The 70,853-nt window shown below is 44.6% G+C and overlaps 5 protein-coding genes and 1 non-coding gene across 8 annotated transcripts; 3 read left to right on the forward strand and 3 right to left on the reverse strand.

Moving 5' to 3' along the window:
- Window positions 1–15,736: 15,736 nt before the first annotated feature.
- Window positions 15,737–16,620, reverse strand: LOC136515876 (uncharacterized). The gene is made up of 2 exons (XM_066509341.1): window positions 16,366–16,620; window positions 15,737–16,273 (listed from the first exon to the last, which is right to left on the reverse strand). Exons 1-2 carry the CDS (start codon window positions 16,618–16,620, stop codon window positions 15,737–15,739), a joined length of 792 nt encoding a protein of 263 aa, XP_066365438.1.
- Window positions 16,621–18,066: 1,446 nt separating this feature from the next.
- On the forward strand, window positions 18,067–22,404 carry LOC136518273 (kinesin-like protein KIN-10C). Of its 2 annotated transcripts, none has more exons than XM_066511911.1 (13): window positions 18,067–18,378; window positions 18,779–18,944; window positions 19,041–19,241; window positions 19,325–19,496; window positions 19,588–19,793; window positions 19,869–20,170; window positions 20,252–20,337; window positions 20,534–20,763; window positions 20,845–20,891; window positions 21,679–21,700; window positions 21,784–21,852; window positions 21,962–22,000; window positions 22,102–22,404. In XM_066511911.1, the coding sequence occupies exons 1-13, from the start codon at window positions 18,197–18,199 to the stop codon at window positions 22,147–22,149; spliced, it is 1,770 nt and encodes a 589-aa protein (XP_066368008.1). In that variant the 5' UTR covers window positions 18,067–18,196; the 3' UTR covers window positions 22,150–22,404. The 2 variants fall into 2 exon arrangements, with proteins under 2 accessions (XP_066368008.1, XP_066368009.1); XM_066511912.1 differs by having other exon boundaries at window positions 20,549–20,763.
- A 249-nt stretch (window positions 22,405–22,653) lies between these two features.
- On the reverse strand, window positions 22,654–22,726 carry TRNAK-CUU (transfer RNA lysine (anticodon CUU)). Its single transcript has one exon. It is a non-coding gene; the product is annotated as a tRNA-Lys (tRNA).
- Window positions 22,727–29,597: 6,871 nt separating this feature from the next.
- On the forward strand, window positions 29,598–37,091 carry LOC136517976 (protein ESMERALDA 1-like). 2 transcript variants are annotated; one of them, XM_066511631.1, is made up of 10 exons: window positions 29,598–30,105; window positions 31,346–31,415; window positions 32,636–32,703; window positions 32,831–32,919; window positions 34,089–34,286; window positions 35,180–35,384; window positions 35,521–35,688; window positions 35,867–36,034; window positions 36,117–36,307; window positions 36,410–37,091. In XM_066511631.1, the coding sequence occupies exons 1-10, from the start codon at window positions 29,653–29,655 to the stop codon at window positions 36,570–36,572; spliced, it is 1,773 nt and encodes a 590-aa protein (XP_066367728.1). In that variant the 5' UTR covers window positions 29,598–29,652; the 3' UTR covers window positions 36,573–37,091. The 2 variants fall into 2 exon arrangements, with proteins under 2 accessions (XP_066367728.1, XP_066367729.1); XM_066511632.1 differs by lacking the exon at window positions 36,410–37,091 and having other exon boundaries at window positions 36,131–36,292.
- Window positions 37,092–42,232: 5,141 nt separating this feature from the next.
- LOC136517863 (fasciclin-like arabinogalactan protein 4) lies at window positions 42,233–43,994 on the forward strand. The gene is made up of 2 exons (XM_066511520.1): window positions 42,233–43,604; window positions 43,704–43,994. Exons 1-2 carry the CDS (start codon window positions 42,303–42,305, stop codon window positions 43,728–43,730), a joined length of 1,329 nt encoding a protein of 442 aa, XP_066367617.1. The 5' UTR covers window positions 42,233–42,302; the 3' UTR covers window positions 43,731–43,994.
- A 12,253-nt stretch (window positions 43,995–56,247) lies between these two features.
- LOC136515877 (secreted RxLR effector protein 161-like) lies at window positions 56,248–56,649 on the reverse strand. Its single transcript, XM_066509342.1, has one exon. The coding sequence runs from the start codon at window positions 56,647–56,649 to the stop codon at window positions 56,248–56,250; it is 402 nt and encodes a 133-aa protein (XP_066365439.1).
- Window positions 56,650–70,853: the final 14,204 nt, after the last annotated feature.

A 70,853-nucleotide genomic window follows, 5' to 3' on the forward strand; every position in this document is an offset into this window, starting at 1 on the left:
AGTAATAGAAGGAAGCCTATCTCCGAAATGGATTGCTATAATTATGGATAACTTGGTCATCTAGCTCATCAATGCCCCAAACCTAAGAAAGACAACTACAAGAAGAAGTACAAGGGCAAGAAAGATGACTCAAGTGATGAAAATAATGATGAGAAGAAGAAGAACAAGCCATACAAGAAGGATGGCAAGAAGAAGGAATTTCATAAGAAGAAGAAGAATGGCAAGGCATACATTATTAGTGATTGGCTCATGGATATTGAATCATCAAATGGCTCATCTGATGATAAAAGTGAGAATGAGAACGAGAAGGTGGCCGCTCTTACGATTGATTCTTCACTATCTTCACCGACACCGCCGCCGTCATCCTCTACACACCTATGCCTTATGGCCAAGGGTGAACGAAAGGTACAAAATGATGATAGTAGTGGTGATGATAACGCTAGCAATGATGAAAGTGGTAGTGGTAGTGATGAAATATTTGAATCACCTTCTTATGATGATCTTGTCAAGTTGCTAAACCAATACACTAAAATCATTAGAAAGACAAGAGCTAAAAATGAAAAGCTAGAAATTGAGGACTCACTCTTAGCAAAGTATGACATAGCCAAAAAAAAGCTAGTGTTGAGCTTAGAGAAGAAAATAAAATTATGTCATCCAAACTCAAGGAGCTCAAATCCTCTAAAAAGGAGCTTAGAGAAAAATATGATAAACTTGAGGGGATACATAATGAGCTCACCACTAGTTACAATTTGCTAAAAGAAGAGTACACCAATCTCAAGATTAATCATAACAATCTTGTTCTTTCTCATGAGTTATTATTCAATGAGCCACATGATGCTACTAACAATGTTGATATAGCTACATCATGTGATGAATTGATTGTTGAGAGCATTGAGCAAGGTTCTAGTAGCAAAGGTAAGAAAGTGGTTGAGTTTGACAACTATGATGAGTATGTCAAGCTTAAGAATGAGAATGAAAAGCTCAAGAAAGATCTTAAAAAGCTATCAACCACCAACACAATTGTGATAGAGAATCTTAACAAAGATTATGATATGGCACTTGAGAATGAGATGCTTAAAGAACAGAACAAGAGACTCAAGGTGGAAAAAAATCATAATGAACTTAGAGAAGAAAACAAGAAGCTCAAGTTGGAGAAAGAGCATATTAAGACCGGTTTGAGCAAGTTTACAAGAGGCCAATATCTCCAAAGTGAGCTACTCATGAACACCATGATGAAGATGGATAGAAGTGGTATTGGGTACTTGGCAAATCAAGAGAAGAAAGCTCAAGCTCAACATCAACAACAATACAAGTCAAAGCCTAAGCCAAAGAGATGTTTTGAGTGTGGACAAGAAGGTCACTTTGCTCATGAGTGTCAAACTACACCACCACAACCCTTGCCCAAGAATGCTAGACCCTTTGCCTTCAATGCTCACTACATGCTTAGAAAGGATTCTAGTGGAAAGATAAAAGTCATGTTCTTAGGTCCTCCCAACAAGAATAGGCCTAAGTAAATTTAGGTTGTAAAGTCACTAGTTGAGAAAGTCAAGGGCCCTAATCAAGTTTGGGTCCCTAAACAACAAGCTTGATCTCTTGTGTGTAGGTGAACTACAAGACCCATGGAAGTCATTGGGTTATTGATAGTGGTTGCACTCAACATATGACCGGTGATCCTCGTATGTTCATCTCACTAGATGAAGAAGTAGATGGTCAAGAAAGGATTACATTTGGTGATAATTCAAAGGGCAAAGTTTAAGGATTGGGCAAAGTTGCAATATCAAATGATCATTCAATATCAAATATGCTATATGTTGCTTCATTGAGTTTCAACTTGCTATCCATTGGTCAATTATGTGATCTTGGCTTTCAATGTTTGTTTACCGAGAAGAAAGTGGTTGTGTCAAAGAAAGAAGATGATCAAGTTATAGTCAAGGGTTTTAGATACAACAACCTATATCTAGTGGATTTCACCTCCGAAGATGCAAACTTGAAGACATGCTTATTCACCAAAACATCACTTGGTGGCTGAAAGCTCTAGTTTGGTTTTGGTAAATTGATGAAACCCTAAGTGCTAACCTAGTTTATCAAAGTGATTATAAGATAGATAGCACTACTTCAAGTGGTGAAGCAAATGAAGATCATGACTTGATAATGGTGATACCATGGTAATGATCAAGTGCTTAGACTTAGAAAAGAAGTAAGAGAAAAACAAAAGGCTCAAGGCAAAGGTATAAGTGTCCGCCTATAGAGTGCATATAGTTCGACGGTGCCAATGGCGCCCTGTACAGAAAAGATAGGGTTTCATAGAGTGGACCAGACACTGGCCTTAACTAGATCAGCGCATCTGGTCAGCGGAAGCAGTGAAGATGCTGGTGTCGGTCTTCGACTGGACGCTGGGTCACTTTGTGACCAGACACGGAGTGGGTGCATCTGGTCCCACTAACGTGGTGGCATAGAGAAGAGGAGAAGGACCAAACGCTATTGCTGCGTCCGATCATGATCGACTAGACACGTTCGATCGTAGTTGACTAGCTCTGGGAGCTCTCTGGACTTGACCGGATGCTGCCTCTCCTGCATTCGGTCATGATCAAACTGACACGTTCGGTGCTAATGTCATGGCGCTTAGGGTTTTGGTCTATGTGTTGACCAGACGCTGGGTGAGTCCGATCGGGTGTGACCAGACATGTCCGGTCACGACTGGAACCGTATTGGAAGTGATCGGACGTAGGGGTCCTATGTCCGGTCCTACATTGTAGAGCATCTAGTCACAACTTAAGTGTACTGATGACCATTGAGATCAGACGATTAGCATTTGAAGCAGGGGCATGTGGTAAAGATCTAAGGATCAAACGCTAGGGTCCTGCATCCAATTAATTTGGCCGGCGTGTTCGGTCGCCCCAATTTCTCAGTGAACAGAGAGCCAACGGCTCTATTCGTGGGGGCTCTCTATTTAAGCCCCATTGCCGGCTCTAGCTCACTCTCTTGGTCATTTGCATTGACATAGCAACCTTGTGTGTTTAGCCAAAGCCCTCCCACTCATCTCCATCATTGATTCATCATCTTTGTGAGATTAGGAGTGAATCCAAGTGCATTGCTTGAGTGTTTGCATCTAGAGGCACTTGGTGTTCATGTTTCGCTATGGAATTCGTTTGTTACTCTTGGTGGTTGCAGCCACCTAGACGGCTTGGAGCAGTGAGAATCGTTGAGCGGAGGTTGGTGATTGTCTCTGGCTCTGATCATGGTGATTGTGAGGGATTCTTGACCTTTCCCCGATAGAGAGTCAAAAGGTACTCTAGTAAATTGCTCGTGGCTTATGTAATCCTCATCTTGTGTTGGTTGTGCGGCATCCTATTGAGGGTTTGGCGTGTGATGCCAATTAGCGCTTGAATCTCCAAGTGAGTGAATCACCACAATGAGGACTAACTTGCCGACAAGCAAGTGGACCTCGGTAAAAAAAATCATTGTGTCAACATTTGATTCCGAGGTGATTGGTATTCACTCTTGTGATTGATTGGTTCATTCCTCGACTCAATAGTATAACCATCTTGCTCTATCTCTCTTTACAATACCGCAAACTTGTTGTCAAGCTCTTTAGTATAGCTAGTCGTGAGAGCTTGTTAGTTTGATTAGTGTGGCTCTTTAGTTAGTATTTGAGAGCATACTAACATAGTGTAGTCACATAGCCATTTTGTGAATAGAGACTATAAAAAACTAGAATTATGGTAGGTGGCTTGTATTTTTAGTAGGCTAGCGCAACATTCGCTTCGTCTCATATTTGTCTATCCGGTTTGCTAAGTGTTGTTGTAGAAATTTTTATAGGCTATTCACTCCCCCTCTAGCCATTAGGACCTTTTAGTGGCTATGGCATAGAAGACTTGCACATATTGGGATAAGCTCACTCAAGAAGCTAATGATGAATGAATTAGTGAGAGGTTTGAAGGATGTGAAATTTGAGAAAGACAAGCTTTATAGTGCATGTCAAGCCGGCAAGCAAGTTACAAACACTCATCCAATAAAATCTTACATGTCAACAACAAGAGTGCTAGAGCTTCTACATATGGATCTATTTGGACCAACAATTTACAAGAGTTTGGGAGGAAATCTCTATTGTCTTGTGATAGTTAATGACTACTCTAGATATACTTGGGTGTTCTTCCTTCATAACAAGACTGAAGTGGTCGCATGTTTCAAGAAGTTTGCCAAGAGAGCACAAAATGAATTTGAAGTGAAGCTCAAGAAGATAAGAAGTGACAATAGAAAAGAATTTGACAACACAAACATTGAAGCATATTATGATGAAGTAGGGATCAAGCATGATGTCTCTACAACATACACTCAACAAAAATGGTGTAGTAGAGAGAAAAAACCGGACACTTATCATACTTGCAAGAACAATGCTTGATGAGTACAATACACCTGAAGCTCTATGGGCAAAAGCTATCAACACCACATGTTATGCATCCAATCACCAATTTCTTCAAAAGTTTCTTGGCAAGATCCCTTATGAGTTGCTCAATGGAAAGAAGCCAGACGTATCATTCTTTCGGGTGTTTGGTTACAAATGCTACATCTACAAGAAGCGGCAATACCTAGGGAAATTCCAAAGACGTTGTGATATTGGTTTTCTTGTTGGTTACTCATCAAAGTCCAAAGCATATCGAATATTTAATCATACCACCGGCTTGGTTGAAGAAACATATGATGTGGAATTTGATAAATCTAACAGCTCCCAAGAAACACATGAGAATCTTAATGATGTAGGTGATGAACCATTAAGGGAGGCTATGAAGAACATTCTGGTTGGAGACATTAAGTACAAAGATGATGAAGATGGTGAACAAGTAGTTGATCCACCTTCTTCATCAAATATGCCACAAGATGATGATAAAAATAGGAGAGTAGAAAATGAAGATACTCATGTCTCCCATGATCAAATAGTGGCACAAGCTCAAGATGTTGATGCTCCAGAACCTCCCCATCAAGTGGTTGATAGAAGAAATTCACCCTACTACAAGCACATCCATAAGATCTCATCATAAGGAGTCCTTCAAAGGGTGTAATGACTCGCTCTAAAAAACTTGCTTCATTTATTGAACATCACTCATTTGTTTCTTGCATTGAGCCTACAAATATAGAAGAAGCTCTTTAAGATCCAGATTGGATAAATACCATGCATGAAGAGTTGAACAACTTCACCCGCAATAAAGTTTGGACACTTGAAGAGCGACCACAAGGTGCAAGAGTCATTGGAACAAAGTGGGTGTTCCGTAATAAGCAAGATGATCAAGGTATTGTTGTGAGGAACAAGGCAAGACTAGTTGCAAAGGGATTCTCTCAAGTTGAAGGGTTGGATTTTGGAGAGACCTTTGCACCGGTTGTAAGACTTGAAGCCATTCATATCCTCCTTGCATATGCATCGCATCATGAAATGAAATTATATCAAATGGATGTTAAAAGTGCATTTTTAAATAGCTTCATAAATAAACTAGTCTATGTTGATCAACCTTCTAGGTTTGAAGACCCTAGATGTCATAATCATATTTATAGGTTGTCCAAGGCGCTATATGGGCTCAAGCAAGCCTCAAGAGCTTGGTATGAACGCCTTTGGGATTTCCTCATTGAGAAGAGCTTCACCATTGGAAAAGTCCACACCACACTATTCACCAAGAAGCTTGATGGAGAGATCTTCATTTGTTTATATGTTGATGATATCATATTTGGCTCATCAAATGAAGATTATTGCAAAGAGTTTGGTGAATTGATGTCGAAGGAGTTTGAGATGTCGATGATTGGAGAGCTTACATTCTTTTTTGGTTTTTAAGTCAAGCAAATGAGAGAAGGGATTTTTATCTCTCAAGAAAAGTATACCAAGGACCTTCTCAAGAGGTTCAAAATGGATGAATGTAAGTCAATCAAGACACCTATGCCATCAAATGGACATCTCGACCTAGATGAGGGAGGTAAAATAGTTGATTAAACTATCTACCGCATTATGATTGGTAGCTTGTTATATTTGACCGCATCTAGGTTCGGCATCATGTTTAGTGTATGTATGTGTGCTAGATTTTAAGCTAATCCTAAGGAGGATCACTTGGTTGTCGTTAAAAGAATCCTTAGGTACCTTAAGCACACACCAAGTATTGGTCTTTGGTATCCTAAAGGAGCTAGATTCCAACTAGTTGGCTATTCCGATTCGGATTATGCCGGTTGCAAAATTGATAGAAAAAGCATATCCAGAGGGTGCCATTTGCTTGGTAGATTATTAGTGTCTTGGTCCTCCAAGAAGCAAAATAGTATGGCATTGTCCACCACCGAGGCGGAATACATTGACACGGGTGTTTGTTGTGCACAAATTTTTTACATGAAGCAAACTTTGCTAGACTATGGTGTAGTTCTAGAAAAGGTATCTCTTTTATGTGACAATGAGAGCGTGGTAAAGCTTGCTAATAATCTGATTCAACACTCTCGCACCAAGCACATAGATATCCGCCATTATTTTCTTAGAGATCATGTTGCTAAAAATAATATATCACTAGAAGGTATAAGGACCGAGGATCAATTAGCGGATATCTTCACTAAAACCGCTAGATGAGGCTACATTTTGTCAGTTGAGGAATGAGTTAAATGTGCTTGATTTTAGTAACTTCACTAAAAAATGAGCTTGTGTTGTCTCTTGCATTGCATTGTAATATAAAACATGTTTAATTTTTAGTAATGCATTTAGGGCTTGTCTAACATGGTTAAGATAACCACCGAAAAGTGTATGAAGAAGCTTAACCTTGGATCAAACTTGACAAGTAACTAGACTTACTTTCAAGTATTGTATTGCATGTGCATATGTGTTGCTTTGTCATTTTTTCGGCTATCTTTTGAGCACCCGCTGTGTTTGTCCACAAATAGGGAGAACATTTGAAGCTCCTATTGGTCATAAAACCCTCTTGTGTGGTCACATGGTGCTCCTCGCCCCTTTTATTGCATATTTTCTTAAAAAGAATTATAGCCTAAGACAAAATACTTTAAAAATTTTGAGGGCTTGAGAGCGGTCACTCACATCAGTCCTAATTGGTGTTTATTTGTGTCTTATTAAAGTTGGGACTTGATTGGGAAAAGGCAGTATGAAGGAACTTTGAAGATTTGCTGAAAAATGGTGATCGGACGCTGAACAGTGTTCCTTCAGCGTCTGGTGTGAAGATGGCCCTGCGTTCGGTCAAACAAAGAAGAAGATGTCAGGATCGATCGGACTCTATTGTGTATCCGATCATGTGGCACCAGACGCGTCCGGTCATGACTTGAGGGGTTTTGGACTTCTCTGTTGTCGACCAAATTCCAGGTGGCAGCGTCCGATCGTTGCCACCGGTACGTCCGGTTAGTTGAATTCGAGTGGATTTTAATTTTTCTTTTCTTCTTTGTCACGCGGGGGCCACCATATATATTGTTCTTCCTCCGTACATCGTGCCACTACTGCTGCCCTAATCACCCACGCCGTCGCATCACGCTGCCGTAGCCCGTGCACATCGCACCCGCGCCGCCGCATCCCCATCGTCACATTGCGCCCGCACCTGTGACCTCACCAGCGCCGTGCTTACGCCTACAACCTCACCCGCACCGCACCTGCGCCTGCGCCTTCACCTGCCACCATGCTACTCTGCTCCACCACGTCGTGCCCGCTCCTACACCTGCCTCGTCACGATCGCACCCGCCCCCATGCACGTGCCCATGTCTGCCTCGCTACACCCATGCCACTACATGCGACTCACCCGTCACCACCTGCTCACGGTCCACTCCGCCACCACGTGCTCACAAACCACTGTGTCGCTGCATTGCCTCCTCTCCATTGCATGTCTATTCAGCATCATCGAGCTTTCAGTCCAGGCACCAGGAACCCTTGCCCTAGGCACAACCTTGCTAATCCCAAGTGGTACCCCGTGATCCTCTCCTTTGCTTCTCGATCGCCGGATCATCGGATTTCATCAGGTAGCAAGCTATCGATCTCAATTTCTTATCTACTGCTTACTTCTTAGGGTTTCTCACCTCTAGATGAATATAGTGTTTATTTATATTTCCTATCTATTCCATCGTGCAGTGAGTTGGTACTCTTGTGGTTGATTTGACAGTGGCAGTTTTACTCGAGGCCAAGCCCATGAGTATGAATTGAGGCCAAGCCTCTTGAGTGTTAGTGGTTCTTGTTAGCTTTAGAGATGGCATGTTGCAAGAATGCCGAGGGTCATCTCGGTAATGAGGATCCAAGGCCTCGCCTCACCTGACTGCTCAGCAAAAAGGAAAGGCAAAAACGACTACAAAGAAGAAGCACAAGAGAGATGATGTTGAGGCAGAGAGAGTAGCAATAGTGGCAGCCACCGCAGAGCATGCAGAGAGAGGTGGACCTAGGGGTGGCATTCACCTAGGTGATCAGTTGTCACCAGGTAAGAGGGCCACCGTGGAGAGGATTGAGACTAGTTTTGGTAGTCCACCCAGGACTATCATGCTTGGAGGACGACACGTCTCTTTAGAAGATGCTCTAGAGGTCCCTCGTCTAGATGAGAGTCAGACTCAGGGGGTGACTGAGCAGTAGACATAGTCGGCAGAGAAGATAGAGGACACTCAACAGGAAGAGCAGGTTGAAGAGGTAGAGCAGGCAGCGCAGCCACAACTTCGATGCTCCAGCTGTACACGCACTCAGGTGTCACTGAGGCCTCAGACACAGAGGCGGGGTGAAAGGTCCTAATATGGCTAGAGGAGGGGTGAATAGCCTATTTAAAATCTACAAATCAACTAGAGCAATTTGATTAGTATAACAAATAGCGAAATGCAAACTTGCTCTAGCTCTACAAGGGTTACAAGCCATCTATCCAATAATTCTAGTTGTTATAATCACTTAGCACACAATCCACTAGGTCACTACTCATTAAGAGCTCTCACAATTATTATACTAAAAAGCTCTACTAGATGAACTTAATCCACAAAACAAGCTCTCAATTCTAGCTACACTAAAGAGCTTGATATAGCTAGTTTGTGGGAATGTAAATGAGTAAGTGAGATGATTATACCGCCGCGTAGAGGAGTGAACCAATCATAAGATGAATACTTTATCAATCACCTAGAGAATACCAAAGGGCAAGAGACAACCAATTTTCTCCCGAGGTTCATGTGCTTGCCAACACGCTATGTCCCCGTTGTGTCGACCAACACTTGGTGGTTCGACGGCTAAGAGGTGTTGCATGAACCTCATCCACACAATTAGACACCACAAGAACCTACCCACAAGTGAGGTAACTCAATGACACGAGCAATCCACTAGAGTTACCTTTCGGCGTTCCGCCGAGGAAGGTACAAATCCTCTCATAATCACCGGAGATGGCCATGAACAATCACCAACTCATACCACTCCTCCTCCGCTGCTCCAAGCCATCTAGGTGGTGGCAACCACCAAAAACAACAAGTGAATCTTGGAACAAAAACACGAACACCAAGTGCCTCTAGATGCAATCACTCAAGCAATATACTTGGATTCTCTTCCAATCTCACAAAGATGATGAATCAATGATGGAGATGAGTGAGAGGGCTTTGGCTAAGCTCACAAGGTTGCTATATCAATGCAAATGGCCAAGAGAGTGAGCTTGAGCCTGCCATGGGGCTTAAATAGAAGCCCCCATGAAATAGAGCCATTAGGTTACTCACTGCACTGAACATGGGGTGACCGGACGCTCTGGTCATATCGACTAGACACAGGACCCCAGCATCCGATCGTGCGATGCATGCCACGTGTCTCTTCTCTTAAATACTAAGCGCCCGATCCCAATGGTTAAATAATGACCGGACATGCTGCTGTGAAGTGACCGGATGCTGGACCTCAGCGTCCGGTCGTTTCTAGTAAGCATCCAAAAGTAAGAAATCATGACTGGATGTGTCTGGTCATGCTCGACCGGACACACCCAGCGTCTGGTCACTCAATGTCATCATACGTCAGACTGACCGGACTCAGGCCCTAAGCATCCAGTTAGTTTTTGCGCCAGCATCTGGTCATAAGACTAAAACAGCGTGCCCTCTGCTGCCACTGACCGGACACGCCGGTCCAACCGAGACCAGCGTCTAGTCACTTATAGTGACCTCCATCTTTTCTATATAGGGTGTCGGTGGCACCGTCAGACTGTCCGCACTCTACGGGTGGACACTCCACCGGTGAAGTTTGTAACCCTTGCTCAAATGTGCCAACCACCAAGTGTATCATCCTTGTGCACATGTGTGTTATCATATTTTCACAAATATTTTCAAGGGTGTTAGCACTCCACTAGATCCTAAATGCATATGCAATGAATTAGAGCATCTAGTGGCACTTTGATAACCGCATTTCGATACGAGTTTCACCCCTCTTAATAGTGCGGCTATCGAACCTAAATATGATCACACTCACTAAGTGTCTTGATCACCGAAACAAAATGGCTCCTACCATTTTATACCTTTGCCTTGAGCCTTTTGTTTTTCTCTTTCTTCTTTTCAAGTCCAAGCACTTGATCATTACCATGGCATCACCATCATCATATCATGATCTTCATCTGCTCCACCACTTGGACTAGTGCTACCTATCTCATAATCACTTTTGATAAACTAGGTTAGCATTTAGGGTTTCATCAATTCACCAAAACCAAACTAGAGCTTTCACGGGGCTCTTGTCCACCTCCGAGACCATAGGGTTTGCCTCTGGTGGTTCACCTTGACCTGAGGGCAGCCACAACCAGATAGGTGCAGCAGCTATAGTTCATACATTTTGAGGATTGGTTTCCACTGAGGCGGGATAAGCATGCCTCAAAGCACTTCTACACTGTGTTGTAGGAGGACTTCTATAGTGCATATCTCAACAGTGGTGTTGCTTTCAAATCTCAGCGGGTCTGCTCCATAGAGTCTTTAGTTGCAGCTATAGGCGAGCAGATCTATCATCACCTTTCTTATCTGCCAGGCTTAATAGATCTTCTTGGATGGACTGGTCGCTATGTTTCATCATGGGTTTGTAAGTTCTACTCCTCTCTATGGATTGACCCGAGGCATAGGTTTATTCACTTTGCTTTCATAGACCATGACTATAGGCTCTAGAGCTCGAGGGTCAGAGAGATACCGTGGATTCTAGAGTCACCTATTCACCTTCAAGAGGTATGCTATGGACAGACAGAGCCTCCGAGACACCCTCACGGTGGACTTGTGCCACCTACAGATCTAGTCAGACTGTGCTTCATAGAGCCATTTGGCAAGGGGTCGAGCAGGACAGCACCTGACCTTATACCTATAGCTCGGCTCCTTAATGCTATTATGAGGACTCTACTCCCAAGGATGGGCTACCATGAGGGCATGACTCGTATTCAGTTGTGGCTAGTGCATTACCTGGTGTTTCAGACTGTCTTCAATATTTGGGATGTGATGCTTTTAGAGATGGAGGACACATTAGCAGAGGGCTTCAGAGGTCATCGTTAGCTACTTTATGCTCATTGGATCACTTTCCTACTCCAAAAGGCAGTTACACACAAGTCTCCAGAGACAATGGTAGAGTGGACATGTGCTACCACTGAGTTTCCATAGTATGACATGGGCCAGATGCTACGTCACAGTCATGCGAGGACACCTCACCAGTCGAGCCATCGCCCAGAGGTACCAGAGACAGCAGCTCAACAAGATGAGATCATTAGGGGCATTGTAGCGATAGAGGAGGAGGAGCTTGATGCATAGTAGGAGGATGAGGTCAAGAGCGACCCGAGTGACAGCTCAAATGATGACTATCAACCGATTCCATAGATGGCTCCTCGACCACATGATAGAGAGGCTAATGGCTCTAGCTTAGCTCCACCTCCACCATAGCCACCATAGACAGACCCAACACTTCTAGCTATACTTGAGCAGATGAGGCAGGATCAGGCACGCTAGGCATAGGAGACCCGTAGCTGCACTTGCTCAGGTTCAGGCATGATAGGACAAGTTTCAGCAGTAGCAGCAGGCCATGCAGCAGTAGCAGCTTATGATTCAACAGCAGTTACTTAGCTTCATGTAGCATGTATTCACTGCTATTGGGGTTGCTCCTCAGCAGTCTACATCTTAGATAGGCTAGCCTGCCACCACCACTCCAGTAACTCCAGCTGTATAGCCCAGTGGGCTTCTGAGTCAGAGACAACTAGCTCCTCAGTTTGCCTCATCTACAGAGCAGGTGTCTTAGTGGTTTGCTTCACTAGGGATAGCTCAGGGTCCTCACTTTACTCCTATTGTTATGGGCTTCACTCTGACCTAGAGTTCTTTGGCATTAGTGACGGACACCCTAGTCTCTAGGAGTCTTAGCGCTACTTTTAGTGAGCTTATAGGGCAGCCTACACCTCTAGTGTTTCGAGTTTCTGTCCCTACCATAGCTGCTCCTATTACCGAGACTACCGAGATGATGCAGCTTAGTTTTAGATCTCTCACCACACCTTAGCGCTCGACTCGACTGCTCCTGTCCCACCGTCTGACCCTTAGGTTTTGGTGCTTGACGCCAAAGGGGGAGAGGGAGCAAGTATGTTAGATCTAGGGGGAGCGTGTGAGATGGTCTCGATTCGTTTCTTTTGGTCTTTTGTGTGTGATACTTCGTTCATTCACGTTTACTTTCATGCATTGTATTATATGCATGTGATGGTGAGACTTATGTGACATGTGTGCTCTCTACATTGATATATATATATATATGTCATGTCATTTGGTTATGCTCATTTACTTTGCTTCCACGTTTACTTTCCAGTCTGTTCATTTGATCAACTATAGTCATCTGGTACTGACCGGACGCTGAGTGGAGGAGCACTGGATGCTAGGGTGCCTGCGTTCGGTTGACTCCAGAGAGGTTCCAGAGAGTTTTTTTTACCGGACGTGTCCGGTGTGTGCTGACCGGAAGCTGGTCAGAGTCTGGTCAATCAACTATAGTCATCTAGTACTGATCGGACACTGAGTTGAGGAGCACCGGATGCTGGGGTGCCTATGTCCAGTCGATTCCAGAGAGATTCTAGAGAGGCTTTTTCTTTACCGGACGTGTCCAGTGGGTGTTGATCGGACATTGGTCAGAGTTCGATCAGAACTTAATGGCTCTCTCTGGCATAGTGGCGGGCATAACTGACCAGAGCATCTAGTCACTCTAACCAGAGCGTTCGGTCATCCCACAGAGTGATGACTCAGCCTCCAAATGTTATGTTTTGAATGATGGAGTATAAATACTTACTCCACTCGTCCATAGGAGGTCTCTTGCCTATTTGTTCAGCTGAGAAACACCCTTTGGAGTGCTAGGGAGAGCAAGAGCCTAGTGAGGTGATTAAGATTTGATAATCTAAGATTAAATACCTCATTAGTGCATAAGGAGTAGCAAGTGTGCATCCACCTTTCTTATTAGGCTTGTCTTGGTCAAGTGAGAGTTTGTGCTTGTTACTCTTGGTGATCGCCATCACCTAGATGGCTCGGCAGTGATTAGGAGTTTAGTGATCATCCGATAGACCTTATGGATGACCCAAGTCAAGTTGTGAGCGGTTGTGGGTGATTTACTGCGACAGAGTTTCAAAGAATCAGCCTATAGAGAGCACTTGATCCTTGCGTAGTTCAAGGGGGAGCTACACCCTTGCGCAGGTGCTCCAACGAGGACTAGTGGGGAGTGGCGACTCTCCGATACCTCAGGAAAATATCACCGTGTTTCTTTCCCTCTCTTTACTTTGAGCATTTACATTTGAGCAATTCATTTTATGTCTTTACATTCCTAGAATTGTCATGCTAGAGTAGGATTGGAACCTAGGGTGCAAAACTTTTGTGCGGAAAAATAATAGAAACATATTCTAGACACAAGGGGTGAAATGGGCTAAGTGTAGGGCTTAATTATTGCAAAAATTTAAAATTAGCCTAATTCAGCCCCTCTTGGGCATCTTGATCCTTTCAAAAGGTTTCATGGCACCAACATGTCACCAACATTCATCACATAGTAGCTAAGTTATTGGTTTTCATCTACAGCTAAGTACTATCATGCCATTATAGAACATTCATCATAGAGCAAAAGAACAGTCGTGCCATCACATAGCAGGTGTTTTTCCAGAACCACATCACCAAAAGAACATTGAGCAAGCACCTTTCACTATAGTTGGAGCTTCTTGCTTCTAGTATTTGAAGCAGGGCTAGATGGGCTGGCTGCTGCAACTTAGAGCTCCTTTGGTGTAAGCTTCTTCTTGATCCCTATCTTCCTCCTTGGTGAAGCTTGGGGTAGCACAGTCTCTAGTGGCTCTATCTCTATTGTAATGGAGTCTTCATAGAAAGGGGTTAGGTGCACAGTTTGGATTGAAACTAGATCATTGGAACCAATTCTAGACCTTATGGCAAAAAGGTAGAGTGTGCTTTAGCATTAGCAGTCATAATAGAAGTGTTGTGATCAATTGAAGAGTTGGTAAACATACCTGTTAGACACACTGTTTGGACCTGAGCATAAAGTAGTAGTGGTAGCTGCCCCCTTGCTCTTCTTGGCACCAGAAGAAGAAGAAGAAGAAGAAGACTGCCTCATTGTGTGGGAACACCATCTAGGATGGAGTAGCAATCACAATGCTAGTCTCTGTGTTATAGCTTGCTGCTTTTTTCAGCCTTTTCTTTGGAAGACCCCTGCATAAGAAAAGTTACATTGGTTAACTAAGTTATTGAAGCTGTACATGTATCTGCAAAGTAATTTAGTTACATAGTTTACCTTTTAGCCTCAATTACAACTATATCTTCTGGATTCCCATTCTTGCAAGTGTACTAGTGATGCCCTAACTCATGGCAGGTGGGGCACTCATGTTTCTTTGCCCTCTTCTTGCTACTGCCTCTTTCAAGTGATGATTTCATCCTATTCTTTTCTTCTACCTCCTGTGGAGCTAAGATAGGGAGGGTGCATGAAAAAGCCATGAGCAGCTTTGGGCCACATGCTTTTGTCAGGAATACAAGAGATAGAACCCGCATATGCAGCTCTGAATTTGTTGACAGAGAAGTAGTCATTCACATGGTCTTCTAGTTTTTCACTAGGAATTAAAGTAATATAGGCTATTTGCATGCTTGCATGGGATTCCTAACCCCTGCCAAACCATATAAGAATAGGTTCTGTCAAGTAGGCTAACCACAAACTTGAAGCCACTACCTCCCTTAGCACACAGTTCTACCTTACCATCAGGGGAGGCTGTGATCACTTCAATGTCCAGGTTGTAATTGTCTTCCCTTAGCTTCTGTAGGATGTGAGGCAGAATCTTTCCTTCTAACTTATTGGCTACCTTCTTCCTATGGTTCCATTTGATCAAAATCTTCTGTCTTATAGTGTCCAACAAGTCATCTAGGTGCTTTACCTTCTTAGGCTTGATCCATTATTAAATGACTCAGCCAAATTATTAGTCACATAATCAACCTTTGACAATGTCCTATACTGGCTCCTGGTCTAAAGTTTCTTGTGAGTTTCTTGCAGATACTTCATTGCCTCATGTTTGGCTACAGCCATTGCTTGATAGTGCTTCTCAAACATGTAAGGGCTCCATGAATATGAAGAAGCCCACAAGTGACCATCAAATACCTTCCCACTATACCTCCTTTTGAAATTCTATACTAAGTGATACATACACTCTCTATGTTCAGCATTTGAAAAAACTTCACTAACCCCATTCATGACTGCCTAGCCATAATCTATGCATAATGTCAAGGCCTCTAGGGTGCCTATTGCTTTCTTCAACCTCTTCATGAACCACACCTAATTCTCATTGGTTTCTGAGTCAATTACACCAACAGCTACTGGATATATCCGGTTGTACCCATCTACTGCACAAGCAATGCACAATAGTCCCCTAAACCTTTCTATTAAAAATATGCTATCAACTGCAAGATATGGTCTATAGCCTTTAAGAAATCCATCAACACATGGTTTCAGTGCAAAGAATAACCTATTGAACCTGATCTTATTATTGATGGTGTGATTATCAATGACAAGAAATGATCTAGGACTTGATTCTTCTAACTGAGCCTTAAGCCTATACATGTTATCAAAACTTTTGCCCCAAGGCCCATAAATCTTATCTATGGCAAGATTTTTACCTTTATACACTCTCTTGTAGGGCACCACAATTTTGTGTGCATCCTTCAATCTCTTTTGCAGTTCTGTTGCACCTAGAGTTTCATCTTCCTTCAGCCAATCAATCACCTGACTGTACACCCAGAACTGTGTTACCCCTACACAGATTCCTTGCCTCCTATTGCTCTGACACTTATGAGGGTAGGGGTTCCTTTTCACCTGCAAAACAGTTAAGTAATGCACTTATTACAAGCCACACAATGCAAGAAAAATAGGGAGCAGTCAATGAAAACAATGTACTAACACATTACCTTAATAGTGTGCCCATCCCTTAGAGTTGAGGCATGAAGACTCCACCTACAGCTCTCACTCTGCTGTGAGCAGTTCACCCTATACCTCCCTGTATCACTCTTCTTAATGTCATAGTTGAACTCATGTTTAACAGCATGAGTAGCTAAAGCAATCTTAAAAGCATCTATGTCTGAATACACGGTTCCTACTGACATAGGAGGGTCCTTGTCATAATCAACATCAGGCATATGTTCAGGCTCCCTATCTTTAACCATATCATCTATGTCTTCTACTTCATTATTAGAGGATTCATCATAAGAGTCTGTCTTAGAGGATTCATCAGCACCAGAACTCTCACATTCCCATTCTTTATTCCCACCTTGGCTCTGAGGATTGGGAGGAGGTGGGGGGTATACAACCCTTCCTCATCAACACCCACATGCTTATTCATTGGATTTGGGTTAGCCAGGTATTTAGGTTCAACGGATTGAGTGTGTGTGGCATGGCTTGGTTCTGCTAAGCTTGGACAAGCAATTGAAGGGGTGAATGGGAGTTCAACAGAGTTCACATTGCTACCAAAATCCCAATCAGGAATCACAGGGGGCTCACTACTTAGGCTATGATATGCAACAGTCAATAAGTAGCATTTGAAAGCCTTATGTTTTGCAAACATTTCAACCAAATCTTGGTCAATGCAGACTTGGATGTTCACTTTACTATCTATACAGAAATAAAACAATCTCACTATATCAGCGTAGTTATGAGGATACTTGTCTACAACTTCAGCAACTAGGTCTGTGAAGTTAGTGCGGTCAGCATCCACGACTTTGTTCAACGAAAACACCACGCACAAGAATTGGGAGCAACAATCCAAATTTCTAAGTTGTAGCTACTTTCTGTGTCCATCCTACAGATGAACAAGAAGCACGCAATCAACACTATAAACACGGGGCACAAACGCAGGGCACTAAATACCAATCAACACTACAAACACGGGGCACCACGAAACTAGGGGGAAGCAGTGAACTCACTCGTCCGGAATCCAATCCGTTCGCTCGCCCACGCCCTTGTTCCCCGCCTTGCCACGCCTATCCTCTGGATCCACGGTCGAATCCACGCTCCACTACCCCATGCGTCGCCACAAGCACAGGTGATTCGTCGTCTTCTCTCCTAGCCGCCGCTACAGCCTCCGCCATCGCTAGGGTTTCTCCGCCGCTAGGGTTAGGAAACTGAGGGAGTCAAGCGAGAAGAGAGAATGAGAGACTGAGGGAGATGCCGATCAATATCGGTCAACACAGCCTCCACATATGTCCGTGACTGAAAGGACAACATGGATATTTTTTCTGCCCGGTCCCACATGTAAGAGCTGCCAAACGGTCAAAACCAAATAAAATGGAGACGGAATGGCGTGTTGAACAAAAAAGTTTAGCGTCATGACACCAAAGTATGTGTGAACTTTTTAGTAACACATAGAAATAGAGCATTTTTCATAGTAGCACCCAGGGAAAAGGCTCCTGATTTATACATAAGGCGCTAGCGTTGTTGAAAAAAAATCAGGACTGTGAGTAGTACCGTGCTCTACGAACGGCGGCAGAATCCGACGTGGCTGCCCTGCCGTGTTCAAAATTCGAACTTCCTCACAGAATCCACCTCACACCACCTGACCGCTTGCCGTGTTCAAAATTCGAACCTCCTCCTCCGCCCCAACGGTACCATCTGGATCCGCCCCAAGCGGCACGCCCCCGCTCGGCCACTCCTCGTCTTGTTGCCACTACCAAGCCCAGAATCCGAACCCTCTTGCTCCGCCCCTCTCCCCCGGCGGCCGGCGCTGACCGCGTGATCCTCGCTCCGATGGCGGGCACCTCCACACCCGCCCGTTCCTCCGCGCGCTCTTCGCTGCCGGTGCGCGTCGTGCTGCGCGTGCGCCCGTTCCTCCCGTCGGAGGCCGCCTCGGCGACAGCACCCTGCGTCTCCCTCCTCGACTACCACCCCGGCGGTGAGGTCACCGTCCAGCTCAAGGACCAGCACACCAGGTACGCCTAAACGCCTCCTCAGCGTACGATCTGGAGCCCTCGGACTTGTTCCTGCGCTAATTGCGGATCATCACGATTGGTACCTCCATTTAACCTTCCAGGAATTGGTGAAGTGCTTGCATGGAAAATTTATACTCCTAGCTAATTTGTTCGTTTGATCCCAAAACCAAAGGAATTGGGGGGGGGGGGGGGGGGGGGGGGGGGGGGGGGGGGGGGGGGGGGGGAGGTGGGGGGGGCGGCGGGGGGGGGGGGCGCTGACTTGTAGGGGATTTAATCCCCTCCAATCCCCTTGGTTTTGGGATCAAAAGAACAGTCTCAGCACGCAATCTCATTTGCTTTCATTCTCCCATGTTTGATTGCGTTTCCTTATTTGCTTTGGTGTACTGGTCCATTTATGCAGTCGGAGTGAACTGTATAAAGTGGATTCGTTCTTCGGTCAAGAGGACAGCGTGAGCCAGATATTTGACCAGGAGGTTCGCGCAGTGATCCCAGGCATCTTCGAGGGGATCAACGCGACGGTCTTTGCCTATGGGGCAACCGGCAGCGGCAAGACCTACACAATGCAGGTGCCCACTATTATCATCACTGCAATGTGTTTGACTAAATGCCACTTTTGGCAAAACAATATTTCACTGAAACCTATCTGAGTGGCTGCTGAACAGGGCACGGAGGATTTTCCGGGGCTAATCCCCTTGGCTGCTTCAACAATCCTAGCAAACTGCACTGGCACATGGTGCTCTGTTGAGATGTCGTACTATGAGGTGTACTTGGAACGGTGCTATGACCTGCTGGAGCCTAAAGCAAAAGAAATCATGGCCTTGGATGACAAAGATGGTAACATGCAGCTGAAGGGCTTGAGCTGGGTAATGTGATGCTGCTTGGTGATTACTGAATGTGTTTGTTGGAATTCAATCGGTTGCTTACTGTTGCCCTTTGATGTTTGAAGGTCCCTGTGAGATCCATGGAGGAATTCGAGGAGCTCTATTCCATAGGCGTGCAAAGGAGAAATGTCGCCCACACTGGACTGAATGATGTTTCCAGTCGGAGCCACGCTGTGCTCTCACTTAGGGTCAGCACTGATGTTGTCAAAGGGAAACTTAACCTCATTGATTTGGCTGGTACATCTCTTTGGAAGTCTGGATTGAGGCACACATGCTTAAGCTGTATCCCTGTACTTAAACTCATGTTGTGCTTGATTGTTGTTTATAGGTAGCGAAGACAACAAGAGGACTTTGAATGAGGGCATCCACCTTCAAGAAAGCTCCAAGATCAACCTTTCATTGTTTACATTGTCCAATGTATTTTCAGCTCTAAACAAGAATGAGCACCGAATTCCCTACAGAGAGAGTAAACTGACCCGCATACTTCAAGATTCTCTAGGAGGCAGTAGCCGTGCTGTGATGATAGCTTGCCTGGTGACTTTTCTCAATCTTTTTTCTTATGGATGTCTCATAACGTAGAACTTGGCTAATTGTTTTTTGTTGTTTCAGAATCCTGCAGAATACCAGGAGTCAGCCAAGACAGTAAGTCTGGCTGCTCGTCCATGCCATACTGAGACTTTCACCAGTTCAAGCAAGCAAGAAACTCCCAAGGTCAAGGTTGACATGGAAGCCAAATTACGAGCATGGTTGGAGTCAAAGGGGAAAACAAAGAGCATCCAAAGAATGGATGGTCTTCTCTCCCCAGTTGCCAGCAAGACTCCATTGTCTATGAGCCATATGAAGCAACCAACATCTTCCAGAATTTCTTGTAGAGCTAAGGCAATGGATCAGGATGGTGGTAAACTCAACAAGTTAGTATTTTTTATCATTTCCTCTTTATATATTACATGGAACCATACATAGTTCTTATTTCTTTGTCTTCTCCTGCACAGGATGCTTTTTGATCCAAAAGTCCATGTTCCCACTGAAAATATACCACAAGAGCAAAGGCAGACAGAAGTAAATACACCAAAGAAAGGTACTTTAGAAAACTTCAGGAGTATTATATCTGTGTGAAATAGTGGTTACAAAATCTGAAAAGTTAGTTGAATTTACTCAGAACAACCTCTGAGATTTTTTACCTGTGCTTTCATGTGTGAATCTGATGTCTAAAGGCCTCGAGATTTTTTACCTGTGTTTCCACGTGTGAATCTGATGTCTAAAGTCTTATGCAGTGGTGCTTCCTTCAGTTACTCAATGCCATGAAAAACATGAAGCTTCTCTCAGGAAAGCTCTTTCTCCAATTTCTTCAAACATGGTGCCTGTGAAGCAGCAAATATCTGATAATGGCAATTGCCCCATTTTATTGGAGCCCCAAACTCCAATAGAAACACATAACATAGTCAAGGAGACTCCTGGTGCAACCCCACTAGAGAGACTTAATGCGCTACAGTCTAACTTAAAGGTTTGTACGGTTCCCCTTCTCATTCTATAGACAAGATATTTGCTACTTTAAGATTCATCAATTGACATTATGACTTTTTAGGAAGCTCTTGTTCAGCAGTACCTTGAAGTTTTAAATGTTGCAGACAAGTAAGTCCAAATTCTACAACCTTTTTTGTTGGCACCCCAGTTCCAGATTTTTATTGAACTTAGCTTTATTTGATTGATGCGTAAAATGGCTGATGCTGTACGTATTTGCTGAAAAGTGGCTAAAATAGCACATGGGAAGCAAAAATGCAATGGATCTAAATTGCATAAACGGATCTAAAAAAGGCACTTTGATCACTCTTAACTTTTAGGCTAATCTTTCTTCTCTAGTATCTTGTATGCCTACGGTGTAGCTTCACCGTGACAAAAAACATGGACATGTCAGTTATGGTTTGTGAACATCACAAATTAACTAAGAGCTTGTTTGGATACCCATGTATCCATCTCAATCCATGTGTTGTTGGAGTGGTTTGGTGTGGAATTTAAACTAAATTCCATAAAATTCCACACCAACCCACTTCAACACACATGGTTTGAGATGGATACATGAGTATCCAAATAAGGCCTAAGGATCATTTACAAACATGAACTGACATTTTGGGTGGGGGTGCGAATGCAGTTTCGTAGTTTTTAGTTCAAGTAATTTGCTCCCTAGGTGTCAGTTCAAATGAGAGGACAAGCTACATTTCTTCACATTATGAAAGTTCAGCAGGAATCCTGCCATTCTTCATTGTTATTATGTTATAGTCTGTAAAACTCTGACTATTGGCTTGTCAGTATAGCAGAATGCATGAACTTTTTGTTCTTAGGTTGACCTTATGTCACAAAAAATATCCAGTTTTTTGCAGTCTTTCTTTCTAATGTTTCTCTCCCTTACCTATGACTGCAGGGAGGAGCTACAGCAGCTGAAAGTATGATCCTTTCATCTTAATAGCATTTCGATCACTGTTGTTCCAGCCTTTTCTTCTGAGTAACTTCCCCTCTTGTTTGCTAGGGAATTGGCCTGAAGAGAGCAGAATATATTCTGGAATTACGGGAGGACTCACCAAGACCGTTCAAAACTGTAAGATTTTTGTAGAATGTGAAATGATCCAGATCTTTTTTCCAAAAGAAAAAAAGGAAAATGAATCCAAACGTCTGAAATGGCCTTCTAATACAATTTGCTTGCCCAGCTTGCAGATTTGGAACACATCGGCCTCTCGTCAAAGCAGGTAATTTTTGTGTCATCTGTTAAGGCAAAAGGCATGCATCTCTGGCGAAAGTTATATACCGCTTGTAATTCCTTTGGCTTTCTTGTTCGTTTTGCTTGTAGATCCAAGACATCCAAAAGAAGATGGCGGCCACTGGGATCTTCAAATGATGACCTAAATGGATGCTGTATGTGGATGGAGAAGTTAGTTCAATCTTTCTGTTGGTGACTTCAGGCAGTGTCCTGCTGCTGCTTTCAACTAGATTTCCTTTAAGCGTGTGTGTAGAATTGCAGTTGAAGTGTTGAACAACTAAACTGTCGGAGTTCTGCTGCTACTTTTACGTCCAGCAGAGTTTTTATGAGACGAGCTATTCGAACATTTTATATGATGAAGTACAGTCTTTTGCTCATTTGATAATGATAACATGTTTCGCAGGCTGAGTTTTTATCATTTGATAATGATAACATGTTCTGCAGGCAGAGTTTCTTTTATGAACGAGCTATTCGAGCATTTTATATGATAGAAGTATTTTTTTAGAGGATTTTATATGATGAAGTAGAGCATCACTGTTGCTCATTTGATAATAATTACATGTTTTGCAGGCACCCAACTGACAATTGAAAGTCCGTATCCATATTTATAATATAATAATAAGAACAAAAATGGAAAACATTCGCCCACCGTGGGGCTCGAACCCACGACCACAAGGTTAAGAGCCTTGCGCTCTACCGACTGAGCTAGACGGGCTCGACATGTGTTTTAAGTTTCATGCTCTTTGACTTTGTTTCCCTGCACCGAACGGTTCCACTATCAAAAGCAACGTAGAAAAGGGCAGACATGTTGCATTGTAGTACCAGCGATGAAACTTTGCCGTTTATGCACACGAACCAGCGATGAAACTTTGCCGTTTATGCAGGGAGACAGCTTGAGGCATGGAGAAAACATCAATCCTTTTCTTCGGCCTACTGCCAAGGGCCAATAGTCCCCTGGATGTGACGCCATTTAAGCATAGACTATCATCCATAGATCTAGATGCTAAACTTCTAAAGTAGCCAAGGCACATGGAGTATATACTAAAACACAGACCACTTGAAGTTCATTTGAACCTTCTTTATTTTCTTGAAGCGCAAAAATTCCATTAAACCAATGTGCAATGTGCCCCATGATGATGTTGACATGCCTTTGTTATTTTCACTAGCTTGCTACTGCGGTCTGACGAAGAGTACAAAAGAGGCGTCGGCGCATAGCACGCCGTAATTCACGTACTCCTGCTACTTCCGTTTGACTCCAGTGGCCAACGATCGTTGTATCTCCGTCAAGATCAATGTCTTGGTCATCGTCCGCGTCGAAACGGTAGAAACCCAAGCGCTTTTCGAAAGCCCGAAAAAACCGGACGATCCCGACTCGACTCGAACTATCGTACCGGTGCCCGGGCGCAACTGCGACCGCGACCGCGACCGCTAGTCGAGAATTTGTTTTAATTTTAACACTCACTGTCGGTTTTTCTAAACTAACATTTTTGACCGCGTCTATTGTCCTGGCGCGCTCAAGTGCCTGTAGAGCGTCATGCATGGTGGCGCGGCAGAAGGTTGACGTGGCAGCGACCGGAATCGCTGACCGCTGACGGGGCAAGGCCTGCCGCGTCACCGATCTTGGCGCGGCAGAGCCGAATAAAACCCCCGCCGCGGCCCGCGGCCGCCAGTGGCCGAGCAGCCACCGTTGTTCGAGCAGCGCAGCAAGGCCGCCTGGCCGCCGCGCCCGCCCGCCGCCGAGCACGACGGCCGCCGCGGTCGCATCCGCCCGCCCAGCCAGCCCGCCACCGAGCCTGCACGCCGACGCGCCACCCCCTCCGGCCACGCACGGCGGCTGCCCGCTGAGGACTGCGCCTGCGCCTCCCGGTCCGGTCTAGCGCGCTGCAGTGAGGTACTCCCCTAATAAAGTTAGTAAAATTATTAAAGTATAGTTAGTAAAGTTAATTAGTTTAGTTAGCATAGGTAATATAGTAAGTTAGTATATGTAGCAAAGTTAGGTAGTTTAGTTAGTACAGTTATTGAGTCTAGTTATACATTGTATTTAGTTTAATTAGTTATTGTAGTTAGCCTTGTATAAATGTTAATATTAAATTAGTTAGTATAGTTATAGTTAGAATATGTATTAATGTTACTATAGACATTACGTACGACGATTTTGACGACTTGATGAAGTTTCTTGAAATGTTTTTACAGATGGATTGTTGTGTTAGAGTTTTGTATGAAGAAAATGTTAGGAGAGAAGATGGTATGTTTGAGGATATGAAAGAAGATTTGAAATGGTTTGATGAACCTCCTAGCTTCAACGCTCTTTGTGTTCATTTGAATACAAAGTTTAGCAGTGATTTCACACTGAAGGGGAGGTTTGATACTGAGAAGACTAGGGCACGCTATGTTCTCATGTCCTTGTGCGACTCTGCTCACTGGTTCCGCTACACTAGGGTTCTCCAATGTTCCAATGTGCCCATGGCTGAGGTGGTGGTGGAGAATAGGTACAGGATGCAAGGTGTTCAGGACGGCCCATCCATTGACGGTGTTGGAGACAATGAGCAAGAATTGAGGGTCGAAGGGAAAACAACTCAGGGTAATATGGATTTGGATGGTCAGTTGACGCAGGAGCGGTTTCATTCAACTGCAGTAGGTTGTATAAGCAATGACTTCGATGTGAATGATTTCGAACGGGAAGAGGAGGAGCAGGAGCAGGAGGATAGAATCGGTGATGTAGTTAGCAGTGATTCAGACGATTCTGATGATAACTAAGGAGGTACAGATACTATACCAACACTGGCTGATGTCATGCTAGTACCGATTCATACTATGCCATTACCAGTACCAACTGAGGTCTTGCATGGTGTCTAGGCTCAGAGTAGACTAGTCACAGATTTAGCTATAGATGATACCTCCTATGATTCATGGATCAGAATTAGTGAAGCGTAGCAGTATGTTCCACCACCATCTTACACAGCGACTGAGCTTGAGCAACTAAGGTCCAAGAACGTATCTTTTATGGGCGTTCCGAACTATAGGGATGTCAGCATGATGAATATGGAAGTTTATGACACCGGTCTCCAGATATGTAGGAATTCATTGTATAACCATGAGAAAGAAGCCCTTAGGAAGGGAATGATATTCAACACAATATCAAAGATGAAACTCTTCCTTCAGGACTATGTTGTGTACCACTATAGGCAATACAACGTCACTCATTCGGATCAGGAGTTGAGGTACCACGTGATATGCAAAAATAGTTGTATGTGGAGGTTAAATGCACGAAAGAGACAGAGTGATGGCAAGTAAAAGATAACTAAAGTTGTCGAACCCCACACTTGCCTAGACAATAGGGGAAGGAAAATCAGCAACAGCTCACTCCACGTTACCTGTGTCTGAAATTGTTGAGTTCTCGTTTCATAAGTGCAACGAATATTTTCTAAAGAGGTGGGAACTTGCGCAGAGGAATATAGTTAAGCAGGGACGTTTTGGAAATGTTGGAGCTGAACATTTGAAGGAGGCCAAGGAATTGGCCAAGCAGCACACCGCTGAGCCGTATGGACCATACCGCCATATCTTTAGTGTACGGAGCAAGGGTGGCACAAGCTTAGGTGGCGAACGTTATGGTGGACGAAACTATCGAGTTGATCTTGAAAAGGTAAAGTGCAGTTGCAACGTCCCTCAGATCATACATGCCCCTTGCTCTCGTATGATCATGGCCTATAGGGTTCGTGGGTACAACTATGAGGATCTACCATATATGTCACCTTTGTATCTCCATTTGACACCGTTAGTATTTGGGAGATGAGCTTCGAGCCATACCTTACTCCAACACAGTGGCCACCTTACAATGGTTATGACTACGTGTCGCATCCGGATCTAATGAAGGTAGGAAAGGGTAGAAGAAAGAAGAAGTGACTCAAGGGGGACATGGACGCTATGAGATGGTACGGCGAAGACATGTACGGTGGAGAGACTTCAACGAGACCCGTGACAAAAATCTTTGCTTCGTTTGCAAATAATATGGTCACAAGACTAGCCGGCATAGAAGACGAGGGCAACAGATAATTTTATATTGTGTTCGTACTACATAACAAGTATTTTAAATTTTACAATGCTACATAATGTTAATCTGAATATTATTAATTTGAATACTCTAATCCTTTTTTATCAATTTGTGACAGGATGACCCCTCCCACGTCGCACCAGTTGTACCCCTTCTTGAGGTGGAGTACGACGACCCCCTTTTTCCACCAGATGACGAGGTTTTCAAGAGGCGTTCGAGGGATCCTTACATTCCTGAGACTTAGTTCATTACATCGAACTTATGTCGAACAAATATTGTCGTTGAAAACTTGCAGACTCATAAATCAATGAAAATGTTATGTGGCAACTTATCGTTCATTTATTTGCTTCATGTTCATTTCAACTTGCGCACGATCGCGGCATCACTTATAGTTTTGTATAGCACCGACAACAACTTAATTGAAGCTAGATGTTGTCTGTCCACGTCACTGTCGCGTCGTCGTCTATGACGCGACACTGACACGCCATGTAGCATGCGCGTGGCACTAACGTACCGTGGACTCTGGCGCGGCAGAACCTGAGCTATGGCGTGGTCGAACCAGTGGGCTACGGCGCTGTATTCGAGATAATTTCACCCGATTACATTTATTTTAGAAATTTTGAACGCGTGATACAAACAGATGTGATCACTTAAGATCGATCATGGGTAATTTGAGTACATGAAACATGGATACAATACATCAGTAGTTCAAATAGAATATAAGACAACACAATGAAATTTCTACTACATAGCTACATTGATCATTAATAAAGCATAGAACTAATAGTCGGCGCAATTAAAAACCCTCAGTCAGAAACATATTGAGTAAGCAACTCGTCGTCCGAGTACCAATCCTCAACCACAACCCTGTTGTTGTGGCTAGGCTCACCTGCATTGCCCTGATCTGCCTTTCGCCTATAGTAAGCGGCATCCGCTTTATCTGCGGCCTCTACGACCTGAGTGAAGAACGCGTCGTCATCCTTCTCCGTCTGCAAGCCCGCCTCTGCTAGAGCGATGAGCTCGCTCAGTCTGTCAGTGTCGTCCTCAACCTCCTCCGCCTGCAAGCCTGCCTTTGCTATAGCGATGAGCTCGCTCAGTCTACCAGTGTCGTCTTCAGCCTCCTCCGCCTGCAAGCCCACCTCTGTTAGAGCGATGAGCTCGCTGAGTCTGACAGTGTCGTCCTTATCCTTGTCCCCCTCATCAGACAATATAATCGGTGATTCAACGGTGCGATGAGCTCGCTTTCTGTGCTCATCTAACTTCTTTTCCTCATACCTTGCACAAGCCATCTCTACAACATGGTCCTCGCTGCATCCAATCTCTTCATATATAAAATGCAATAAGTTAGCAACACGACTATATTACATTTAAAATCAGGCAACGAAAAAAGGCTTTAAAGTACTCACTGGCACATAATGAAACAACATGCTCGTTCAAGACCTGCATCTGTACTCTTGTCTCCTCCCTTGTCTTCTTCCTTGCCCTCTCCTCCTCTAATATCATCCGTCTCTCTAATCTCCATTTGATAAGCCCAACGTTAATCGGGTTACAAATACCACGCTGTTTAGCAAACTCACGCATCTTATCTTTGTAATATTTAACGAAAAGGTTGACGTAGTCAAGTATATATCCCCTCTTTTGTGCAGTTACTTGCTTCCCCTTCAGTTCATCCAAGAACTTAGCTTGACCATTATAATATTTTCACCTGTATTTCCTAGTGCTATGTTCAAACGATAAATTATATCATACATGTCTTAGCAAAAGAAACAAAATACGATTTTATGTTTACCATAAAAATAACCAACCTCATTATAGTCAATCATATGGCCACAATAATGGCCTATTCCAAGCTTCAAAGAAACTAGATCGTAGTTGAATTTAACACCACATTCGCACTTGACTGACGGTGCTTTATAAATTAACCTTTCTTTCTTCTTTTGCTTTGCTTTTGGAGGTTCTTCGGGTCATTTGTTCTTAAGACCATACAATCACTCCCTAAAACGACATTTCACCATTGAATACATCTAAATAACGTGACATTAGTATATGACACATATAGCTCAACATTTTAACATATACACTTTGTACTTACTTCATATTTGTTTGGACACATAAACTTTAACGTATTGTCAGGGTTTATCATGGCTCGGTCTCCGTAATGACACAGAGGAGGTTTCTCGAGTCGTCTAACTGCGGCTAAGTGCTTCTCCTTAGCCATCATTGGAAGGGGTTAGGGAGAGGTGGAACCCACCGCTCGAAGTGCTTTTGTGAATGTCGTCCTCTCCACCAATCGTCGAAAAGGAGATACCTGAGGTCAAACTTGTCTGCATCGTTGATCCACTGAAAGAAAAAGCACCTCTCATGGTTCTACACAACAAAAAATCAATAAAATATTAGTAACCTAGTAATACAAATGAAGAAGAAAAATATACGGAAACAATTACTTACATTAAAACGACTACACGCGTAGAAGCAACGAGCCGCTGTGTCCGGATGTCTCGATTGAAACACGTCGGCCGGACGATCACAGTTAGGGACAGGGAGTTCAGGTGGGACGAGGGCATCTTTGCTAGACTTGTCAGGGTATAATTCTCTAGTACGACCCCGTTTTCGCCATAACTGCTTCCGAAATATGTCTTCCATATAATAAAACGGTTCAAATTAAACATCAATCAAACACACTGTAAATTAATGTAAAATATAATCATTTGCAATGCAACTAAAATAATATAACCGACAATTATAGCAATAAAAATATACATGATAAACATACTTCTAACTAAATAATTAACCTTAACATTGACAAAATCAAACTAATATCTTTCTTCAAACCGTAGATCATAGTTCCCAAACATAATTTTTCTCCTAAACTTAGCTCTCATTCATAATATACTATCCACCATTTAAACGAAAATAAAATATGCGTCATTACCTTGCACGAGGACGAGGAGGGAGAGAGGCGGCCGGGGAATGGAAGGGAAGGGAGAGAGACGACAACGGAGGGCCGGGTGGGGGCCGGGCTGCCGGCGTTCGTGGCGTGGCGATCGGCGTGCTCGGCGGCGGGTTGGCGCGGGCAGACGCAGGCGCGGCAGCCAGGCGGCCTTGCTGCTCGGGCAGCGGGACTGGTGGCGGGAGTTTTATTCGGCTCTGCTACGCCACGGATCAGGGCGCGATAGTGCCGCGTCAAGATCGGTGACACGGCAGGCCCTGCCCCGTCAGCGGTCAGCGATTCCGGTCGTCGCCACATCAGCCCTCTACCCGCCACCATGCATGACGCGGTATAGGCATTTGGCCGCGCCTGAACAATAGACGCAGCCAAAAGTATTAGTTAAAAAAACGACCATTTAAAATAAGTTTTCAAAGAGCGTTAAAATTAAAAAAAAAAACCGAGTCGACGCCACCTCGCCACGCCGCGCTCGGTCGGTCACGCGCCGCGCACTCGCCCCGCTGGTTCGCCTGCACACGCGCCACCTCGTCCTCCTCGCCCCGCCCCGCCCCCCTCTCGTCTCGCCCCCATTGCGCGGCGCGGGCGGCAGCGATCTCGTGCGGGGGAGGCCTAGACCTAGCTTCGGAGGGGCGGCACCGACCCAATGCAGGGGCATGCGTACAGCCGCCTGGGCAGCTTCGGCTCCGCGGCGAGCGCGCCGTCCCCGCCGCCGCCACCGTCGCCGTCGTCCCCGGTGCCGGCTGGGGCCGGCGCTGGCGGGGGCAGCCGGACGTCCGCGAAGGCGGGTTCGGCGAGGGGCATCCCGGGGGCCGCGGCCTCGGCAACGGCGGCGGCGCGGGCGGGGGTCGCCCACCGTGGCGGCGGCGCGGCGCGGAGGCTGGCCAGGGCGGTGCTCGCGACGCTGCTGCGGAGGCAGGCGGTGTTCCTCTTCGCGCCGCTGCTGTACGTCGCCGCGATGCTGCTGTACATGGGCTCCCTCCCGCTCGACGCCGTGCCGCGGATAATCGCGCGCCAGCCGCCCGGGTCGGTGTACCGCAGCCCGCAACTGTACGCGCGGCTCCGCGCCGACATGGACGCCGATAACTCCACCGGCGCGGTTAGTGTGTGTCTCCCTCCTCCTTGCACGTTTGTTTCAGCATTTTAATTTTGTTTGCGGGGCTTGCAATGTGGCGCAAATGTTTGGCCCTATTGATCACAGAATGGTTGAAGCATGATCGAGCTTATGCATAATAAGCAGCGTAATGCTTTTGCATATTGTGGTCGAGCTGAGATGGTGTAACATGCTCTTTAGATTATTTTAAGTGGTGTTGATCAATCCGAACTGGCACCTGGTCGTCTTCTAATAGTGAGGAAATGGGTGACAATGGACATGTGCTTGAACCGTGGGTTTTATATTGTTATTTACTTGTTCATGTGATTGCTTTGTGTCATGGGATGATATGAACGACCATTTTGTCACATCTTCTGAAACTTGGTTCAGGTTGGCAGTCATGTTAGAATGTTATTGGTCCTTGTTACATTGCAAGATCACTGGTTGGTTTAGTCAAATTGTCTCATCCAAATTAGTATGTGCTATCCTGCCCTTTGCTCTTAATAAATACAAAAAGTGTGGTTTCTTTATCCATTATTACACCATGCTCTCATAAGTGATGTTCGTTTTGCTTGCCCTTATTGTCATGGAGAATATTTATTAAAAAAAAATCCAGTTGCACTCATGATCAAGAAGCTCCAGTTGCACTCGCACCACAACAAGCAAACCTCGCCTGCATTTCTGGTGTTTAAGTGTTCTGCATCTCGTTTGCTGTCATCTTCACTGCCTTTTATTCGTGTATCACTTATAACATCCTTTTATTATGTCCTCAAATGAAACAATGTAACCGTGGTTTGACAGACAAAACAAATCAATTTCAAATTATCCGGTGCAAAATATGGGTGAATGGACAAAGAAACTGAATTCCAAATGAACCAAAGTAAAGTCTGGTTGAGTGGACCAAAGAAATAAATTTCGATATGCAATCTGCTGAAACCTGTTTATGCGCATGGAATACAGTGCATGAATGATGAAAAGATAAAAACATCAAATCCATCTGCAGATAGGCCTTTTCTTTTATTATGCCAAGTGGAATAAGAACATTGAGTGAGTATATATTTGCATCTATTTACATCTTTCATTACAAATATCCCACAGAATATATTAACTGGACGGCATCCAGCAATGAGGTAGAAAAAAGCCCTGTACTTCTGTTTCCATGTTTTGATGATTATAATTTTCTGCTTCTTATTTGTGTTAATTTTGCATGTATGCTTCTTCCTCTCACGTTGTCATATTTTTCTAGCTAGCAACTGTATGGAGGCACACTTACAAAGGTGGCACATGGCGGCCCTGCATAAAAAATGTGACAGATGGTATGCCACTTTCTTGCCGTTCTTCCGTTTGTTTGGCTCTTGACTAAATATTGTGCATCAGATGTGCAGATTTCGTGCACTTGTAATTTCTAATTCTTTTTGTTCCTTCTAACGTCTTGTTTTAGGGTACTTCTAATGTGTCTTTGATGCAATTCAGGTTATTTTGTTTCCTTTCTAATATGTAGATTGTAAAACCCCTGAACGCATTCATATTTGTGAATGGAAGACTTTTTTTCCTTGTATTTGATCATTACAGAAGTTAATTTAAATGGTCTTATGTTTTGATTTTAGCAAATGGACTGTTGTTGCACATAGTTACGTTGTTATATAGAACTGCAAACAGGCAAACAAGAGTAAAGCTACTGGCCTACTGCTTATTATGCTCCACTGTAATGAGTTCATCATTTTTTTTTTTGGAAAAGAGCATAACTCTGCTTTTAGAAAGCAATATCTTGGTTTCTGCAGGCGCGTATGTATTTTTTATTTTTGGGTGGTGTGGTGTGTGTTGTATTTGGGGTCTCTTCCCCCTTTTTTTTCTTCTAAATATAATAAAGCACAGTTCTCCTGCGTTTTCGAGAAAAAATATCTGGTTACAGAACAGCTGGGGTTGCCAGCTTGAACAAAGTGTAAAGGGGTGACAAGCCAAAGACCCTACTACAACAAAGCTAAATTTCAGAGATGTCATAATGAGTTTATCATACAACTACAACAAAGCTAAATTTCAGAGATGTCATAATGAGTTTATCATACAACTTACAAGCAGGCAGCAGCGCATATTGGGGCTATGATTCTCGGCATATGATTGACAAGTGTTTATGATTAACTGATCATCTTCCTGATATAAGAAAAGTTCTCTTCCTTCTATGATTTGTTTTTTTACCAAGTTTACATTTGGAAGAGTCAGATGCGGTACCACCTCCAGTGCTTCTGTTATTAAACTCACAGTGTAAAAATTATTCAAACCATATTAATTTTGACGCAAGATATTTTATAGGCTAGTTTGTTTGGACAAATGAAAATTTACCCTAATAGTATCCAATTTTAAAAATCTTTTCATAATATACGAAAATTTAGAGGTTAATGAAAGTGTCAATATATCACTCTCGGAAGGCGGAAACATCATTTTTGTTTCGTGACTGGAATTAGTTCCGTTTAGAAAACTTGCATATTCCCCCTGGTCTCTCTCTCTCTCTAATAGTTTATTCCATAAATTCTGTTAGGTTTACCTGAATCAAATGGCTACATATACGTTGAGGCAAATGGTGGTTTAAATCAACAAAGGACATCAGTAATCGCCTTACCTCAGTGTTTCTGATTACTCCTGATATTTTATATTTTTGTTAACTGCTATGTGGTATCTTGAGTTACTAACTCATGCCTCTATTTATTTATTTTTTTCTGTTTTTTTTTTTCAGATCTGCAATGCAGTCGCCATTGCTGGTTTTCTGAATGCTACTCTTATCATCCCAAATTTCCATTTCCATAGCATTTGGAGGGATCCTAGGTGCATTCCCCACCTCTCAACTCAAATTTGTATTAAGTACTGGAACATACCATTAACCCCTGTAAGCTAAATGGATTTCCCCTCAGTTCATGATGTAAAACCATAATATGTCGTTTTCTTCTAGTATGCATGGTGATCTTGCTTGATGCAAATGTAAGATGTGGCCTTTCATTCTTGCAAACACTCCTGCAGTTTTAACATTTGAGTTTTTAAGTTCTCTAGAATGTTGAATTCACACTTTATATCTTGTTTGCATCATTATCACTCTAGAATATTGATGGAGTTCGTTTAAAAAAATAGAATATTGATGGAGCAAGATCATGTATTGAAGCTGTTCTGCAGGCTGTTGCGCTTGAGAGCAGTTTATGGTGTACTGCTGGGGCTTTAGCGCTCCAGGAAACCTGGAGCTGATCCTAAGGTCGCTCGCCATGGTCAATTAATCCTCTTATATAGCAGAGGTGCTGGTGGTGGTCGTTTGTAGTGTTTGGTGGCGCGTCTTTAGCTAATCCTTTGCTAGGCATGTGTGTGCTGGGTTGGGGAGAAGGCATTCTGCCTATCTCACTTGTTTTATTCTCTTTTCTTCTTAATGAAATGGCATACAGCTCTCCTGCATAGTTTGAGATTTTTTTTAAAACATGGTTTTGTATTACAGTATGATTTCAAGTAAGGTTGAGGGAGTTGTACTGCATAATGGACAAAATTATGTAGATCTGAAGTTAGTTGTGCACTATGTTGCTAGTTTTGTTGACTTCACTAGTTAACACACCATAAAGGTATTGGTTTTTATCCTTATTTGCATGTCATGTTGGGAAAACTTCGCTTCAGTGACTGAATTGCGGTTTCTTATTATTGCTGAGAAATTTCTAAAAGGGTTATATCAATTAGTTCTAGGAGGAAAATAACATTTTTTTAACGGTTGGATTGCTTTATCTATTGTTGGGTGTTGTATACATTTGGCACTTGGTTCGATTGGATGGCTCTGCCTTTTGTTAAGTTGTTTCACTTTCTTCAGGTTCTTTGACAGTTCAGGTGGTTGTGTAAATATTATCGATTGTTCCTGTGCACTGTGAGATTTAGCGTCGTGTTAGCTGATGCAAACGCCATCTGTCAGTATTATACTTTTCTGCTTGTAAATTTTATTAAAATCAGACATTTCATTTTGGATCCAGCAAATTCAGTGATATCTATGATAAAGATCACTTTGTACAACGTCTACAAAATGATGTTCGAGTAGTCGACAAAATTCCGGATTTTATAATGGAGCGGTTTGGTCATAATCTCAGCAATGTGTTCAATTTCAAGATAAAGGCTTGGGCACGTATTCAATATTACAAAGATGTTGTTCTTCCAAAATTAGTTGAAGAAAGGTGAGTTTAAATACAGTTCAGTTACTACTTGAATCTTCTGTTATCTTGGCACACAAAAAAAATCCCTTCACTGGCAACCCTAAAAATAGTGGCAGGGTGCGGACTTGTTGCACCTATGGTTTGGGTAGTTGCAGTGGTTTGCAGCCCATTGGGTTTGGGTGTGACCCAGGTTACAATGAAGCCCCGTAGGGTGAAGCCGGGGTTCAGTAGTTTTATCGGTTGGTTTGACTTACGTTCTTTCTCGGAGTAAAAACCGCGGGGGGCGGTCTTCGCCATCAGTTGCTTACATTCCATATGATTTAACTGGAGTACTAATTCAAATGTTATAGCTTTATTAATTGGTAACACAACCTCTGTATCTGATTACAATCATTTACTGTAGAATAGAGAGCACTTCTAGTATGTTGGATGTGAATTTGATATTAAACTTGACATGGGAATCTGTAAAAGCATATATATGATATATTTATAACCACTACAACCTTTTTATTGTACTTGCTATGATATTGATATATGTTAACGTAGGATATCCTATATTAAAAATCATTAGTGGTGTTTGGAGCATCTCTTCAACTTTATCCTCTTAAATTTATTCTAGAAGGATACTACCTTTTTATTCATGAAACTTATCTGCAGCAACCATTTCCTCTGACTCGATCAATTCTTTCATTCTTTGCCATCAAAAGTTTCTGTGACCTGTTGCTTGTGGAAGCTGACTTTCGAGGATTACTAAATTGTTGACACTCCCTTTAATGATGGAATTAGGTGTCAAATCATTTCCCTGTTTACAAGGGCACTACTATTTAGCTAGGAGTTTCTATTTTGTTAAGTATCATGAAGTGTTCAATTCAATTATAATGCATTTCTTTCTGATGCTATGCTCTTTAGTGCAGGTTCATCAGGATTTCTCCTTTTGCCAACCGACTCTCGTTTGATGCACCTTCTGCTGTTCAACGGTTGAGATGCTTGGCAAACTTTGAAGCCTTAAAATTCTCTAAACAAATTGTGTCTTTGTCTGAAACCTTAGTTTCTCGAATGAGAGAGAAAAGTGTTGCAAGTGATGGAAAATATATCTCAGTGCATCTTCGTTTTGAGGAGGTTGGATCTCTTTCATGAAATTCAATGCTTATGTGTTTGGGAACCAAGGATCCACCCTTATGTATTTGAATCTTGTGCGTAATATGCTGCCAGTGTTCTGAAGTAAGTGTGGCATCTGCTAATTGTCATCTTGCAGGATATGATTGCCTTCTCATGTTGTGTATATGATGGTGGTGATGAGGAGAAGAAGGAAATGGATGCAGCCAGAGAAATAGGTTGGAGAGGGAAATTTACTAAGAGAGGACGAGTAATAAGACCAGGAGTAATCAGAATGAATGGAAAATGTCCTCTTACACCTTTGGAGGTATGTCAGTATCTAATATCAGAAGGTAGAACAACTGCTGTTATTGACATTTCAGAAATTTGCTCTCAAGCACATTTTGCTGGTCCATGCTTTGTTCGTTTTCTTTTATTCAGTTTAAAACAAATTCATTTAGTATCAGGCAGAATTTGTCTTGAGAAACTTATCTTGTGATGTTTAGGTTGGGTTAATGCTTCGTGGAATGGGTTTCAGCAATAAGACTGCAATCTTTTTGGCATCTGGAAAGATTTACAGAGCAGAGAAGAACATGGCTTCTCTTCTTGAAATGTTTCCTCTCCTACAGACAAAAGAGACACTGGCATCAGAAGAGGAACTTGCTCCATTCAAGGTAGGAACTGCAGGGTTAGCTACATTTTTTTTGTTCTGTACTTCCATACGTTGATTGTTCTTAAACGACTCATTATTGCCAGAATTTCTCCTCAAGGATGGCTGCTGTTGACTATAGTGTTTGTGCCCAAAGTGAAGTTTTTGTGACCACACAAGGTGGAAATTTCCCGCATTTCCTTATGGGTCACAGGAGATACTTGTATGGTGGGCATTCAAAAACAATTAAACCAGACAAAAGAAGGCTTGCCGTACTCTTTGATAATCCACGTATAGGGTATGATAACACTATTTGCCCATAGTGTTGTTTTGGTTTATCTTGAGTTCTAAGCACTTGACCATCTTGTTTGTTAAAACCATAATTTTCATTTATGTGCAGGTGGAAGGCATTGAAGCGGCACTTGCTTAATATGAGAGCACACAGCGATGCCAAGGGGATTGAAATGAAAAGACCAAACGAATCTATATATACCTTTCCATGTCCTGACTGCATGTGCCGCTTGAATAGAACAGAACACTCGAAATCCAAACACAGTAGATAGTATCTCGTAGTTGCATTTCCTGACTAACCCTATTCTTTCTGACATCCAGTTTAGTTTGTTCATTCTTCATTTGCTGTGCGGCTTTTCATTACTTCATCTGCAAGCATACTTGCCAGTTGCCACAGCATTGAAGGCAATCTATTCTCCCTATGTAGCGGGTTTTTCCTTGTATAGCATATGCCAGCATGGAAACCCCAGATTCCTCTGTGGAGTATATTAGACTAATTGTGATGCTAACTATATATCAACTGACTATAATCCTCAGCAACAGATCTGACTCCAGTAGGATACTACCCATTGTCAATGAAGTATCGAATGGTTTTGGGTAGTATTGCTGTTGTACATGGTTCATTAGCAGTCTGTCATCATGTACAAATTTTGAATGGAAGACAGGCATTGTAAAAAAAATTCTCATCTTGCCCGAAAATTGGCATTGTTGCAATAGTCTCCCTGTATTCTTTTAGCTAGGTCTTCGCTGTTGTAACTGTGTCTTACACTTCTATTCACAATTCTAACATTGGAAACTGCCCAGTGGAACTTGATTCTTGCTATATCAGTATGGCGCAAGGTATCTGCTTATTTGCAATAATGTGTTCAGAAGCTGCTGTAGTGAGTTTAATTGTCATTATCCGATGGTCGAGCATCAGAGAGTGAGCTCAAGGTAAGATCCGTCGTGCCTAGGGATGGCAATCCTACTTGCCGATGTGGGTACTCACGGGTGTGGGTGTTGGTACAAAATTTCACTCGTGGGTATAAGTATGGATATAAGATTCTACCCATTGGTCTATGTGTGGATATATTGTTTCTCATCTGTTCTAGTTATAATATAACTCGCTGATGTGGGTACCCACGGGTATCATATCCAACGAGGGCGGGTACAAATAGGGGTGCAGTTAAAAAATATTATCTGTTACATAATTCGTCACGGATAGGTTTTACTCCACTCACATCTTACTTGAAATAGCCTATAATGCAACATCATTTGTGGTCTGGTGGGGCTGGAATATGTGACGGAGGCAACGCCTTTCACTTGGTGGGAGGAAGATAAGGAGTTCAGGTCAGATAAATAAAACGGACTTGGTAGCGCCCGGACGTCTCATCCGAGTGTTAGCGTCTGGACGCTGCCCGCACAGGGAGCGAACGATCGTCTAGCGCGTCGGGTTCATGAGGGAGCGCACCAGTAGTGGTCCCGCGCCACCCCGCACGTCGCCCACGCCGTCCCAGACGCTTCCCACGCCCATGTACAACACCCAATCTACTTTTGAAACATCCAAATACAACCGTTGCAATATACAAAAGAAGACAGATGAAACACTTGAAACAAGTGTCTGAAAACACTTGCGAAAATGCTTGAAAACATTTGAAAACCATTGCAAACATATGCAACATTCAGATGAAACACTTGCAAACATACGTATGAAACACTTGAAACATATGCTTGCAACATGCATGTATATGCAACATCTAGATCTACTTCTGCAACATCCAAACAAACAACTTGCAACATTCGTCTAGAACAGATGAAATATTTGGAACATACACTTGAAACATATGTGTATAGCCATTACAACATGTGCAACATCCCGATCTACTTTCGCAACATCGATATATAACACTTGCAACATACCTAAAAAAATATCTGAAAACACTTGAAACATACTATTGCAACATGCGTTTCAGCATAGCATCTGCGGCTGCTTGGACGAACGGAGGCTCATCGACGTAGAGCTCGACGCCGGCTGGGAGCTCGAAGTCGCGAAGTGGCGAGAAAGTAGCTGGTGTGGAGCTCGGCGGCGGCACGGACCTCGGCAGGAGCAAGGGCAGGCGAATGGAGTACGGCCGCGACGGGAGGCGCGAGTCCGGGAGCGAGCTAGCGAGCGCCTAGCACGTCGGGCTCGCCGTGCGCAGCATGGCGCGGGTGACGGGGGTGCAGGCGGGGGCAACGGGTCCGTCCGTCTGGACAAACGCCTATAAGGAACGTTTCCATAAATAAAAAATCTTGGTTTGAAATTTGGGAGATATAGAGTTAATCAGCATGTTTGCCTGTTGGTTTCAGCCAGGGCTTATTAGCCTTGAAACCAACCAGCGAATAGACCGAATGTATTTGCTACCTCTTTCTATTCAGTCTAGCCAAGTTGCACGGTTGATAGATTTCTCAGGGCAGATATAGCAGATATAGTACGGGGGCTCGAGCCCCTGCCCCACCCACCGTTATTGGAAGCATGGAGTCCCTCCTACACTCCCACTACAAATTTATAGTCATTTATTTAAGCTTAGAAAAGGATAAATATAGAAAATAAGGGGAAGAGTCCATCCTATTATTTATTATTATCACCTTAATGATTCAACGGTTAGCAAGGTCAAACATTAAAATGTTTCGGTCTGTATAAACATGGACAGAGTTCTGATAGGAACTTTAGAATTTTGTATCTAGAGTTCTAGTCCCCCAAAAGTTATGTTCTTTAACGTTTTGGAAAGCCTAATAAAAGTACTACAACTCTCTTGTTGTCACCACGAGATGATTCAATGGTTAACCAAGTCAAAAAGCACAACCTTTCAGTACTGCACAGAAAACAAGTAAAATCTGATAAGGAATTTGCAAAATTAATAACTCCCAAACATGTTGGCCTAAAATTATGAAATTTTAGGACAACTAGGATCAACAAGTTTTCTACAACTTTTTGCGTTGACAAGGTTCACGGCAAACATCATTTTCATCACGAAATCATCACAACAGAAACTACATAACCAGACATATTTCTATATCCTCCACTTGAGATCCATCCTAATTTCTAGACGGCAATCCACATTTGTTTGAATGATGAAGGAGACTACATGGGCTAGGAAGGAAAATGATAATTGAAATCAATTTTTACAGTAGGTCCCAATAGGTTAAGGACTTTGCACAATTGTTTATTTTGTTTCTCGTGCATTAGCAGATCTATTCATTTAGGTGAGGGTTTGCTACTTGCATGCTGGCATGTCGCTGTGGACCTAAAGATGATGGGGCAAGTTGGTTAGTAGATACAAATTAAACATCATGTGAGTTGGGAAACAACATTGATTGTGTCATTCACCATGTGGCCTCATATGGATCATCACATTAGATATTATCGCCCTGTTCGCTTGGCTTATAAGCCGTACTTTTCAGCCAATGAACAATATTTTTCTTTCACAACAAATCAACCAACGGTACTTTCAGCCATGGCTTATCAGCCAAGTGAACAGGGCATATATGTACCAACGCTTCGTCCTGGGTAAATCAATTCCTAGAGTTATCTTAACTTAGACTTTTTCATGTTTGACTAAATTTATAGAAAAAATATAGATATTTGTAATACTAATTGAGCACATTATGAAAATATAGTTTATCATGTATCTAATGATATTAATTTATTTGGTATATAAATTTTGACGCCCTTTTCTATAAATTGGATTAAACTTAAAAAATGTTTGACTTTAGGCAACTCTTGTAACCAAGGAGTATGCATCTTTTAGAGTTACGCAATTACCAAAGTTAATTGGTGATCTACGGTCTCCACATTTTATAATACAATCTGAGAAAGTAAACTTGACTTATTGCTCCATGATCTTGTCGAGCAATTGGCCATTTTTAATAAATTTATAGGTGTACATTTGACAATGTGACTATGGGAATGTACAATCTGTGGAATTTGTTTGAACAAACCTGGAAATTTATACTCGAGGAAGCTATAAAATAGTGACCATTGGTGAGAAATTTATACAGGCTGAATTGACCATTTTAACTAGGCATACAAGCATTGCGTTTACACGGGCATTATCAAATGTGGCGATTTTTTAGGCAAATAAGGATTCTACATTTTATCTTGATGTGCATGAATTGAGTTAGACATGCACACACATCCTAACCCTATAAAGAGGGCCAGCAGATTTTCATATTAACGAAATACCACAGGCACACTATTAAATCCTAAAATAAATTCAGAAAATTAGCCATACATCGTCGTTCAAAGATGTCAACTAGGTTGGCTTTGCCTCTACATAGGTGAAAAATCTTCTTCGGGATTCTCCCGATACGGGAACACTGAAACCAGGAGCTTCCTTAATTTCCATGGCCGCCTCGACTCACCACACCGTTGGTTCTGCATGATTCCTACCAAGAAATATTGCCCTGTTCGCTTGGCTGATAAATCATAGCTGAAAGTATTGTTAGCTGATTTGTTGTGAGAGAAAAATACTATTCATTGGCTGCCTTTGTTTCATCGGGTTCTGGTCGTGGGTGTTGGCAGTGGCTAACCCCTCTCCTCCCCCACCAGCCTTGGCTCCTCGCATACGTGGTTAGCGCTTGCGCACCTTCGGCAACAAGGTTAACCTAAGGAACACAGTGGTCGTCTTCATGTTTTAGATCATCTGGAAGAGCTGCAACTAAATAATCGTGTTTGACAATGAACGTGTAGACCTCACTGGTCTACACGTCATGATCCAAGCCCATATCAAGCTGTGGATCTACAGAGCTTCGACACTGGCACCCTCTGGAACTGGTGTCATGATGCTCCTCCCGTAAATTAGTCGTAGCGTCTTCTTCTCCCCTCAACTTCCTATTTGCAGACGTCATGCTTCTTCTGTATTATGAATTCTGGTCCTTTAATGAATACATTAAAATTTAAGTGGGCTTTTTGCCCACTGTTGGTTCATTTAAAAATCATTGTGCCAGCTGAATGTTTATAGCTGGTGAGATTTCTTATGGTGGACCTTATCATCTTGAATTGAAGGGATGCGTGGGTGCTTGTATTTTTGGTTAATTACTCATTTAGACCAATCTCAATGTGTCGGTTTCTTGTCTACAAGTATGCCACATAGTTTTATTTCTTGTGTTTTATATGCACTATTTGTATTTGATTTTTATGACAGATTAAGACTTGAAAACAACATTGTGGGGTTTCATCTAGATGAAACTTATTTTTATCTCTTTTTTTAATATCTAATGCCATACTATCAAAAGTTGCCTTACAACACTAGAACATGATCATCGATATGTCCTTGGTCACTTCATTTTCTCAAAATCTAATATGTATTGTGCATTGTTGTGGACAATTGAGATGAGTTTATGAGAAAAACATAATAATAATCCGCCGTCCCGCCGAGTTGTGCATCGTTGCGCTAGAGCTGGTGGCCAGCCTTGCTAGCTGCCTAGCTGCTGCTGCTACAGACTACTACAGTCCAAGCTACCCACCAGGACCCTCACGCCATAAATTTCATGAAAACACAAATCACATCGCGCTGGCGGTATAGCACCCTATGTCCAAAAAAAAATAAATCTATTTGACTAAAGAGAAGTCAGATGGAAAGAGATTTTAACATATAATATGTTCTGAACTGCTAAACAATCATGGTATGTTAAAGACATTTTGAATTTAAATTTACCGATACAAGTTTTATATCTAAACTTACAAATAGTTTAACTAATTATTAGTGAAAATTTACGAAATTTAACTTTTCAGTTAAAAAAACTTAATCATCTGTACACGAAGGGATTAAAACTCTGTCAAAGAACTCAAATATCCATCCCGGATATAAAATAATACTATCCAGCATTTTTCCTTAGAAAAAAGGCGCTGTCCTGACAAAAGCGAAATAAAATATTCAATCCCTTCCGCTCACCACCCCGCATCTGGAGCTTCACCACCTCACTCGCTGTCACTCCCAGCCTCGAGTGCTCGCTCACTCCAGTCCAATAGTGGCGGCGAGATGCGGAGACAGATCCCTCCCGTCTCCTGCCTCGTACTCCTCGCGGCGGCTCTCGCGCTGCTCGCCGCGGCGTCTGCAGCGTCACCGGCGCCGGCGTCCGTCGCGGTCAACGTGACGGGCGTGCTGTCGGCGTTCCCGGACCTCAGCGACTTCACGCGGCTGCTGGCGTCCAGCCCCGTGCTGGCGGAGCTCGCGGGGCGGTCGTCGCTGACGCTGCTGGCCGTGCCGAACGGCAACCTCCCGCAGTCGCCGTCGGCGTTCGCGGCCGCGACGGGCGCCGACCTCGCCGACGTCCTCCGCTACCACGTCCTCCTCGAGTACCTGGCCCCCGCCGACCTCCGCCGCCTTCCCGCCTCCGGGAAGCTCGTGACCACGCTATTCCAGACCACCGGTCGCGCCCCCGCGGACCTGGGCGCCGTCAACGTCACCACCGCGGGCGCCTCCCTCGCCGTCGTCCGCTCGCCGGCGCCGTTCCCGGGCTCGAACGCCACCGTCCTCGGCGCCATCACCGCGGTGCCGTACAACTTGAGCGTGCTGGCGGTGAGCGGCCTCATCGTCCCCACCGGGTTCGACCTCGCGGCGTCCGAGTCCCGCCCGCCCGCGGCCGTCAACATCACCCGCGTCCTCGCCGACGCGCGCGCCTTCAACGTGGCGGCGTCGATGCTGGAGGCCTCGGGCGTGGCGGCCGAGTTCCAGGACGACGAGCGCGGGGCCGGGATCACGGTGTTCGCCCCCACCGACGACGCCTTCGCGGGCCTCCCCGCGGGCGACCGCCTGCAGTCGCTCCCCGCCGACCGCAAGGCCGTGGTGCTCCGCTTCCACGTGCTCCACTCCTACTACCCGCTGGGGTCGCTGGAGTCGATCGTGAACCCCGTGCAGCCCACGCTGGCCACCGAGTTCAGCAACGCCGGCCGCTTCACCCTCAACATCACCCGCGCCAACGGCTCGGTCGCCATCGACACGGGCGTCGTGCAGGCGACCATCACGCGGACCGTCTTCGACCAGAACCCCGTCGCCGTCTTCGCCGTCTCCAAGGTCCTCCTCCCCAAGGAGATGTTCACCCGCACAGCAGGCGGCGGAGGCGACTCCTCCATCGTGGCTGCCACCGCCGCCGCGTCCTCGCCCCCGCCAGCCGCGACAGCCCCGGCGGCCTCCGAGAGCGCGCGGACGCCGCCGACAAAGCTCTCCTCCCCGCCCGCGCTCCGCGGCGGCGGGCAGGACTACGACACGGCGTCGGCGCCGGCGCACGGGATCGGAATCAGCTGGTGGTGTATAGCATTGGTGTACCTACTTCCACATCTGGTATGAGATCCGGGACGACTTGGTCAGTCCATTGCCATTCCTCGTGTGCTCAATTTTTGCCTTTCTTTTGTTTTTCTTTTCTTATTTGGGTTTTGCTAGAATCTGTACACTGGGAGAGGGAGATGAAGAAGAAGATTGAGCTGCGAAAACAAAGAAAATGCAGCAACCTTTTTAAGTAAGAAGAAACAGAATTGGTTATTGGCCATCATCAAAAGGGGAATAACAGTACCGCCCTGTAAAAATCCAATCAAAATCCATTGCATTCCTTTGCTCCAATTGTTCCATATCGCAGCCGACGCTGCTTTTACCATCAAAACTATATTCTTGTGCTACATTGCAGCTGCTTCAGCTCCATTTTTGCCTTGTCTATTTGCTCTGATTCTGGGAGGTACTAGCAGGAGGAAGCTTGGAGCTGGGTCTGGGAGGTACTAGCAGGAGGAAGCTGCAGTGCAGTGCAGCCACCGGGCGGTGAGGGGAGTGGTGGTGGTGGGTGGCTGGCAGTGAGCTGGCAGGCGGGGGGTGGGGCCGCGGCAGTCAGCCGCAGGGCGTCAGCCGTCAGCGCGCCCACGGCTAGATTCGATTGCCTTTCGCTTGCGTCGCATCGCCAGACGTACGCCCGCCGCCCGTGCACTGGCACCCGCGCGTCTGCTTCTTGTCGCCCCGCCCCCGCCACCGCCACGTCACGGCACGCCCTCGGCAGGAATTCGGAAGGAATTCCGGCTCCAGGCGACCAGGCTCCAGTGCGTGCGTCTGTGCGTGCAATGCAGGAGAGCTGGAGAAGAGGGGAAGCCTGGCACAGTGAAAGCGGGCGAAAGCTCTCCCAATTCCCCATCTTCCTGCTCCATCATGAGCCGCCTACTACACATCATTGGGTTTGGGTCAGGTCTGATATGAAGGCTGGTGAATGGCGATGGATTTTCTCATCTTTCATGGCGAGGACGAGGAAAAGGAACCGCCTCCCTTGGGACCCGGCGCGAACGCCGCGGAAGGCAACGGCACTGGAAGTTCTGGCGTTCCAAAACGGCCGGGGACGAGCGGTCCACCGAGGGCCTCAGCAGTTGGAGCTGCAGGACTAACTAGTGTCCTCAATCCTCATTAACTGTTACTCTACTTACTGTCTGTTGTTATTATGGTGACCGATGATTGGTTGTTCCTGAGCTAAGCGTTCACGGCCATTGGAGTGAGATCGATCATCGATGGGCTGTATGATTGGAGGACGGAGTGTGATTTCATGCCGAGGAACGAGCTGCGTGTGTGATTGCGGGAATCATTCCGCGCGAAGCGAAAACAAGCATCGCTCTCAGCTTCTGCATGCTGGACCTCTCTACTGCATTGGCATCTGGATCCCTCCCTACCCTCCCCGGCCGGCGGGGACATCCATCCATCCACAGCAGCCAGCAGGACCTCCGCCACATGGGCCTCGCCTACTACGACAATGAGAGAGCCCCTCGATCTTTGACGCCAACTCGAGTGGAGTGGAGTTCAGTGCGGCCGCCGATCCATCATCCATGCATGCTAACATCAGGCAGTGAGGGACACATGGAAGCATGCTCGCTCACGGGGAGTTTCCTTGTAGTACACCCATCCAGTCCAGACAGGGAAACGAAACGAGACCAAGACGCAGCAGCCAGCGTTACCTACAGCTGCAACTACAAGTGGCAAACTGAATCCAGTTGGGAGGACCCATTGGCGCTTCTACGTGGAAGAAAGAAGAGAGTCGAGGCAGGCAGGCCAGCAGGCTTAGAGCAAGTATAATAGCAGGCTGTAAGCCGACTAAATGCTGAGGTGGAGGAGAGAGGGGAGGAAAGAGAGGAGAAGCGGGCTGTAAGCTTACAGCCGGCTTGGGCATAAGAACCAAGAAAGTCTGTGAGAGAGACAAGTGGGCCATATATTAACTGTAAAGAATTAACTACTATATGAGTAGGCTGAGAGAAGACTGCAAGGAATATTACAGCCGGCAAGGCTGTACTATTAGCTCTTATCCGAATCTGAAAGCCTGGCACGCCGTGTCCGTTCCCAAATTCCCAGTGGCAGCGCAGGTGGTGTGGTAGCAATAGCAGCACCGCCGCACCGGCACGTGGCTGAGGCTGAATTATTTGCCTACCTCGGGCCCTCCTCGGCTCGCCATTGCAAGCTACACTATCCGTGACGCCTACTGTAGTCCGTAATCAGCGAGCAAGTGAGCTGGGCCTGGGGCCCATTCCGCTTGCCGCCTTGCCGATAGAGAACGAGGCCTGTGAAGCTGTGCGTTGGACCCGGTGTTTCGTCGGTTGCGGCGTGCGAGTGCGACGGCTCCAGCAAGTCCATCGTGCTTCCTGCTTCGCGGGCGCACGGTTCATTTGTTTGTACTACGTACGTATGTACTCTGTAGAGTTGTTTTTGTAGTACAAGGGAATTTGGAACTGCATTATACGATGCCGTGGCCTGTGCTAACCCCCTGTAGCGTTGAAACCAGACACCGGGAAACTACTGCTGGTCTGTTACAAGTTGACAGCCCCAGTAGTGTGTAGTACGTACGAGAACATGGCACGTGACAGAGAATCGCTGTTAGGTCGAAACGTAGACATGAGAACTCGCAGCGAGCTCGGTATGTACCAGAGGATTGATGGAGGCCGTCTTAATGAGATTGCGGTTGGTAGTAGTACACGTCCGTGTAGCTGTACCGTAATCCGTATTCTGGGTCGCACACGTGTCGCGCATCCGCGTCCATTTCCGCGTCGCACACCGGCTCTAGACACCTGTTGCTTCTGAATGGTAGTAATTATATCTAAGTACGTACGGAGTACTAGATAAGGCCAGCGTTCAAAGTACAGTAACCATGGCTTACTACGGCCTTGTTTAGATTGCCTCAAAATTCTAAGTTTTTTCACTCTTTCCATCACATCAATTTTTGGACGCATGCATGAAGCATTAAATGTAGGTAAAAAAAAACTAATTGTACAGTTTGGTTGTAAATCACGAGACGAATCTTTTGAGCCTAGTTAGTCCATGATCGGACAAAATTTGTCAAATAAAAACAAAACGTGCTACAGTGTCCAGATTGCAAAAATTTGCTAAACAAGGCCTTACTACAAACGGAAGCGAGGTCAAAATTGCCAGAGTCAAGTGCTTCAGACCTTTTCAGTGGTCACAGCTTTTAATTGAGAGTCTGAGATCAATGCGAAGCGAGTATAGTTTTGAGTTGCATATTGGATCAGCCCCCAAAAAATCTTAAGCTAGTAAGAAGAGCGGATAAATTTACTTTATACTTATGATACAGAGGCCCCTTAGGGCTTAGATGTACATGGAATATGAGCGAATAACAATTATTCATATTTAGTTGTGTCCGTCAGCATTCAAAATCGTTATATTGTTGTATGCATACATTGACTGATTCAATCTAATAGGTGACATTTGGATTATGGGTTATGATAGGTGAGAAAGGAAGGATATGTTTCCCACTATTTGGTAAAAGGTATATGGAAAAGAGCTGGGTTCGGGACATGAATAATAAAAAGAGACTCATATCCAAGGCAAAATATTGGTGCAAACTAAATCTTCGAATACATACTTAAGCATTTTTTAAAAAAAAATAAAATAAAATTATGCACATCCATAGTGCATCTATTGATGAACATTGCCACAAAACTTGACATCAAACACGTTTTGTAAAAAAATCATACAAAAATAACAAATTTGCATGCATTAGAAGACAAATTCCTTGAAATTTTGTCTTCTCGTGCATATGCATCTGAAATTTGTCATCTTCGTATGATTTTTTACATGGAGTTTGAATCTCAAATTTGTCGCAATGTACATCAATAGATGCACGATGAATGTGCATAGTTTCAAACATTTTAAAAACTCTTAGTATATTCTGGAAGATAGTTTTCATGATTACATTAAAAATATAGTTTGCACGGAATATTTTGCCTCCATAATCTGACGGAGAGGGTGGGTTATGATTTATGACTGGAAAATAGTAACTGTGTCCTATGTATCCCGTAGTAGGATATGTTAGATTAATTTGGGCCAGGCCCATTATTTATTCTAATTAATCAAATAAACTTCAAAGGCTCACAATTATTATTAAGTGGAAAAGTGATTAGTACCACATGGGAAATTCACTAAAAAGGTTCTCAACTTAAATAGTGAGTCTTAGGACTCTCACATAGACAACTTGAGAGGGAGAACCGGGAGGCCACACGCGCGCGCCGCCGTCGAGGCCGAGGCCTGGTTTGGTTTGGTTTGGCCTGGTTTTGTCGCTTGGCCCAACCGAAACCCTAGCCGCCGCAGCCAACTCTCAACGCCCAACCACCCTGTCCAGGTTCATTCCCCCGACAGGGCCTAACGGACAGATGGGGAATGGCGCGGTTATATGGGGGGGGGGCGCCCCTGTCCGGCGGGGGATTGACCCGACTCTTCCTCTTCCTCCTCACCGCAACATCTGAGCCCTGAGCTGTTCATCTGCATCTCCGACCGGAGTTCCCTGCGTGCACAGGGAGCTTCGGTAGCAGGCCTCCGGAACTTCCCCCGTCAAGCGTACCTACACGGGTAGGCGGGGAATCAAGTTTTTGGGGAGCGCCGGCTTCCCGGCGCGACTGCTGCCTCGTCTTCACTTCTGCAGGTTCCTGTTCGGGGGGCTTCTGTTTCCTGACGGGAGAGTCCCGTGCTACTGCTCCGACACCGCACCTGCAGGAGCTTCCCGTGCTACTGCTCCGACACCGCACCTGCAGGAGCCTCCCGGCGTGACCTCCTCTGCAACATGGTGGACACAAGGAGGACTGGTGCCCGCACCAACGCCACCGACGGAGAAGATGGTGGCTCACTGTCCGCGGGTACCGGCAGTCCCACCCTAGGGTATAAACCTCACCCCACTGTGCGCTATTGTTCATATGCTATTCTGTTAGCGTTGTTAGCGTACTTGGTTGCTGCACTGTTAAATACTATCTGCAGTAGTGGTGGTGTTACAGTATGGTTAGTGGTACTGTTACTATTGGTTAAGTCGTTTTTATGGATTAATATAAGTCGTAAATTGACCAAATATTCAACAATCCAAAAACTTGATAGGTCTTTTTCGGCTGCTAGTTTTGCCGCGTCACTAAAACCACCACCATTGAAAGATGATGGATCCAACTATAAAGTGTGGCGTGTCCGTTCCAAGCTGTGGTTCACTAGTATGCGTTTATGAGCACGTGATCAAGGGAAAGCGCATTGAACCTCCTTTCTCTCACGAGGAGGAGATTAAGTTCAATGAGGCAGATAACTTGTTCAAGGGGGCTCTCATCAGCATATTAACTGAAAGCATGGTGCAAGTGTACATGGATATGGACACTGGCAAGGACATGTGGGATGCACTTGAGGCCAAGTTCGGTGTTGCCGATGCTAGCACTGAGCTGTACATCATGGAGAAGTTCTATGACTACAAGATGGTCGATGACCGATCTGTAGTAGAGCAGGCTCATGAGATACAGATGCTGGTAAAGGAACTCCAGAACAATGAGTGTGAGTTGCCTGACAAGTTTGTGGCCGGCGGTATCATCGCTAAGCTGCCACCTACTTGGTCGAGCTTTACCACTACTCTAAAGCACAGGAGGCAAGTGTTCAGTGTGACTGATCTCATTGCTACTCTTGGTGTGGAGGAGAATGCTAGGGCAAAGGACACTCATGGCAAGAAAGCGCATGAGGAAGGTTCTAGCGCCAATCTGGTGCAAAAGAAGAACTTTCATGCCGCACAGAGGAAGAAGAAAAACAAGCCTGAAGTCAAGCCTAAAGCTGCAACTTTTAAGAAGAAGGGCAAGGAAAAAGAAAAGGGTCTTTGCTTTGTCTGCGGTGCATCTGACCATTGGGCAAAAGAGTGCCCTGACCACAAGGACAAGCAGAAGAAGACCGCAAACATGGTTGTTAGCGAATCTGGAGGATCTAGGTACGGTAATCATCTACCTATAGTTTTTTCAGTTTGTCTCTCGCCTGAGTGGTGGGTTGACATAGGTGCTAACATTCATGTATGTTCTGATGTTTCTTTATTTTCTTCTTATCAGGAACAAAGAGGTTGCTCCTTGCTGATGGGAAACAGTATGCATGCTGCTGTACTTGGTGTTGGTACGATCAATCTGAAGTTTACTTCGGAAAAGATCGTGCAGCTAAAGAACGTGCAGCATGTCCCCTCTATCAAGAAGAATCTCGTTAGTGGGTCTCTATTGTGTAGAGACGGCTTTAGACTTGTGTTTGAGTCCAATAAATGTGTTGTATCCAAGTATAGAACCTTTGTTGGAAAAGGCTATGAAAGCAAAGGCTTGTTCCGCTTCTCTTTGATGGATTCTTGTGATAAAATTGTGAACCATGTGAGAAATGATGATGAGTCTAATGTTTGGCATTCCCGACTCTGTCACATCAATGTTGGTTGTATGACGCACTTAGCTAGTTTAAAATTAATCCCTAAAATCGATCTGGTCAAAGGGTCTAAGTGCCATGCTTGTGTTCAAGCGAAGCAACCTCTCAAGCCTCACAAGGCTGTGAAAGATGCGAGAAATTTGGCACCGCTAGATCTCATTCATTCTGATCTGTGTGAGATGAATGGTGTATTGACCAAAGGAGGAAAGAAATATTTCATGACTCTTATTAATGATAGCACTAGATATTGCTATGTGTACTTGCTAAAAACAAAGGATGAAGCAATGCATTATTTTAAAATCTATAAAGCTGAACTAGAGAACCAATTGGAAAGAAAAATCAAACGGTTGAGGTCTGATCGTGGGGGAGAATACTTTTCACATGAGTTTGATTCATTCTGCGAGGAACATGGAATTATTCATGAGAGGACGCCCCCATACTCCCCCCAATCCAATGGGATTGCCGAACAAAAGAATCGCACTCTAACTGATTTGGTTAACGCCATGTTAGACACTGTGGGACTTTCCAACAAATGGTGGGGTGAGGCTATATTGACGGCATGTCATGTCCTGAATAGAGTTCCTACAAAGAATAAAGAAGTAACACCATTCGAGGAATGGGAAAAGAAAATGTTGACTCTCTCATACCTACGCACTTGGGGATGCTTGGCCAAGGTGAATGTGCCAATCGTCAAAAAGCGCAAACTTGGACTAAAAACTGTAAATTGTGTGTTCCTCGGTTATGCTTTACACAGCGTCGGCTATAGATTCCTAGTTGTAAGCTCTGGAGTACCTGACATGCGTGTCAGTGCAGTGATTGAGTCTAGAGATGCTACATTCTTTGAGAATAAATTTCCTATGAGAGGAAATGTATCTAGCACATCTAGTCAAAAACCTGTTGATTCCCCCATGGCGCCAACAGAACATCTTGAACAAACATGTGTTGAGAATCCTAAGGAGGATAATAGTGGAGCTACTCAAAAGAGTAAGAGACAGAGGACTATAAAGTCTTTTGGTGATGATTTCACTATATACCTCGTGGATGACACTCCAAGCACCATTGCTGAGGCATTTTCCTCTCCCGACGCTGACTACTGGAAGGAAGCAGTGCGAAGTGAGATGGATTCAATTATGACCAATGGAACTTGGGAGATTGTTGATCGTCCTTATGGGTGCAAGCCTATAGGATGTAAATGGGTGTTCAAGAAAAAGCTTAGGCCTGATGGTACGATTGAAAAGTACAAGGCAAGGCTTGTGGCTAAGGGTTATACCCAGAAAGAAGGCGAGGACTTCTTTGATACTTATTCACCAGTGGCCCGATTGACCACAATCCAAGTACTGCTTGCCCTGGCTGTGTCTCATGGTCTTTTCGTTCATCAGATGGATGTTAAGACGACTTTCCTAAATGGAGAGCTAGATGAGGAGATCTACATGGATCAGCCTGATGGTTTCATAGTAGAAGGTCAAGAAAGAAAGGTGTGTAAATTATTGAAGTCTTTGTATGTCCTAAAACAAGCACCTAAGCAATGGCATGAAAAGTTTAATAAAACTATGACACCTGCTGGCTTTGTTGCGAATGAAGCCAACAAATGTGTGTACTACCACTATGGTGGGGGAGAAGGAGTAATCCTGTGCTTGTATGTGGATGACATACTAATCTTTGGGACAAGCCTTAATGTGATTGAGGAAGTCAAGGACTTTCTGTCAAAGAGCTTTGACATGAAGGATTTGGGAGTGGCTGATGTGATACTAAACATCAAACTACTAAGGGGAGAAAATGGTGGGGTAACACTTGTACAAACTCACTATGTGGAAAAGGTACTGAGTCACTTTGGTTATAGTGACTGCAAGCCTGTGTCCACTCCCTATGATCCAAGCGTGATCCTGAGAAAGAACCGAAGAATAATGTGGGATCAGTTGAGATACTCCCAAATCATCGGCTCGCTAATGTACTTGGCTAGTGCAATGAGGCCTGACATCTCATTTGCTGTGAGCAAATTAAGCCAGTTTGTTTCAAATCTGGGAGATGATCACTGGCGTGCTCTTGAAAGAGTATTGCGCTATCTAAAGGGAACGTCGAGCTTTGGCATTCACTATACTGGGTACCCGAAGGTACTCGAGGGCTATTGTGATGCAAATTGGATATCTGATGCTGATGAGTTAAAAGCCACAAGTGGATATACATTCACACTTAGAGGTGGCACTGTTTCTTAGAAGTCTTGCAAGCAGACCATCTTAACGAGGTCAACAATGGAAGCAGAACTTGCAGCACTTGATACCGCTACTGTTGAGGCTGAATGGCTCTATGAGCTCCTTATGGATTTGCCAGTGGTTGAAAAAATTGTGCCCGCAATTTCTATGAACTGTGATAATCAAACAGTAATTATCAAGATAAACAGTTCAAAGGACAACATGAAGACCACTAGGCATGTAAAGCGGCGGTTAAAATCTGTCAGAAAATTAAGAAACTCCGGAGTAATAGCATTGGACTATGTCCATATGTCTAAAAATCTGGCAGATCAATTTACTAAGGGACTATCGCGTAATGTGATAGATAGTGCATCGAGTGAGATGGGACTGAGACCCACATGAAGTTCTATCATAGTGGCAACCTATCCTATGTGATCGGAGATCCCGTGAATTAGGATGGTGAAACAAGCTATGGGTAGATTGAGGGAAGAGACCCTTTTAATAAAGGTCAATCTCTTGAGTAATGCACTTCTCTTCCTATCTGTATGGTAGGTTGGTAAATACCTCAATGTGATCCGAGTGGCTTAATGAGAAGCAAAGATGTCGGCCTACAGGGCATCTTAAAGGAACACACCTATGTGAGTTCGATTGCTAGTCACAATCTATGAGATTTGGGTGATCTCTAGATACTCATGAATAGGCTAGGAGTATGACTTATATGCTCCAACCAGAGGGGATGCTACAGGCAGCCTAGTATTAGTAAAGGAATTGAGTGAGCCTCACTTTGTACAAAACTATCAATTCAAGGTATAGTCCATTGGTCAGTTGTAAATGAGTGTAAACTCCTTTTCTAGATGGATGTTTAACTTAACAGTCTCCATCGAAACACTGGTATATCAAACAAGCTCAGAACTGAAGTCATTAACTGTGGACTTCTGAAGTTTGGTGGGGATTGTTAGATTAATTTGGGCCAGGCCCATTATTTATTCTAATTAATCAAATAAACTTCAAAGGCCCACAATTATTGTTAAGTGGAAAAGTAATTAGTACCACATGGGAAATTCACTAAAAAGGTTCTCAACTTAAATAGTGAGTCTTAGGACTCTCACATAGACAAGTTGAGAGGGAGAACCGGGAGGCCACACGCGCGCGCCGCCACCGCTGCCGAGCCGAGCCGCGCTGCCCGCCCGTGCGCGTGCGCGCCGCGCCGCGCCGCGCCGCGTCGAGCCGGGCCAGGCCGAGGCCGTGGGCGTGGGCGTGGGCTATGGCCTGGCTTGGTTTGGCCTGGTTTTATCGCTTAGCCCAACCGAAACCCTAGCCGCCGCAGCCAACTCCCAACGCCCAACCACCCTGTCCAGGTTTATTCCCTCGATAGGGCCTAACGGACAGATGGGGAACGGCGTAGCTATATGGGGGGGGCGCCCCTGTCCGGTGGGGGATTGACCCAACTCTTCCTCTTCCTCCTCTCCGCAACATCTGAGCCCTGAGCTGTTCGTTTGCATCTCCGATCGGAGTTCCCTACGCGCACAGGGAGCTTCGGTAGCAGGCCTCCGGAACTTCCCTCATCAAGCGTACCTGCACGGGTAGGTGAGGAATCAAGTTTTTAGGGAGCACCGGCTTCCCGGCACGATTGCTGTCCTGTCTTCACTTCTGTAGGTTCCTGTTCGGGGGGGCTTCTATTTCCTGATGGGAGAGTCTTGTGCTACTGCTCCGACACCGCACCTGCAGGAGCTTCTGGTGCTACTGCTCCAACACCACACCTATAGGAGCCTCCCGACGCGACCTCCTCTGCAACATGGTGGACACAAGGAGGACTGGTGCCCGCACCAACGCCACCGACGGAGAAGATGGTGGCTCACTGTCCACGGGTACCGGCAGTCCCACCCTAGGGTATAAACCTCACCCCCACTATGCGCTATTGTTCATATGCTATTCTATTAGCGTTGTTAGTGTACTTGTTTGCTGCACTGTTAAATACTATCTGTAGTAGTGGTGGTGTTACAATATGGTTAGTGGTACTGTTACTATTGGTTAAGTCGTTTTTATGGATTAATATAAGTCATAAATTGACCAAATATTCAACAGGATATACTAGTACTCCTACTATAGCAGGACTAGTAGATGGTGAACACGTAGAGCAGCACAATCTCAGAAACAAACAACCAAAGCGGCAAGAGGGGAAACAAAACTCAGTTTGAGAAGCTGCAGGTGCGATGGAGTATATCAAATTAAGCACGGGAGAAGGGAGATGCCATTGCCATGCACTAACCAGCTTGGGTGAGAGATGGATGGGGCGAATCGAACTCACCTAGTCTATCTGATTGGGCGTACTGCTAGGGCGCCCCTGAAGGCGGTGAGCCGAAGAGGGGATACACACCCTTGTCAGCATGGAGTGCATCGGCGTCGCCATTGTTTTACTACGGCGCGGTGCGGGTCTGTGGGAGGCCGGAGGCGGGAGGGAGACAACGACAAGGAGACGGCCGGCGGGCGGTGGATACGGGATTAGATCACCATGTCACTGTCTTTGACTCCGTACCGTATACAACTAGTGCAGGGCGCACGCCATCACGCGCACAGGAAAGATTCTGAATATGAAGAATATATAGACTGCATTATAAGAAATAATCGGCCTATTCACTGGTTGGTTTCTAGGCTGGTTTGGGCTGGCTGGTGCTGGTTTATTGTGAGAGAAAAATACTGTTGGCTGGCTGGTTTGGGCTGGCTGAAACTAACAAGCGAACAGGCTGAATGTCAGCACATATACATCAAGGATGTGTGCAGTAGTTTATACTACATCCGCTGTTGAGTGATAAGAACCCACAACGAAGGTATTCAATCTAGATTTAGAACTGTGTTTGATAGTAAATACGCGCAAAGACATAGCAACAGCTGAACCCCCTCTTCAACCCCAATAAAGAGAGCAAAGTTTTCTTTCTTATTCACTGTCATCAATAGCACTATTTAGTTGATCTAGATCAGCATCCCCTTGAGCACCATTGATATGACCCTTCATGTGTAGATCCCCATAGACTTTGATAGAAACCACAGCAGGACAACACAAGGCACTGATTTTTTGTATGACATGGATGTACACAATATTGAATTACCATAAAAGAACAGTTAGTAGACAAGAAACAACTAGGAACTTGAAATAATGAGGAAGCAAAGTCTAGCATCTTTAAAGAAAAATAGAGAGCAAAAGGAAACTAAAAATTACTGGGCTCAAAATAAAAAAAACTACTCAGGTGAGTAAACCACTCACCTGTCTTACCGAGCACCTGCTAGTGTTGCCAAGCATCCACTAGCCGTGCCGACCACGAACAGGCGTTGTTCATCCCCACACACTATGGCTGGAGCTAGAAGAAGAAGGGAGAACAGAGCAAGCACACACAGTATAAGACACTAGCGTTGGCCGAAGCCCTGTCTGTGAGATGGCAAATCTGAACTCTCTTTACTGAGTTACCATGGTAGTCTATTTATACAACTCTATCCATCTAGTCCTAGTACAATGCACATGTTGTAACAGTAACTAGATAAAATACAGGGCTGACTCTGCGTCGGCCACTGCATGTGCCTACAGTGCTGCAGGTGAGCCGTGCGGCGCCTGCACCTGTAGTGGCTACAGTATCACAGCAGGGGCCCTTTTTCGGCGCTGTCTTCCCTTGCTGTGTTCACACAAGGTAGCAATAGATTATCTAACAATCTTCCTCTAATCCTACTGCTAACCCTTGTATCCCCTCCATGCCGATCATCTCCTTCAGCTCTGTGAGTCGAAGACGTCCGAGCAGCTTGGTGAGGACGTCTGCGAGCTGCCGACCAGTTTTGACAAACTCGTTGATGATCTGCCCTCCATCAACATAGTCCCTGAGGAAGTGGAACTTCACATCGATGTGTTTACTCTGGTCATGCAGAACCGGATTCTTCGTGAGTGCGATGGTGGGCTGGTTGTCCACCATCAGTGCTAGTGGGTGAGCTTCCACGCCGGTCAGCTCACCTAGCAACCGGTGTAGCCACACAACTTGGCATGCCACTGTGGCCGCCGCTATGTATTCTGCCTCACACGTAGATAGCGCCACCATCTTTTATTTCAGCGATAGCCATGAAATTAGGGACGACCCGAGAAAGACGAGCACGTCAGAGGTGCGCCATCGCCTGTCGATGTCCCCTACCATGTCTACATCACTGGACATAGTGAGCTGCAGCCTACTCCCGCCAGTCTTGGGGAAAATGATCCCTTGATCCACCGTTCCCTTGATGTAGTGCAGTAGCTGCTTCATCGTAGCCCAGTGATCCTCTTTAGGATCCTCCATGAAGCGACTAACGTAGCCCACGATGAACGCAATGTCCAGCCTCATGTGGACTAGGTAGCGTAGACCACCCATGATGCTCTGGTAGAGTATTGCATCCACCTTCACCATGGTGCTGGCCTTCGTCAGCTTCAGTTGCTCCTCCGTCAGAGTCACGCATGGCTTGCACTCAGCCATGCCGCTCCTCTCCTATAGCTTGGAGGCATACGCGCTCTGACCAAGCATGAGTTCCTCCTTCCCCTATCTCACCTTGATGCTAAGGTAGTAGGAGAGTGCGCTGAGATCACTCATTCAAAAATGAGCCGCCATCTCACGCTTGAAGCTGTTGATGTCCTCCATGCGTGCGCTGGTGACGATCAGGTCATCCACATACTCACCGATGATGAGCTCATCCTTCCCCCGTCGCCGTGTGTAGAGCGCATGCTCGGTTGCGCACATTTAAAACCCAAGCTCGCCCAGCGTGGCGTCAAGCTTGGCGTTCCATGCTCGGGGGGGCTGCCGTAGCCCATAGAGCACCTTACGTAGTCGGAGCACCCTATGCTCCTCTCTCTTGATGGCAAAACCTTGAGGTTGCCTGACAAAGACCGTCTCCACCAGTTTGCCATTGAGGAAGGCCAATTTAATGTCCAAGTGATGGACGCGCTAGTCCTTTGCTGCTGCCAAAGCAAGTAGCAAACGGACTGACTCCATGCGTGCTACTGGCATAAAGTTCTCCTTGAAGTCTATGCCCTCACGCTAAACAAAGCCTTGGGCGACGAGGCACGCCTTATGCTTGACAATGGCACCGAGTTCGTCCCGCTTGACCTTATACACCCACTTCTGGCTGATCAGACGTCATCCTGGAGGTGGATCGATGAGTTGCCAAGTCTCATTTTATTCGATCGCCTTCATCTCTTCCAGCATCGCCCGTCGCTAGTTTCCATCGCACTCAGCTAGCACGAATGTGGGTGGTTCCTCTGCACTGACTAGCAGTAGCTCTGCATCATTGAGCAGCCGACCAGCTAGTCCTAAGGGTCATGTGTCACTGACGATGTCGTCTAGCCTATGGAACCATACCTCCTCACCTTTGTGGAAGGCATCCACGAACTCAGTGATGTCACTTAGAGGTGAGGCGAACTCGATCGGCGTCGATGGAGTTTCTTGTTCCATCGAAGTGCTTGGCACAGCACCTTAAGTGCCCAGCACTACTTCTGGATAGCTTGTCATAACTCCTATAGTGTTTGGCCACACTGTAGGAGTGCCTAGGCTTAGTCTAGGAGTGGTTGGCACAACTGCATGACGTCTTGGTTCCACCATGGGAGTGCTCAGCACCTGTCCTAGAGTGGTCGCCATCACTGCAGAATCTCCTAGCACCACTTCTGGCGTGCTCGGCATCCCTCTAGGAGTGCTCGTCACTCTTCCCTGAGTGCTCGACATCCCTCCCGAAGTGCTCGGCACTACCCCAGGAGTCCTCGGCTCTACCGCTGGAGTGCTCGACGCTCCTCCTAGAGTGCTTGGCACTTCTTCCCCAGCATCTCTACCACCGTGGATGACCAAATGCTCACCAACGAAGGTGCTGGTGAAGCCGCTAGCTTCCCCCATGCTCGAACTGCTCTAGTCCCAAGCTACCTCCTCGTTGAACACAACATCGCGCCAGACAAGCACCTTGTCTCCATGTGGGTTGTAGAGCCGGTATGCCTTGGTACCCTACGTGTAGCCTAGGAACACCATCGGTGTGCTCCTATCCTCTAGCTTGGTGAGGTTCGGCTTCGTCTTCCTAACATGGCCAATGTAGCCGAATGTTTGGAGGAAGGACACGCTCAGCTTGCACCCATACCAAGCTTTGAATGACGTCTTGCCTGTTAGGGCCTTGGTCGGAGCGTGGTTGAGGATAAACACCGCCGTGGTCACTGCCTCACCCCAGAACCTTGCCGGCATGCCTTTGGCCTTCATCATAGATCGGGCCATACCGACCACCGTCTGGTTTCGTTGCTCCACCACACCATTCTGTTATGGCGAGTACGGCATGGTGTGGGGTTGTCCCACACTCTAATCCACGTAGTACGTAGCGAACTCCATCGAAGTGAATTCACCACCGTGATCAGTCCTCAGCACATGGAGCTTCTTACTGCTCTTGGCCTCCGCACGCATCTTGAACTTCTTGATCATCGCTGTCGCTTCGTCCTTGCTCATCAGGAGTTGCAGCCACATGTAGCGACTATAATCATCCATGAGCAAGAGGAAGTACCATCGACTACCATTTGTAGCAGGCATGATTGGACCATAGAGGTCGCCATGAACAAGCTCGAGAGCGTCCTTCGCGTGATACTTGGCCGCCTTTGGGAAAGGTAGCCTCCTTTGCTTCCCAGCCAAGTAGTTGTCACACAGCTTGCCTCCTTGCTTGATGTGGGGTAGCCCTCGAACCATCTTCTCCAACCGACCAAGCACGTCGAAGCTAAGATATCCGAACCAGGCATGCCACATCCACGGTTCCTTAGAGTGCCTTTGCCACCAGGCACATCGGCTGCTCTACCTTCAGGTCGAGCAGGTACAACCAGTTTAGGGACCTCTTCACCTTGGCAAGAAGTCGCTGCTCCCAGTCCTTGATCCTAAGGATGCCGTCCTTGATTAGTACCTCGCTACCACGCTCATCCAGCTGATGATGCTAGAACGTAGCTATAGGATGTAATATACATCCGTTAGCGCGCAATGCTCCCTGTTGTAGCACCTGAAGATGATGGTGTCGCGCCCTTGGATAGCCACCCTTGAGCCATCATCAAACTTCACCATACCAGTAACATCATCGTCGAGCTCGGAGAAGGATTCCTTAGAGCCTGTCATGTGGTTACTGGCACCAGAGTCTAGATACCACCGCTGCTCCTTATCGGTGCCCACACGTCTGAGGTGGACTTGGGCACATGGTTTGTCGAGGTTGACAGTCTTCAGGGCCTTCCCATGTCCTTCCACCATCGTTGCCTCTTCCCTCTCCTTGACCTCGATGTCGTGCAGTGCACAGAACATCGCCATTAGGATAGTGGCCTCATCCTCATCATCGGCTTACACCAAGTGAGCCTGAGCCTTCTTCTCCTGCTTGTGGTTTGGGCACTCCTGTGCCCAATGGCCTATCTTCTCGCAATGCCAGTAGGCATTGGGGTTGACCTGCTTCTTCTTCGAAGAAGCATTGCCGCGACGCTTGCCATCACCACCACGGCTGGAGGAGGCTGCCTTCTTGGAGTTCCTCCGAGCAGCCCACTCCTCTTCCATTAGCAGGAGTTTCCCGCTATCCTTTGTTGTTGTCACCTACTCCAGGCGCTCGTCCACCGCCCATAGATGGCCTGTCACATCCTCAATGGTAAGGGTGGACAAGTCTAGCATCGTCTCTATGGAGAGAGCGATCTGGATGTACTTTGCCGACATGGAGTGGAGGTACTTGGAGACCGCCTACTCTTTATCGATGGTGACGACATGGCTCTTTAGCTTGCTTATGAGCATCTATAGGCAGAGGGAGAAGTCCTCCACCATTTCACCATCCTTGAACTTGAGGTTGGCGTACTCCTACTTCAGAAGTTGGGCCGTTGCCTTCTTTGCGTGGTCGGAACCGACGCGCATCGCCGTAATAGCCTCCCATGCCTCCTTAGCCGAGCTCTTCGCCCCTAATGGCTCCCTGTACTCCACTGGTATAGCAGCAAGGATAGCCTACAACACTGACATGTCATCCTCCTCATTGTTGGTGCCCTTATCAATAACATTCCAGAGCCGTCGGGCTCTGAGCTTGACCTTCATGGTCACCGACCACTCTCCATAGTTGGTGCGAGTCAGCGTCGGCCAACTGGTGCCGCTGACCTCCTGCACCATGCAAACAATGACCTCCGGTCGTGGCTAGGCAGCCACAACAGTGTCACTACTATCGCCCATCTCCGAACCAACCGTCATCGCCAGCGGTTAGTCTGGCGACGACGCTTGTACAACTCTGATACCACTTGTTGGCCCATAGGATCAATGGCTCAGGTGAGTGAACCACTCACTAGTCTTGCCAAGCACCCGCTAGTGTTGCCGAGCACCCACTAGCCGTGCCAACCACGAACAGGCGTTGTCCGTCCCCACACACTATGGCTGGAGCTAGAAGAAGAAGGGAGAATAGAGCAATCACACATAGTACAAGACACTAGCGTTGGCCGAAGCCCTATCTGTGAGATGGCAAATCTGAACTCTCTTTACTGAGTTACTGTGGTAGTGTATTTATACAACTCTATCCATCTAGTCCTAGTACAGTGCACATGTTGTAACAGTAACTAGATAACATATAGGGCTGACTATACGCCGACCACTGCATGTGCCTATAGTGTTGTAGGGGAGCCGTGCGACGCATGCACCTACAACGGCTACAGTATCACAGCAGGGGGTCTTTTTTGGCGCCGCCTTCCCTTGCTGTGTTCACACAAGGTAGCAGTAGATTATCTAACAAAAACTATGTAGAAGATGAAGAAAAAGTAGTAGTGTGACCAACCATTTTCTGGAGAGCTGATCCTTCACAAGGGCTTGACATGTTATTAATGATGTCATTCGGGCTTATGGTAAAAGGCCAACAACCTGATGATATAAGGAATGGAGAATTCTCAACAAGGCCATGCGAAGCTGAGCGGAATTCTATGAATTAAGAAATTTTGAAGAACTATAATATCAATTGGAACTAAATGCAACAAAGATAGACTACTGCTATGGAAGCAACACTCACCCATTGCCTGCAGGATGTAACCACCTTGCCTGTGTGCCCTGACCTACAAGCCGCACCACCGCAACCAGATAAAAACCTAGGATGCTCTGCAGTTCGAACCACATTATTGGTGACAATCAAAATGATTACAGACAACTAAAATGTGGATGCACATAGGTTTTTTTTAGGGAGAATGCACATAGGTTCTAGCTAGAATGACTGGCCAATAAAAAGTAAAAAATATATTGTACTAAACATGCTTGTCAGGGATATGGAAGTAAAACCAGCAATAAGGACCAGATCACTTTTTTTTGTCTTGGAGGCATCTATATAGCATGCAGCTAATGGTCCGTGAACCAAAAAAGTAATTTAATTAAAGGGAAGGTCAATGAGACATGTTACCATAGGTAAAAACAAAATGGACATGAATAAAACCCAGACCCCATTATGGCACAATGTTAGAAAACATTTTCCCCCAAACTAAAACATGTTCAACGGTACGTAATTGGAAGCCCTGTTTTATTACCATAAGTTTTATATGAACATGTGTGTGAAATCTAAGTAGAAGCAGAGCCTCATGCAATAGCTTTAGGGAAGTACGAAGCATAGTGTAGACCATCCGGTTCTAATTTGTTTCTGAAGGAAGCAACCATCTATGAAGGGAACACTGTAATATGGTACTGGCAATGAATACCTAACAAGCAACAGGTGGACAGTTTGGTAATGAATACCTATAGCTGAAGCGGACACTAACATCTAAGGAAGCCATTTTTTTCCAATCTTGAAAACAAAAAATGTAGATTAACACATAGAAATGACATAGATTCATCAGAAATGTTATAATGGGTGACCTCAGAGTCTAATTTAGAAGGATACACTAAGAACGCAAATCTAGTGCAAGGCTGTCCATCTACAATCAAACTCTCTAGATCATTACATTCCAATAATGGTTTTTTAGAATTCCTAAATGTTCATTTCATCGTATCTTACTTTCACTCTCAAACATGGACAACCTATCTTTCAGGGTCACATACGTAATTAGGTACATACGTCAGGCTAGTTATAGCATCAAAATTTTTCTCCTCATCTGTACAGACTTTCCAATGGCACTGAACTCTTACACAGTTTTGATCATATTCTGGTCAGGCCAGTTATAGCATCAAAATTTTTCTCTTCATCTATACAGACTTTTTCAATGGCACTGAACTCTTAGACAATTTTGATCATATTCTGAGTAGGCATCTCTCCCAAGCACATGACCAAGAAGTGAAAACATCATATAGTGTTTGTCCTAGTTACCTCCCCTAATAATTTCCTTTAGTATAGCAGTACTAAAGATAATTTAAAAATTTCACGGTGAAGCACACTGCATTTCACTATCATTAATTGGTTTTAAAAAATGCTTCATGGGTTGGCAGCAAATTCTACTTGATGCAGCCTATCCAACTGTAATAATTCGCCATTGATGAGAAATAGCATCTGTTGCTCACATGTTCCTCCTGCGTACCTCTGATGAGCAACCTCACATAAGAAGACCGGAAATAAAGGTCTTACATAGAATAGAATTACAACCAATAGGAAGAGACATATAAGGGATACCTGAAGGATTTTTAAGCATTAGCGTCATATAGTATGGCTTGGAAACAGAGGACTATTTTGCTGAAGTTGCTGCCAAACTGAAAAGAGCAGAGGAAAAAGCACCAATTACCTAGCAACCATAAGGTTTCAGATAATAGTCATAATCTGGCTATAGACATACAGGGTGACCTTTTTTTATCATAGATACTTGCAGGAAGCTAAGAAAGCACACCTACATTCTTGGCACAAAATTCTAGAAACAAGCGATAAGCAGAACAAATATTTAACACTTAGCTGTTCTCCTCACATGTCAAGCTCTATAGTAGTGTGTACAATATGAATATCCCCAAATAAGTGCCATAGATATTTAATATTCAGCAATAAGTGGACATACTCTAAGATTCTCCTTACAGGTCATCCAGTAGTTAGAAACGAATGCATTGTACGAAAAATCACCAACAGTCATATTCAACCTTTTCAGATAATTATTCCACAAAAATATGGTGAGAGATCTATGTTTGGATTAGAAAATAGTATACTACTGTAGATTGGCAATGTAATAACCAACCTAAAATCTTTATTTTTGCTGTCCACATAGTTTGCCCAACAGCATGGTTTTATTGTCATAGGGAAATACCTGACCTTACAGATTATGGTGGTAATCTAACAACATATTCCTCCTTGATGTGGCTGTTTTTTTGCTATTGCAAACAGCAAATGACCTATTAGGGAAGTAACCAAAAGCTAAAGCCATAAATCAGCAAACTAAAATGATGTGAGAAAGTTATGCTGTACCTTTCTCGCAATTGTGTGTCATAAGCTGGTAACGAAGCAAGCAAAGAATCTGGTGCTGATAGGAGCATTTCGTCAAATGAGTTTCTTATGGATTCCTGCACAAAAGGAATAATCATAAAACAACTGAGTACTACTAACAGACATACATAATCTAGTGTAAGCTAGAAGCAAGCATGATGGAGTTGGAGATAAAACAAATAGACACTGAATCAACCGATATAGGTTCTTCGGACAAAAAAAGTTCAAAAACTGCATACAACTTTTATCCTGAACCGTCAGACATGATTGTACATAACTCTTTTTTGAGGTAAAAATAAAATGTTCTTAGTTAGCATGCCCAGAAGAAAAAACTATTGCTTGTTACTAAGATCTGCTTCAAACTAACAAACATGGAAATTATTTCCTTTCAACTCAACATGTAAGTGCATTTGTCAAAGGTAAGTCGTACGCATCACTCAAATTCCACAACTCTCTCAACACGCAGTACCAATGCTTGGAATCAAAAGAATGGTTATGCCATTGTAGTAGTAAATTGAATATAAAGGTCAAGAACGTCCACATTTTTTATCAACCAATGGAACCCTTTTTCCCCAAAAATCTAGACAATACACTATTGTTGTCAATAACGGCCGTAGTTTCAAGGAGGCAACCATGTCTATGATTTATGTGGAAGAATTAGTTGCTTAGCGGGTATGTCTTCATTTTAAAGTATCAATCATCATAGGATATAGAGAAAGGACATAATTTTGACCAGCATTTCATTAGTGCAAACTAAACATGCAGATCTCATGAAAAGCAGTAGACATGGGCACAAAAAGCATTAAACATCTCCATTCCAATAAACAAATAACAACTAATAAGTAAAAGGCTCCAGATCTGAAACATAGGCCGCACCTTAGATTATTCAGTTATGTTAAACTACCATGTAAAATAGTTGTACAGGACATTTGAACCTGCATAAGCACATAATAAACATTCACACGTATTGCTTCCTGCAGGCAATAGAAAAAATTTAGCATAGGTAAATAGGATATGACTAAAAATAACTCAATTCATTTAGAAAGTCAATATGCCATATTTGGCTTATTTAGATAGGCAAGTCTGGCATGGGACAATGCTGCTTACAAACACACATGAAGGATAGGAATTGCACACAAGCATTTTGTCACTCCTAGAGAGTGGGAGAGAGAGGGAGAAAGAGGGAACCAGGCCAAGTCCAGCCCGTGTCGGTGTTTGTGGGGGAGGGGTGTTGCTGTGGTATAACCGCCCGAAATAACACGCTTTCGAAGGCGTTTGTCTTTCACTAGACACTAAGCACCTAGAAAGAGAGCTAATTCGGACAGTTCCATCGAGCATACCCCGAGGGAGAACTCGAAACAATCCACATTTTACCTCCAGAATCCAATAATGAGTACGAGTTTACAATACTTAGTCCTTTTCATACAACAAGAGTTATTGGAAATTATTTATTACAATACAAGGGATCAGAGTGCGATAATTAAACAATGGAATGAAAATAAATATCTAGCGAAAACGATACAAGGACCCGTCTGTGCCCACCAAAAGAATCCTCCACACAAGAGCTACTCCTCAAGCTGCACCTACAATAGGGTAAAATAAACCCTGAGTACACAATGTACTCACAAGACTTACCGACTAGTGAGAATAGTTTTCTGACTCTAAGGATATGATAGGCAATATGATCTGCTGGTTTCTTTTATTTGTGGAAAGCATTACTCATAGTGTGTCCATAAGGTCAAGTTTAATTAGCAGTTATGATGACTTTATTAGATAACCATTCTAGGTAAGCACCTATTCTACTTTCAAGCAAGGGTTGAGCAATCAGAACCAATTTATTATCTTTTATATTCCAGTTCTTACTACGGTGCTAGACCATAGCCAAGTCGTACCGTCTTATGGAAACAGCGATTCATGAACCAATGTATCCTAGTTGGATATCCTGAAACAAACGTCTCGTTTGTACCCTAGGCACAAACAAGACCAACCAATTCCATTCCTGTCATGGGGTCCAGGTCCCCGTCCAAACTTGGACTCTAAGCCCCCACACTTGAGACCTGGTCTCAATATGGTGCTTAGACCTCCACCTTTTCCCATCTCCAATCAGTCGGTCTAAAACCCACAACAAGAGCGTAACGGGCCTTCCCTCTCCCATAAGCAAGTATGTGCTTAGGATAATAAGTCTATGACCTGACTGACATCCAAAGTAACGGATGGTCCTCAATCCACATGAATAGGGAAAATAGTGTAACCAAGCTAAGCCCCATGGCTGTGGGACACAACTCGTCACACCCACCATACCCCATACCATACCCTTGCCTGATCTCTATTTTTCTTTCATCATTTTATCATGAGAGTAATTATAATAGTGGCCTATTGCGAGTAACGGTAGGTTACTCACGCTACCAAAAACCTAAGCATAGTAGCTACTCGAACTTGCACTAGTAAGACTCATAGGATAGATATATTTATGCATGTGGTTTTCATAAAATTCTTGTAACATAAATGCGCATCGCATATATATATTCAGTGGTTATAAAAAATAAGGGTTATGCACCAGGCTTGCCTTAGGCAGGCCGGTGTCAGCTGAGTCAGTCGGTGATGGCTCCGAGACCTTCTCCCTCATGAGAACCTCCTCCTCATATTCCTCGATGATCTCCTCAAACTCACGATCGTCTGCGGTCACTATCTCCACCAGCTCATTCTCTACATGCATGCGATGATGATGCAATAACTTAGCATTTAGGCAACAACAACTCTTAAAACAAGAATACACATACCAAGCTACTAAGCTAGCTCTAATGATTAAGATACTAAGATAACTATCATCTTCATCAAGCAAAGTGTTGGGTTCAACTAACAAACACTTGACTTTGCAAATTAAGGATACTTCTTTATTTCTACTAGTGATTTAATGTATATTGAAACAAAGAGCATTTAACCATCCTAATTCTTACTCTATTATAAGACTACAAAAATTATAGTGAGCGCATAATAATACAATGAAGCTACCATAAAATTTTAGGACTAAAGCTATCACCAATTTACCATAAAAATTACTATAATGATTAATTTTAATAATATGAAGCACTTTCAAATGATTTAATAGCTCCTGGTATCAACATGTATATATTTGAACTAAATACACTAACAGATAGATCACAATTTTAGGAACATAACAAAATTTGTTTCATAATTTTTGGACACCTACATGATTTTATATTAATTACCAAAGATCAGCTCAGAAATTAAATTAGAAAATTATTTACTAATTCCTTGGAAAAAGAAAATGGATTCTCCACGCGGCCCATAATGCGTAGCCCACGGCGGGGGAATCCCGCGCGCACTGGCACTTTTGCAAGATAGGCCTCGCACTTCTCACCAATTACAACTAAGTACTAATACTATTTCCCCCTCTCTCAAACCTTCTCACTTAACCCCCTAGCTTTCCTGAAATTCCCTCGCGCGCACCCCCGGCTAACCCATGCCCGGCGGCGTGGTGAGCGGTGGCATAGGGTGGCCATGCCAGCTACTAGAGACCCACACTGTCTCGTCGGTCAGGTCGACCCTCAACTATGGTCCAACCGCCTACACCGAGCTGCAACGTGGGGCAGTGGGACGCACTGGAGCGAGCTACGGCGGTGCATGACCATCCGTGTAATATCCCAGGTGTTAGTCATGAGTTAAGTAGCAAAATTGGACTTAAGTAGGATATGTCAAACAATGATTTTGATCTCTAGTTCATAATCTATAAGTGATGATGAAGGTATTGAGGTCAAACCTATGAAAATGAGCCCCAACTTGGACTCGGACAATACACTTTGCTTACATGTGGACCCTTGTTAAGATTATGCAAGAGTAATGTTAGACATGCTTGTTTCATGTACATTACATCAACATGCATCTATCTTGATCAATGGAAAAGTTTCATGAAGTTTAGAGCCAAGAAGTCACATGTAATGATAAATTATAATCTTGCTTGAAGTGCACTATTATGTGAATAAGAACATGCGGTGTCAACAAAACCTTGCAACCCTGCTCAGACAACTCTACTTAAACTCATGAACAAAAGTTATGAAGGGTTCATGTTGAGCAAATGTCAACAAAATGCTTCTAAGTGTGGGAATAGCTAAAATTGTCTTTTTCATGGTATGGTCTTGACCAATGTTGACCAACTATTAGAGTGCTTGCATGGAGTTAGACCTTAAATAAAAGTTGAAGTTTGAATGGAGTATAACAAACTTTATTTTTGGACCAAGCCCTGATTCAACTCCTAAGTGGCTCAAATAGTGGCCTCAAGTTTGAATGCAGTGCTCCTTTGGGCTCAGAAATATTTCTAAGTCCCTGATCGACAACGAGTTCACATGTTGTGATATTTTTTATCTTCCAAATTCATATAGTAATTCAACTGGATTCCTTAATAGGAGTTGAAGTACACTTTGTGCTGGAAATAATAAAGCAAGTCTCGTCAAGTTTGGAGCTCTTCGAAGTTAGTTTCAAAGTCAGCAAAGACTAACGGTTTCTAGGAGTTAACTGAATCTCAGTTTTCAGTTTTGTATACCCTACTTTGGAGGCTTGTATCTTCCTAACCAAGCAAACTAGTCCATGATCCTTTAAGAAAAGTTGTAGATCAAGAGGTGTACAATAAACTTTGTTTAAGGGTCAAGAGCTAGTTTGTTCCCTAACTTAGTCAAGCTGAGGTCTCAAAACTGAACCCAGTGCTATTTTGGATCTCAAAAATTTGTCTAAGTCTGAGATTACAATGTTGATGACGATTGGCATTTTGCGTTCTTGAATTTTTGTTAAGAAACTCAAGTTGAGCCAAATATAAAAGTTGGACTATATGTTTTGGAGAAGGGCATGCAAAAAGATGGCACTAGTTTGACTTTGTTTTGACCATCAATTTGGATTTTTGCTCATCGTTGTCAATGCGCTGACATTATCATGTTGGGCGCCAATTACCCACTAATCTGTTGCTCGAATGGCCAAGCACCTTAAATACAAGTTGTAGAGTAGATCAAATGGAGGAAATTTGTTTCAAGGCCTATAGCCTAGTTTTGCCCATAGCTAGCCTAGAAATGGTCTCCAAGTCGGGCTAAACCACTCGAGCCAGGTGTTCGACGAAATGCCGACATGGCCTTCATGCACGAGAGCGTGCCCCACCATGCTGATGTGCATCTCACCTCCTCTGCTGTGCCTTTGCACCCTCTAGAAGTGGACGCCCAAGCTCCTCCCCTCCCTCATTCGCTCTCTCTGCCACTCGCGCTGTCTCTCACTCCCCTCCTCACTCTGCTAGAGCGCGAATGTCGAGCACCACCATGGCCGAGCAGAGCTCGCTGCCATTGGCGCTCCTACTCCTCCACACATCATCCTTGCTCAAAGCCATCTCCCTCGGCCATGTGTGGGCCTGGTGAAAGGTCCTAATGGCTAGAGGGGGGGTGAATAGCCTATTAAAAATTTCTACAACAACACTTAACAAACTGGTTAGACAATTATGAGGCGAAGCAAGTGTTGCACTAGCCTACTAAAAATGCAAGCTACCTACCATAATTCTAGTTTCTATAGTTTCTATCCACATAATGGCTATGTCACTACACTAAGTTAATGTGCTCTCAAAGACTAACTAAAGAGCCACACTAACCAAACTAATAAGCTCTCACAACTAGCTACACTAAAGAGCTTGATAACTAGTTTACGGTAATATAAAGAGAGAGATAGTAAGATGGTTATACCACTGTGTCAAGGAATGAACCAATCAATCACAAGAATCAATATCAATAAAGACCAATCACCTTGGAATCAAATGATGACACAGTGATTTTTTATCAAGGTTCACTTGCTTGCCAGCAAGCTAGTCCTCATTGTGGTGATTCACTCACCTGGAGGTTCACGTGCTAATTGGCATCATACACCAAACCCTCAATAGGGTGCCGCACAACCAACATAAGATGAGGATCACACAAGCCACGAGCAATTCACTAGGGTACCTTTTGGCTCTCCACCAGGGAAAGGTCAAGAACCTCTCACAATCACCATGATCGGAGCCAAAGATAGTCACCAACCTCCGCTCGATGATCCTCGCTGCTCCAAGCCATCTAGGTGGCGGCAACCACCAAGAGTAACAAGTGAATCCTGCAGCGAAACACGAACACCAAGTGCCTCTAGATGCAAACACTCAAGCAATGCACTTGGATTCACTCCTAATCTCACAAAGATATTGAATCTATGATGGAGATAAGTGGGAGGGCTTTGGCTAAGCTCACAAGATTGCTATGTCAATGCAAATGGCCAAGAGAGTGAGCCTGAGCCAGCCAAATGGTATTTATAGACACCCCCAAACAAATAGAGCTATTGGCTCAATTATTGGGTTGACTGTGTATTGGCCAGAAGCGCAGGTCGTGGCGACCGGACGCACCACTCGTGTATACCGAACACGTCCGGTATGGTGATCGGACACATTTGGTCACTACATGACTGCCACATGTCCAATTCAAACTGATGTAGCCATTGCTGCCACATGTCCTATGCGACTGGACGCTGCGCCGCAATGTCCGGTTGAGTCCAGAGAATACCCAGGGCCGACCGGACACGTCTGTTAGAAATGACCGGACACTGAGCCTCAACATCTGGTCGAGTCCAGTAAGGATCCAGGGACGACCAGATGTGTCCGGTCACTCCAGACCGGATGCTCCCAGCATCCGATCAACTGTTTCACTGAACATCGACTTCGCTGATTCACATCGGACGCGTCCGGTGTGGCGATCGGACGTGTCCGGTCGCTTTCAGTAATTCAGTACTGAGCCACATACCAGATGCATCCAGTCACCATACCGGACGCATCCGGTCACTTTGTGACTAGCACGACTAACACCTTTTCAACTCTATCTTCTTCACCCTTGCTTAAATGTGCCAACCACCAAGTGTATCCCCTTGTGCACATGTGTTAGCATATTTTCACAAACATTTTCAAGGGTGTTAGCACTCCACTAGATCCTAAATGCATATGTAATGAGTTAGAGCATCTAGTGGCACTTTGATAACCGCATTTCGATATGAGTTTCACCCCTCTTAATAGTATGGCTATCGAACCTAAATGTGATCACACTCACTAAGTGTCTTGATCATCGAAACAAAATGGCTCCTACCATTTATACCTTTGCCTTGAGCCTTTTGTTTTTCTTTATTCTTTTCCAAGTCCAAGCACTTGATCATCACCATGGCAACACCATTGTCATTTCATGATCTTCATTTGCTTCACCACTTAGAATGTGCTATCTATCTTATGATCACTTTGATA

The sequence above is a fragment of the Miscanthus floridulus genome, chromosome 17, assembly GCF_019320115.1.
Source record: "Miscanthus floridulus cultivar M001 chromosome 17, ASM1932011v1, whole genome shotgun sequence".
NCBI lineage: Eukaryota > Viridiplantae > Streptophyta > Magnoliopsida > Poales > Poaceae > Miscanthus > Miscanthus floridulus.

What these genes read in the sequence shown, in the direction of transcription:
- LOC136515877 (XM_066509342.1), bottom strand. Translation starts at nt 56,649, where the DNA reads ATGGCTGAGTGCAAGCCATGCGTGACTCTGACGGAGGAGCAACTGAAG.
- LOC136517976 (XM_066511631.1), top strand. Translation starts at nt 29,653, where the DNA reads ATGCAGGGGCATGCGTACAGCCGCCTGGGCAGCTTCGGCTCCGCGGCG. An exon ending in CATAAAAAATGTGACAGATG is followed by an intron (nt 31,416 to 32,635) that starts GTATGCCACTTT and finishes AAATTCTGTTAG; the next exon opens with GTTTACCTGAATCAAATGGC. An exon ending in AGGAACTTGCTCCATTCAAG is followed by an intron (nt 36,035 to 36,116) that starts GTAGGAACTGCA and finishes CATTATTGCCAG; the next exon opens with AATTTCTCCTCAAGGATGGC.
- LOC136517863 (XM_066511520.1), top strand. Translation starts at nt 42,303, where the DNA reads ATGCGGAGACAGATCCCTCCCGTCTCCTGCCTCGTACTCCTCGCGGCG. An exon ending in TGTACCTACTTCCACATCTG is followed by an intron (nt 43,605 to 43,703) that starts GTATGAGATCCG and finishes GGGTTTTGCTAG; the next exon opens with AATCTGTACACTGGGAGAGG.
- LOC136515876 (XM_066509341.1), bottom strand. Translation starts at nt 16,620, where the DNA reads ATGGTTAAAGATAGGGAGCCTGAACATATGCCTGATGTTGATTATGAC. An exon ending in GGGATGGGCACACTATTAAG is followed by an intron (nt 16,274 to 16,365) that starts GTAATGTGTTAG and finishes ACTGTTTTGCAG; the next exon opens with GTGAAAAGGAACCCCTACCC.
- LOC136518273 (XM_066511911.1), top strand. Translation starts at nt 18,197, where the DNA reads ATGGCGGGCACCTCCACACCCGCCCGTTCCTCCGCGCGCTCTTCGCTG. An exon ending in CTCAAGGACCAGCACACCAG is followed by an intron (nt 18,379 to 18,778) that starts GTACGCCTAAAC and finishes CCATTTATGCAG; the next exon opens with TCGGAGTGAACTGTATAAAG. An exon ending in CTGTGATGATAGCTTGCCTG is followed by an intron (nt 19,794 to 19,868) that starts GTGACTTTTCTC and finishes TTGTTGTTTCAG; the next exon opens with AATCCTGCAGAATACCAGGA.